The sequence below is a fragment of the Anabrus simplex genome, chromosome 1, assembly GCF_040414725.1.
Source record: "Anabrus simplex isolate iqAnaSimp1 chromosome 1, ASM4041472v1, whole genome shotgun sequence".
In the NCBI taxonomy this organism is placed as follows: Eukaryota; Metazoa; Arthropoda; class Insecta; order Orthoptera; family Tettigoniidae; genus Anabrus; species Anabrus simplex.
Genome location: NC_090265.1, coordinates 618,078,449 through 618,149,651, shown reverse-complemented (window position 1 = coordinate 618,149,651; position 71,203 = coordinate 618,078,449). Strand labels below are relative to the sequence as shown.

Genomic DNA, 71,203 nt, shown 5'->3' with positions numbered 1-71,203 from the left:
ATCACAACAAACAATTGTCAACGCAATGTTACTGTTGATCAATTTTATGAGCTTTCGATACTGTAGGCCTTCACATTTAGTTTTCTTACTCTGAACTACCAGTCTTATCATAGTCGGTACGGTAAAAGTAAATAAAACATAAATGATCGGAAATTGTACTCTCTATCAATTCAGTTATGTAGTATTTTTCGACAGGACCGACAATATAGGTATTTAAAAATTTAATTTTAGGCTCCTTTCTCTAAATTACCATATTATCCAGGGAGAATAAAATTGTTTATAGCTTAGACTGTAGTTTATTATTCTCCTACTCTATATGCCGATTTTCATTAAATTCTGTTCGCCCATTTTCTCGTGGCTCGGTGTTGATATGGACTTAGCAACAAACATACAAATTTATGAATATCTCTGTTATCATAACCGGTACGGCAAAAGTGTATAGCACATAAGTAATCGGAAATTTAATTATATATAACTTTAGTTATGGAGTATTTATCGATAGGACCCCTAATAACACAATTATTTGAGAATTAAATTTGAGGCCTTCCTCTAAACTACCATTTCGCTCAGGGTGAATAAAATGATTTATAGCGTTGATTGTAGTGGCTCATTCTCCGACTACACATTCCGATTTTCATTAAATTCTCTTCAGCCGTTTTCTCGTGATGCGTGCACATACATAGATACATGCACACGCACATACAGACAGAACGACATCACGGAAAAGTATACATTTCCTTGTTATTGTGGACACAACCGGTACAGAAATATCATTCTTTTTAAATTCTGAGGAATGTATGTTAGAGATAAAATTCTTATTATATATATATAATATGAGTTTTGTCTGTACATTGCTCAGAATTTAAAAAAGATGGCATTTCATTTCTGTATCAGTCGTGCCCACATAACAAGGAAATGCACTTTTCACTTTTACGTAATGTCTGTCTGTCTGTCTGTCTGTCTGTCTGTCTGTCTGTCTGTCTGTCTGTCTGTCTGTCTGTCTGTCTGTCTGTCTGTCTGTCTGTCTGTCTGTCTGTCTGTCTGTCTGTCTGTCTGTCTGTCTGTACACGGATCACGAGAAAACGGCTGAAGATAATTTAATGAAAATCGGTATACAACGTCGGATAATAAGTCACTACAATCTAGGCTATAAATAGTTTTATTCACCGGGCGAGTTGGCCGTGCGCGTAGAGGCGCGCGGCTGTGAGCTTGCATCCGGGAGATAGTAGGTTCGAATCCCACTATCGGCAGCCCTGAAGATGGTTTTCCGTGGTTTCCCATTTTCACACCGGGCAAATGCTGGGACTGTACCTTAATTAAGGCCACGGCCGCTTCCTTCCAACTCCTAGGCCTTTCCTATCCCATCGTCGCCATAAGACCTATCTGTGTCGGTGCGACGTAAAGCCCGTAGCAAAAAAAAAAATAGTTTTATTCACGCTAAGATGGTAGTTTAGGGGAAACATAAAATTTAATTCTCAAGTATTTATGTTATTAGTGTTATTAATGAAAATCAGTATATAAAGTCGGGGAATAAGTCGCAATAATCTAGGCCATAAATAATTTTACTCACGCTGAGTGAAATTGTAGTTTAGGGGAAGGCCTAAAATTTAATTCTCAAATATTTATTATTAATGGTCGTATCGTAACGAAAATCGGTAAGGGAAGTCGAGGAAAAAGTCGCTACAATCTAGGCCTTAAATAATTATATTCACACTGAGAAAATGATAGTTAAGGGGAAGGCCTACAATGAAATTCTCAAATATTTATGTTATTAGTGGTCATATCTTAATGAAAATCGGTACGCAAAGTTGGGGAAAAGTCGCTATAATCTAGGCCATAAATTTTATTCACACTGAATGAAATGGTAGTTTAGGGGTAGGCCTGAAATTTATTTCACAATTAATTATGTTATTAGAGGTCGTATCGATAAATACTGCATAACTAAAGTCATTTCCAACCATTTATGCCTTATACATTGTTACCATACCGGCTAGGTATGTTCAGAGATATTCATGAATTTGGATTTTTGTTACTAAGTCCTTATTAGCGCCGAGTCACGAGAAAATAGGTAAACAGGATTTAATGAAAATCGGTGTGTAAAGTCGGAGAATAAGGAACCACAGTCTACGCTACAAATAATTTTATAAGACGACCTAATACCACAGAGTCTGAAGAAAACTAAATGTGAAGGCCTTCAATATAGAAAGCTCACAAAATTGATCAACAATAACATTACATTGACCATTGTTGTGATGTGCTTTATCTTATGTTGCCACTCATCTCCGATAGATAGGATTACTGCTGCGTACCGAGAATTTTTTCAAATTTGCCTTACGTCGCACCGTCACTGTTAGGTCTTATGGCAACGATGTGATATGAAAGGGCTATGAGTGTGAAGGAAGCGGCCTTGGACTTAATTAACGTACAGCTCCAGCATTTGCCTGGTGTGAAAATGGGAAACTACGGAATACCATCTTCAGGGCTGCCGACAGTGGGGTCGGAATCCACTATCTCCCGGATGCAAGCTCACATCTGCACGCCCCTAACCACACGGCCAACTCGCCTAGTCGTACGAGTGTAACAGTCTGCCTAAATATTGGCGGGAAGTAGTTGGGGAATTAGGTAGGTAATTTTTTTTCTTTAGCATGCCATTCCTCTGTTTCATAAATTTTCCAACACTACTGCTACGTAACACACTGGTTCATCAAAGCATTCGAGCTATTCAATCCCTACTCTGAGACAGTGATTGGAATGAGAAGTGTGCATATTTAACGGAATAATGGCAGAGAAGTGTTCACGGCTGTCTGTGGCCTGGTCATTCCAGCTCTGGAACTTTGAACTGTTAGATCGGCACCGTAGTACGGTTCGTTAAATGTGAGAAAATGTGTAGTTTTTCATTTGATCGAGTAGTATGTGTGATAACATTGCTTTTAATCGCTACATTCCTACTGACGTTTTGTAATGGAGTAAGTTAACTGTAGTTAGGAAAACCACAAAGTCAGTCTTTCTGAGAATCCCGTAACGAAGCACGGGTACAACGGCTAGTATACGTAGTGGTTTGAAAAGTTCTCGGAATGTATTAGAATTAAGTACCTTACCTCAGTGGAACTGCTTTTATTTTTCAACATAGTCTCCCTGTAGACTAATGCATTTGGTCCAGCGATGTTCCAATGCCTTGATCCCATCTCGAAAATGCGATTCCTCCAGGCCTGCAAAATACCTCTCCAATTCGGCTGTCGGTTCTTCCCTTGTAGAAAATCTCCGTCCACTGAGGAAAATGTTCAGCTTGGGGAATAGATGAAAGTCTGATGGTGCCAAATCAGGTGAATAAGGTGGATGTGGCAACAATTCATACCCCAGTTCGTGAAGTTTTGCCATGGCAATAACACTTGCATGCGGTGGAGCGTTGTCCTGATGAAAGATGACATTTTTCCTTGCCAAACCAGGCCTTGTTTCACGTATCTTTTCCTGTTGTTGGTCTAGGAGGTTTGCATAGTATTGCCCCGTAATTGTTTGACCAGTAGCAAGATAATCTATCAGCAGAGTGCCTTTTGCATCCCAGAAAACTGAGGCCGGGACCTTTCCGGCCGAACGCACTGCCTTTGCTTTCTTTGGTGGTGGTGAATCAGCATGTTTCCACTGCTTTGACTGCTGTTTTGTCTCTGGGGTATAGTAGTGAACCCAAGTTTCATCTGTAGTCACAAAACGGCGCAAAAATCTTGTTGGCTGCACTGAAAACGGGCCAGACTTTGTTCGGACATTTCCAATCCGGTGCGTTTATTGTCCAGTGTCAAGAGCGGCGGCACCCATCTTACGGATAATTTTTTCATACCCAATTCTTCGGTTAAAATATAATATACCCGTTCAGAAGACATCCCTACAGCTTCAGCAATCTCCCGCACTTTCAGTCGACGATCCTCTAGGACCATTCTATGCACTTTTGCGATAAATTCTGGGGTCGTAACACTTTTTGGCCGTCCACTACACGGATCATCATCCAAGCTCTCCCGACCAAACTTAAACTCGCTGGTCCACTTGGCAACAGTTGAAAATGAAGGAGCAGAGTCCCCCAGTGTGTTCTGAAAGTCGGCATGAATTTCCTTTGCTTTCATACCTTTCTTTACAAAGTATTTAATCACTGCTCGAATCTCAGTTTTTTCCATTGTCACAAATCACTACGCGGGAACAACAGCAAAGAGACGTCACTACCACACTCCTGCAGCTAGAGCACTGACGCGCCACGTGTTCACTCACAAAGGATGTGTGATTATTGCGCGGGAACCTCGTTGCTCTAGCACTGACATCTAGCGGTGATTCCGAGAACTTTTCAAACCGTCCGTATATATTTCAAGTGCTGTACCTTTCTCTTGTATTTAATAAAGGTGTTGATTTAAACCATGCCATCTCCTATTTTGGTTTACGGGCCATTAATATGGAGACATTTTTCCAAGGAAATATAATAAGAATATGTTAGGAATGCTACATATCTTAATATATATCTCATCATCACAATGTAATGTAATATAAAGCAAGACAATCGCAGAGTGATAGAAGCTCAGACCTAGGCAGTCTCACTCAGCTGCTTGTTTACTATGCAGAAGTTCAACATCCACTATTCCGTCATATTTGGCCTCATTCTTTGTTCACATGATTCAAGTACATGGTCGGGAATAGATGTACAGCTCTACAGATTCCTCAACATTGAACAGGAAAGTGCTGTGAGTAATTTGCTGGAACTGTCTCTATTGATCTTAAGCAAATGAAATGAAACTAAATAGTGTCTAGGATCAGAATATATGTCGAAAATACCGTTAATTTACAACATACCAAGCCAGAAAATTGAATTTGGCTTAACTAGTTTAATTTATCGAGAGGTCTCGGGTTAGTTCAAGGATCGGAAGTTCGGAGCAGGATTTACTAAGCCTCAAGAGAGCAACTTTTGAACTAGGTACTGTTAGAGGCATTGGACACGTTCATGAAAGCCAAGAAATGTTGGTGATACAGGATAACAGAGTAGAAAACCCTGCGTTTCCTTTTTTGTTTCTTGTTTTTGTTTTTGCAGAGATAGGAATTAAACTCGGCCAAATTTGATACATTATTTTGACAAATACGTATTTAAATACTCAGTTTAAGGGATGTCACAAGACAATAGGGGAAGAGCTCCAGTAAATCACTATTGAAGATACACTTAATCATTAAATTGTCTAATAATACGAAGTTGTCCGTAGTTTATGTCTGGAGAGTGAGGACATGAAATACATAGTTGAGCATTCTGAAATAAGAGCGAATTTTCAAGGGAGATGTAGATTTGTACAACCCCCAGTTATTTTTCTGAATTCCTGATTATCGTTCTAGACTATTGATTTATTTTCATTCATGACTGGTTATGTAAGTCTATAGCAGTCTGGGTGCCATAAGGAGTCTCCACGTTTGTAAGCATGTTGCAAAACTACGAAAGGTAGTTCATAGAGGATTTAGGCTTGTGCGAGGTTATAAGGGTTAGAGGCGTGGCTTTTTTTCTATTGAGAAAGGTTTTCCAAACACCCTGACATGGATACCAGCATACTTACAGAAAAAAAATTTAAAAATAAGGGAAAGTTACGGTTTCAATCAATACTGGCAATCAATCAATCAATCAATCAATCAATCAATCAATCAATCAATACTGATCTGCATTTAGGGCAGTCGCCCAGGTGGCAGATTACCTATCTGTTGTTTTCCTAGCCTTTTCCTAAATGATTTCAAAGAAATTAGAAATTTATTGAACATCTCCCTTGGTAAGTTATTCCAATCCCTAACTCCCCTTCCCATAAATTAATATTTGCCCCAGTTTGTCCTCTTGAATTCCAACTTTATCTTCATATTGTGATCTTTCCTACTTTTATAAACGCCACTCAAACTTATTCGTCTACTAATGTCATTCCACGCCATCTCTCCACTGACAGCTCGGAACATACCACTTAGTCGAGCAGCTCTCCTTCTTTCTTCGCAACACTTTTGTAACGCTACTCTTTTGTCGGAAATCACCCAGAACAAATCAAGTTGCTTTTCTTTGGATTTTTCCAATTCTTGAATCAGGTAATCTGGTAAGGGTCACATACACTGGAACCATACTCTAGTTTTACCAGAGCTTATATGCCCTCTCCTTTACATCCTTACTACAACCCCTAAACACCCTCATAACCTTGTGCAGAGATATGTACCCTTTATTTACAATCCCATTTATGTGATTACCCCAATGAAGATTTTTCCTTATTTTAACCCCAAAAGGAACTTTCACCCCATCAACGCAATATTTAAAACTGAGAGGACTTTTCCTATTTGTGAAACTCACAACCTGACTTTTAACCCTGTTTATCAACATACCATTGCCTGCTGTCCATCTCACAATATTTTCGAGGTCAGGCTGCAGTTGCTCACAATCTTGTAACTTATTTATTACTCTGTAGAGAATAACATCATCCGAAAAAAGCCTTACCTCTGATTCCACTCCTTTACTCATATCATTTATATATATATATATATATATATATATATATATATATATATATATATATATATATATATATATAAGAAAACATAAAGGTCCGATAATACTGCCTTCTCTGAGATCAATTTTCTATAAATATAGCAACCCATTCAGACACTCTTTTGTCTAGTCCAATTAAACTCATTTTTGCCAGTAGTCTCCCATGATCCACCCTATCAAATGCTTTAGACAGGTCAATCGCGATACAGTCCATTTGACCTCCAGAATCCAAGATATCTGCTATATCTTGCTGGAATCCTACAGGTTGGGCTTCAGTGGAATAACCTTTCCTAAAACCGAACTGCCTTCTATCGAACCAGTTATTAATTTCACAAACAAGTCTAATAAAATCAGAAAAAATGCCTTCCCAAAGCTTACATACAATGCATGTCAAACTTACTGGCCTGTAATTTTCAGCTTTATGTCTATCACCTTTTCCTTTATACAGAGGGGCTACTATAGCAACTCTCCATTCATCTGGTATAGCACCTCCGACCAAACAATAATCAAATAAGTACTTCAGATATGGTACTATATCCCAACCCATTGTCTTTAGTATATTCCCAGAAATCTTATCAATTCCAGCCGCTTTTCTAGTTTTCAACGTTTGTATCTTATTGTAGATGTCATTGTTATCATATGTAAATTTTAATACTTCTTTAGCCTTGGTCTCCTCCTCTGTCTGGACATTATCCTTGTAACCAACAATCTTTACATACTGCTGGCTGAATACTTCTGCCTTTTGAAGATCCTTACATACACACTCCCCTTGTTCATTAATTATTCCTGGAATGTCCTTCTTGGAATCTGTTTCTGCCTTAAAATACCTATACATACCCTTCCTTTTTTCACTAAAATTTGTATGACTGCCGATTATGTTTGCCATCATATTATCCTTAGCTGCCTTCTTTGCTAGATTCAATTTTCTAGTAAGTTCCTTCAATTTCTCCTTTCTTCAAGCAAGCTTTTCTTTAAAAATAGGTATAAATATTTTATTTACTCGGCTGGAGCAATGTACCATCACATAATCTTCATGCAAACAACATGCATCCACAAGGCACAGTAATTAAGATATTGGCTTAGACATCAAAGCAGTAAAGCGTTGTGGTTCTCAAAGTCCTCATTTTCGTCGACTCTCAAGAGATAACAACATACGGCATACTACTCTCTTGCCTCTTGAGAAATTTGAGCAGTTGGGCGAAAACGATTACAAACTTTTTTCTGTTGTAGAGTGAATGTGCTTAACGTTTTCTCATCTGAAAGACGGGTGAACTTTTCATATAAATGTATATGCTTGTAGTTAGCCATTTTACCTACTATATCGTATTTAAGTTAGTTCTGTTTATGTCCTCAGGTACAAAGTTTTCAACCCCCGACTTTTATATCCTTTACACTCCAATTTCTTTTCAATATTTATAATAGTCCACTTTAATTTATTTATGCATTTTCATCAGAGAATTACCTCATTTTTAATAAACATTTTCCCCAAACAATTTACAAAATGTTATACAAACGTGTTTGAACATCTCCAAGTCATTTAGGACCTGTACTTCACTGTGGTATGGTCCGTATCCTTGGATGAATGGTCAACGTCGAGGCCTTCAGTTCAGAGGGTCCCAGGTTCGATTTCCGGCCGGGCCGGGGATTTTAATCGCGTGTGGTTAGAATTTCTGTATTCATGTCCTCTGTGCCACTTTTGGAGCCCTTATCTTCACTGTCACTCTTATCTACTGGTGGAAGGTTAAAGTTGTCAATGGTCACCGAACTTCTGTTCACGGAACGTTTACACGGATCCGCAACGACTACTAACACTGTCAGTATTATTGTCATGTAATGTAGATTGACCCGGTATACAATTTCATTTCCTTATTTTCTGGATCGCATCCAAATTGTTGCTCGTTCTCCAACATTTCGTCTTCAGTGTTTTCACATAAATGGATAGTTATCAAATGAATTCCGTTCATCCAAACACCCGCTCATTTCTTCTCCATACATATGGAGTTTAAAGTATAACTACAGAACTCTAGAATGTAATACACGCACTGCGCTTCAGTAATACCGATTACAAAGTAACATGACGGTCGGCGCGAATGGCGAGTTCCATTGATGAATGACACAGCGTGATTGGGAATAAAAGCATGCTTTGTATGGAAAGCAGCCCGCTGCTGTCCAAGGAGAATAGTGTAGTAAACATCCTACCAACACACTGTTCATAAATAATCGAACAGATAGCACAGAACGCCAGTAGAACACAACGTCGACAATGTGTCGACATAGGAGTTTTAAAGGCTAAAAATACAGGTGTTGTTTTCTAGTCTAATAGAATCTGGTCCTATTTTGGCGAATGCCGAGGTTGCACTTACTCTACACGAAGCCTGCTTAAGGCAAAGTCTGATGGAGGCGCTAACATTCACTGTGCAGTCTGAAATTTAGGATAAATGGTGCCTTTGTGTGTGTAGAGGGTGGGAGGTGCATATTGGTACCTGTTTCTAAATAACCAGAGCTAGATTCTGTTTAAGTCAAGTTTGCAAGTCCAGCCCTGGAATAGAACAGTACTAGTCACGTTGTGACCAGGAACAATGAAACTTGTCTATTCGATGCTGGTATTAATGCCTTCACCAACACCAAAGGCTTTAATATTACTTATCAAAATAGTCTTCAACCATGTTTGTAGTAACTCATAAGATGGCAAGTGTATAGTCTAGATTTATTTCGGGAGAATCATTTAATCAAATCAAGAAAAGGTTCTAATATGATTCTCTGCAGTTAATAACGCTTGCTGACTTTATACTGGTAAATCTGCTTGTAGGACTGTTTTGTAACCTAAATATGGGCGACTACCCAAAAAGCAGATCAGTGGTGATTATTTATTTATTTATTTATTTATTTATTTATTTATTTATTTATTTATAACTTCTGTAAATCAACTTTCTATAGTGATTCTATACTTCTCGCGAGAAACCTTTAACTTAATTTTCCTTTCCTCTCAGATTTTGATATGTAATTTTAATTGCACTCAAGCTTGGATATCTGGAAATACTTCTAATTATCAAACATTATTTTATACTTTTACTTTTGTACAACCGAAATTTTAATAGACTGTTATTGAAATTTAAATGCCATTTTAATATTTTTAATAAAATGTTAGAGTATTTCTCCTTCATCCCACCTTGTTCCACTTCTTGAGATCAACTTCTTCTGCATGGCGATGACGTTGATGCTCTGAGATGGACTTAAATAATACAGCAGGTCAGGAACTCCCTACTTACATACCACCCCAGACTGTAAAGAGCTCGCTGCGGCTAACAAAGTAGCCTAAAGTAGGAATTTTAAGCTGCTGTGATATTTTGCGGCTAATGAAGCATGTGATGTGCGGTACACTTAACATGCACCTGGTCAAACAATACACCTTGATTAAAATGTATGAAATGCTTATTCTTATGCGAGGAGACGACTTAAATACAGGAACTAGTCTTATGTGGGAGAGTACGCAGAAGCGTAATGTTTGAGTTACAGAAAAATATTTTATATCCGGGCTTGAAATATTTTTCGAGATATCGAAAAATGCAAGAAATAGACCTTATACTTATGCGAAATATATAAGATACTGACACGGAAATTCCTTTATACTCCACGATGCCGAAATGTAAATATTATATGCCAGAAAACTGATTCTTAATGAGGCTCATTATAGTTCAAGTTTCATTATGATACAGGTTCTCCACCAATCGGAATTCAGATTTTCATTATGATACCACTGTTTAACCAATTAGGTAACGATAGCATCGGACCTGCGCTCAACGCATCAGCTTCGATCTTGTTTCCAAAATCAAATATGTTGGACACACATACTTATTTATTTACACTGACTGACAGAGCAAATGCAACACCAAGGAGGAGTGGTTCGAAAGGGATGAAAGTTGGGGAAAAAACAGAGACGGCACGGACGAATAATTGATGTTTATTTCAAACCGATATGCAGGTTACACAATGCGCACGGCATCGACTCAGTAGGATGTAGGACCACCGCGAGCGGCGATGCACGCAGAAACACGTCGAGGTACAGAGTCAATAAGAGTGCGGATGGTGTCCTGAGGGATGGTTCTCCATTCTCTGTCAACCATTTGCCACAGTTGGTCGTCCGTACGAGGCTGGGGCAGAGTTTGCAAACGGCGTCCAATGAGATCCCACACGTGTTCGATTGGTGAGAGATCCGGAGTGTACGCTGGTCACGGAAGCATCTGTACACCTCGTAGAGCCTGTTGGGAGATGCGAGCAGTGTGTGGGCGGGCATTATCCTGCTGAAACAGAGCATTGGGCAGCCCCTGAAGGTACGGGAGTGCCACCGGCCGCAGCACATGCTGCACGTAGCGGTGGGCATTTAACGTGCCTTGAATACGCACTAGAGGTGACGTGGAATCATACGCAATAGCGCCCCAAACCATGATGCCGCGTTGTCTAGCGGTAGGGCGCTCCACAGTTACTGCCGGATTTGACCTTTCTCCACGCCGACGCCACACTCGTCTGCGGTGACTATCACTGACAGAACAGAAGCGTGACTCATCAGAGAACACGACGTTCCGCCATTCCCTCATCCAAGTCGCTCTAGCCCGGCACCATGCCAGGCGTGCACGTCTATGCTGTGGAGTCAATGGTAGTCTTCTGAGTGGACGCCGGGAGTGCAGGCCTCCTTCAACCAATCGACGGGAAATTGTTCTGGTCGATATTGGAACAGTCGGGGTGTCTTGCATATGCTGAGGAATGGCGGTTGACGTGGCGTGCGGGGCTGCCACCGCTTGGCGGCGGATGCGCCGATCCTCGCGTGCTGACGTCACTCGGGCTGCGCCTGGACCCCTCGCACGTGCCAGATGGCCCTGCGCCAAGCATCTTCGCCACAGGCGCTGCACCGTGGACACATCCCTATGGGTATCGGCTGCGATTTGACGAAGCGACCAACCTGCCCTTCTCAGCCCGATCACCATACCCCTCGTAAAGTCGTCTGTCTGCTGGAAATGCCTCCGTTGACGGCGGCCTGGCATTCTTAGCTATACACGTGTCCTGTGGCACACGACAACACGTTCTACAATGACTGTCGGCTGAGAAATCACGGTACGAAGTGGGCCATTCGCCAACGCCGTGTCCCATTTATCGTTCGCTACGTGCGCAGCACAGCGGCGCATTTCCCATCATGAGCATACCTCAGTGACGTCAGTCTACCCTGCAATTGGCATAAAGTTCTGACCACTCCTTCTTGGTGTTGCATTTGCTCTGTCAGGCAGTGTATTTATTTATTTATTTATTTATTTATTTATTTATTTATTTATTTATTTATTTATTTATTTATTTATTTATTTATTTATTTATTTATTTATTTATACCTTATGTAAATCAATTGTCTATACTTCCAATATTCCACAACCACACGGCATATTCCCATAAAGTCACTTCACCACCTGTACAGTAAACAATTTGTATTTGAAATAAAGCTAGGTTATGATAACATTCTACCCACCGCCGTTTCAATAGAGATTGAGACGGCGGTGCTTCTACCAAAGCTTTGAAAACATGACATTGTCAAGGTCTCTGATGCACTCACGGAAAATCAATAACCCAGCGCATGCGCCCTGCGCTCTGTTCAGTCAACTCAACTGTCAAGCGACATCTCGACGGAAATGTATGAATATTTAAAAAATAGAACTATAATCATCGTCGAGCATAAACAGTCGTATGGAACTCGCATATAATGGTAATTAAGACACTCGTATGGAAATTATAAAACAAGCGACGCTCGTTTCATAAACATACTCGTGTCTTTATTATTACCATTATAGGCTTGTTGCATAATGTACTACTGTAGCCTATTAAGATATCAAAACTTCAACTTACAGATGTTCGAGTTATAAAATTTATAAGGGCTACTGTAATTTAGAGGTTACATAAACATACATACACACATTATCATGAAAGACTGTTATGCATTTCAGCGTTCAGTCTACAAGCCTCTGTGAATTTACTAAACGTCGCCACAATCCTCGATTTGCAACTAGTGTTGTGGCCTCATTTAGTTCTATACCTCATGTTTAAATCGTTAGAAACCGAGCCTAACCATCGTCGTCTTGTTCTCCCTCTACTTCTTTTACCCTCCATAACAGAGTCCATCATTCTCCTAGGTAACATATCCTCCTGCATTCTTCTCACATGCCGCCACCACTGAAGCCGATTTATGAGTACAGCTTCATCCATCGAGTTCATACCTAAATTAGCCTTTATCTCCTCATTCCGGGTACCCTCCTGCCATTGTTCCCAGCAATCATTCTCGCTACTTTCATGTCTGTTACTTCTAACTTATGAATAAGGTATCCTGAGTTCACCCGGCTTTCGCTCCTGTAAAGCAAAGTTGATCTGAAAACAGACCGATGTAAAGATAGTTTCGTCTGGGAGCTGACTTCCTTCTTACAAAATACTGTTGATCGCAACTGCGAACTCACTGCATTACCTTTACAACACCTTGATTCAATCTCACTTACTATATTACCATCCTGGGAGAACACACAACCTAAATACTTGAAATTATCGACCTGTTCCAGCTTTGTATCACCAATCTGACATTCAATTATTATGAATTTCTTACCTACTGACATCAATTTAGTCTTAGAAAGCCTAATTTTCATACCATACTCATTGCACCTATTTTCATGTTTCAAGATATTAGACTGCAGGCTTTCAGCACAATTTGCATTAAGACCAAGTCGTCAGCATAGGCCTGGCTGCTTATTACATTTCCACCTAACTGAATCCCTCCCTGCCATTTTATGCCTTTCAGCAGATGATCCATGTAAACTACGAACAGCAAAGGTGAAAGATTACAGCCTTGTCTAACCCTTGTAAGTATTCTGAACCAAGAACTCATTCTACCATAAATTCTCACTGAAGCCCAATTGTCAACATGAATGCCTTTGATTGATTTTAATAATCCACCTTTAATTCCGCAGTCCCCCAGTATAGCGAACATCTTTTCCCTCGGTACCCTGTCATATGCTTTCTCTAGATCTACGAAACATAAACACAACTGCCTATTCCTCTCGTAGCATTTTTCAATTACCTGGCGCATACTGAAAATCTGATCCTGACAGCCGCTCTATGGTCGGTAAACACACTGGTTTTCATCCAACTTCCTCTCAACTACTGATCGCATCGCCCTTCCAAGATGCCAGTGAATACTTTGCTTGGTATACTAATCAATGAGATACCTCGATAGTTGTTGCAGTACTTCCTGTTCTCTTGCTTATAGATAGGTGCAATTACTGCTTTTATCCAATCTGAAGGTACCTTCCAAAACTCCATGCTAATCTTACTACTCTATGAAGCCATTTCATCCCTGCCTTCCCACTATACTTCACCATTTCAGGTATAATTTCATCTATTCCTGCTGCTTTATGACAATGGAGTTTATTTACTATCCTTTCCACTTCCTCAGGCCTAATTTCACCAACATCATTTTCTTCCTCCCCGTGAATGTGGCTGTTCGCAACACCACCAGGAAGAATCACGTTGAGAAGATGTTCAAAATATTCCCTCCACCTCTCCGGTGATTCCCTGGGATCTATTATGAGTTCAACTGAATTGATCAAAACACTGTTCATTTCCTTTTTCCCTCCCTTCCCAAGATTCTTTATCACTGTCCAGAAAGGTTTCCCTGCTGCTTGACCTAGCCTTTCCACGTTATTTCCAAAATCTTCCCACGACTTCTTTTCGGATTCAACAACTATTTGTTTCGCTCTGTTTCTTTCATTTACGTACAAATCCCTCCCTGCCTCGGTCCTTGTTTGGGGCCATTTCTGATAAGCCTTCTTTTTATGTTTACAAGCAGCTCTCACTTCATCATTCCACCAAGATGTTCGCCTTTTCCCATCTTTACACACAGTTGTTCCTAGGCATTCCCTTGCTGTTTCTACTACAGCATCCCTGTATGCTACCCATTCTCTTTCTATATCTTGAGCCTGCTTACTGTCTGCTGTTCGAAACTTCTCACTAATCACATCCATGTACATCTGTCTTATTTCCTCGTCCTGGAGATTTTCAACTCTTATTCCTTTGCAGACAGATTTCATTTTCTCTATCCTAGGCCTAGAGATACTTAGTTCACTACAGATCAGATAGTGGTCTGTATCATCGAAAAATCCCCGGAAAACTCGTACATACCTAACGGATTTCCTGAATTCGAAGTCGGTTAAGATATAGTCTATTATGGATCTGGTACCCCTAGCCTCCCATGTGTAGCGATGAATAGCCTTATGCTTGAAGAATGTATTCATAACAGCTAAACCCATACTAGCACAGAAGTCCAACAAACGCTTCCCACTCCCATTAGCTTCCATATTTTCCCCACATTTATCAATCACCCTTTCGTATTCTTCAGTTATATTTCCAAATCTCGCATTGAAATCGCCCATTAGCACTATTCTATTCTTGCTGTTGACCCTAACCACGATGTCACTCAATGCTTCATAAAACTTGTCAACTTCATCCTTATCTGCACCCTCACATGGTGAATACACTGAGACAATTCTCGTCCTGTCAAATCTACCCACCTCATTCGCTCATTTACGTGCCACCGAGCTCGATAGCTGCAGTCGCTTAAGTGCGGCCAGTATCCAATATTCGGGAGATAGTAGGTTCGAATCCCACTGTCGGCAGCCCTGAAAATGTTTTTCCGTGGTTTCCCATTTTCACACCAGGCAAATGCTGGGGCTGTACCTTAGTTAAGGCCACGGCCGCTTCCTTTCCACTCCTAGCCCTTTCCTGCCCCATCGTCGCCGTAAGACCTATCTGTGTCGGTGCGACGTAAAAACAACTAACAAAAAAAAATAGCATTTACGTGCCTAAAAGAAACTATGTTGCGTGCAATGGTATTTCTGATAAACAGCCCTACCCCATACTCTGCCCTTCCCTTTCTAACTCCCGTCAAGTACACTTTATAATCTCCTATCTCTTCCTCGTTATCTCCCCTTACCCGAATATCACTTACTCCTAGCACATCCAGATGCATCCTCTTTGCTGACTCAGCCGGTTCTACTTTCTTTCTTCCATAAGCCCCATTAATATTGATAGCTTCCCATTGAATTCCATTTCGTTCGCCAAGTTGTTTCCAAGGAGTCCCTCGCCTGTCAAATGGGATTGGGACTCCGTTACTCCCACAGGTCCGAGGCTTGCTTAAAATGTTCTGAGCTGGGTAAATTCATGAAGCAGGATGCTACCCTACTTACACATAGTCCAAGTGAGTATCACTCCTCTAACGGGTTATGGACCACCGGTGGATTGTATAGGCCTAGCCGCCTAAGCACAAGGAGGGCCATGACTCAGATTATGTCCGAGATGCCCACTCCCATTCCATAGCAACTGGTATCCCGACTCTCAGAACCATTTACTATGCCACTCACCCGTCGCCCATGGTTCACGAACTAGGACGTGACTACAGTAACCCACACCATCAGTTTAATTTTATACAGTTTAACTCTTAGGGTTCTGGGAATACGCTTCCATCCTAGTTTCAATTTTCAAATGTTTTTTGACTGAACGCTATGATAATATGCTAATATTATCAGATATAATGTGAGGATTGCTGAAAAATGAATTACCCTCCAAGCAGTATTGTTCCATTTACATTTAAACTTTATTTAAATTTCATAATTTGGCAGCAAATATTTTGAAATACAATTGTATTTCTTTTATACATAATTAAGAACATTTTAATTAGTATATATCTATTTCAAGTTTGATCTCTCTGATGCAGAGAAAATAAATTAACAACTTGAATAAAACTATCTTTCTTAACTACAGTACATAGCAAGTTTCATCATACAGTACGTGTTACATAGCATCCACCTTTCTAATCTACATAGTTGACAGAAGTAAATCATATGTATTCGTTCTCACGTCCAATTATCTTGACATAAGTTCCGTATCTCCTACTCTACGTATTTCATTTCAGTCTTGAAATGGGTAAAGAAGGAAAAGGATATGGAAGTTACAGTTTACATCACGGATGTGCACACTTCAGATACATGAACAGATTAATTTTTGACCTACAAAATCTGAAATCAGGTTATCTGTTGTTTGTAACGTACCCATCCCATGACATTCTATAATGACCTCTGATATCCTTCAGTGCATCGTCCGCAAATTTCAGAAAATCGATGACTTCCTTACCACTCCAGTTTGTGGGGTAGTTTCTTAGATCTAAAGATTTAAGTTTGGGAGAATGTTCTAGAATATCAGAGTACAGATAGGATATGTTATTTGCGGATAGATCAAGGTGTTCTAACTTCGGCAGACCCTGAAATGCTCGATGCTCAATCAACATTATTTTATTGTTAGAAATGTCAATAAACTTAAGTCGATTTATTTTAGAATTACTGAATGAATTGTTACCGAGTATCAAAATTTGATTACTTGATAGATTACAGAAAAGCAGGTTTCTTAAATAAAGTATAAATTCTGTCTGAGAGATGTGATTATTACTCAAGTCTATAGCGGAAAGGAGAGAATTGTTCTCAAACACGTTAACTGGCAGTGAGGATATAGAATTTCTAGACAGGTCTAAAAACCTCAGCATATTTAAGCCTTGAAATGCCATTTCTTCTACTTTGAATATTCTATTGTGTGAGAGATTTAAGTGAATTACTTGTGATATTTGAGAACTGGCGAATGTGTTATTCTGTAGTATATGGATATTATTATTAGCAAGATGTAAGTGCCGCAATAGAGGCATATTTTGAATAAAGTCAGGGTGATAAATTTTATTATTGCTGATGTCTAATCTAAGTAAGTTTCTGAAGAAACTGAATGTTTGTGGGTGTATTATTGATATGTTGTTACCAGAAATATCTAAATCCTTCAGTTGATACAGACCACTGAAAGCATGGTATTCTATGGTTGTTATTCTATTATTCGCAAGACTAAGTTTACAAAGTTTAGATGTGTTCGTGTGCGAGAACATCTGATTATGAAGGACAGAAATAATATTATCTGCCAAATTGCATGATCTCAATGATGGAATGTGGTCAAATATATATATTTCTGAAATATTATTGTGGCTAAGATCAAGGGAACTTAAATAAATTGAATCTTGAAATGATTTGGGATACAAATAGGTTATATTATTACCGGATAAATTAAGAGTGGTCAAATCTCGAAGACCTTGGAAAGCCATCTTGTCTATTGTAGTGATCTCATTGTTAGAGAGGTCTATTACATATAGTTGAGAATGGCTCGAATTTGTAAACGCGTTTTTTGGGAGTACATAAATACCGTTGTTTGTTAATTGTAGCCGTTTAAGGTATGGTGTGTATGGAACGAAGTCCATCTGTGAAAATATGTTGTAACTAAAATCCAGTAATCGTAAATTTGAAGGATACTTTAAGGTTTGAAGATAAAGAGTTGTTACTCTATTTCTGGATATAATTAGTTTTTTTAAATGATGCATACCTTGGAAAGCTCCTTCTTCAATAATACTTATTTCATTGCTTTCTAAATTAAGTACCTCGATTTTAGAATCTTGTGGATTTTCAACATTTAAGAAAGATGCATTTGGTATGGTTGTAATTTTATTACCTTGTAGATAGAGATATTTTAAATTCACGCATGAAGAAACGAACGCTACATCCACAAGTTCGTTGTAGTCTAACATGAGAGTCGTTAAGCTGTTTGTATTGTGAAAAATATCTTTTGGCAAAGACCTGAGTTTATTTTTGGAAAGATTCAATGTTCTTAAGTCGAAAAGACGATTAAAAATTCCAGGTTTCAATACAGTTATTCCATTATTTGACAAATTCATTTCGGAGATAGTATAAGTTTGTGACTGTGAATATATTTCTTCGGGGAATGTGGACAAGTTGTTACTTGGAAGGTGTAGAAGGCGAAAACTTAAACCATGCAGTACGAAGTTGATATCAGATATCTCATTGCCTTTTAAGTCTATATCTGAAACATGAGTCCTTTCAAATACGTTCGAAGGTACGAACGTTATATTATTACCTTGGAGGTTTAAATGTAGTAGTTTATTAATTCCAAGAAACGTCGAGGGCTGAATAGTGTTTATCATATTGTTCGACAAATCAACAGTATGTACGTGTTTTGGAAAGAACGTGCGAGGTGTCAGAGTCACCACCCGATTTCTCGACAGGTATAGGAATCTAACCTTCTTAATTGATCGTACAAATTCTAAAGTACTTAGGTAATTGTTATTGAGTTTAATCGTTTCTAAATTTGGTGTCTCTGAAAATATTCCTGATGGTATAAAATCAATTTGATTATTTGAAAGATCAAGGTATACTAAATGTTCCATGTTATTAAGTGCCCCGATCTCCATAATGGATATTTTATTGTTGTCTAATTTCAGTTTTCTTAATTGCGATATATTATGTGCTGTGAATACGTCATTGACAAGGACTGATATGTTGTTGTAGGACACGTCCAATAGACCAACCCATGGAACATTTTGAATGAAATCCAAGCGATGGAGCCTATTTTCCTGAAGGTTTAAATTGTATAAGGAAGTGGAATGAAGAAACGTATCAGGATGTAGGTATTGAATATTGTTAAATGATAAATTCAGATCTTGAAGTAAAATTAATCCTTTAAACGCATTTACTTCAACTGCTGAAATGAGATTGTTAGAAAGATCTAGAATAATCATTTCACAAACCTCAAGAGAACAAAAGGATTCGTTTCTCAGAGAAGTTATGAAGTTCTCAGCTAAGTAACAGTACTGTAACGATGAAATGGAGTCCAGGGCCTCAATGTGCACAAGCTTATTATCATTCAAGTCTAAGATTCTAAGTTTATCTAGTCCCTGGAACGTGTGTGGATAAAGTTGATAAATGTTATTACTACTAAGATGGATGAATTTGAGAGTGAATAATCCTTGAAAAGCTCTAGGTTCTATTTCATTTATGCCACAATGTTTGCAGTGAATTCGTTTGAGACTTGAGAAGCCTAGTTCCTTGAACATATGATCTGTCAGCTTGGGGATGTTGTTGTACGAGATCTGTAGCTCACTGACGCGTTCACGTGTCTTCAAGTCGTCCAAGCTGATTAACCGCTTGTCGACACATCTTGAAGCATTGCGGTCGTGACATAGAGAGCATGGAGAGACGGAGGTCGCTTGGCTGGAGTAGAACCAACAGAGAAGAAGCAGCCACCACGTGTGATGAAACATCTGAAACATTAGAAAGAGATGCTATTCTTAACATTTTAACAAGTTATGTTGGTGCATCCGCCTAGTCAATACCGTACCAAATCAATTGTGTAAACATTGATTCATTATACACTCAAGAAAAGATAGTAGCCTACATGCTTCGAGAATATATGGATTCTGTTCTTCAATTATCCAGGTTAAAATCACATATTTATATAAAGACATTATAGAAAACGGAGGGGGCCCCTATGAGTTAAAACTGTAAAGATGTACAATAACACAAATTAAAAGTTGGATCATAATGTCTTGAATCATGTTCCCAATATTGTCGTGTTCATATAAAATCTACATTGTAATTTAATAATTCTGCAAGATTATAAATAATTCTTAGCATTAAAATAATAATAATAATAATAATAATAATAATAATAATAATAATAATAATAATAATAATAATAATAATAGCATGTAGCCTCCGAATATGCCTGGTGCAGGTCTTTCGAGTTGACACCTTAAAGGTGACTAGCATGTCTCTGAGGACGGGGCCCTATCTGTGATGAATTCTATTGCTGAAGGCGGCACACATACCCAGACCCTGAGCCGTCGGAATCTACCCATGAAGGTTAAAATCCCCGACACGGCAAGAAATTGACCCGGGGACCCCTTGAACCAAAGGCCAGCATGTGATAGCTATGAACCCGTGTCCTCAACCCGAGGTCTTTTAAGGCACACCTCCAACGGAGGTGAGTTATGAGTACCGTTTTAACCACATTCTTAAATCTGTGGCAGTACCGGTAATCGAACCCGGTCTTCCGAAGACGGCAGCTAATAATGCTAACTGTTACACTACAGAGGCGGAAATTATATTATACAGTAGATCTTCTCCAGATGACCACCATTTTCCCCCACTGACGACCTTTAATTTTGGTCATAAATTAACAAATATATCCCCCTCCAGACGGAGAGGTAAATGTGAAAAGAAACCACATTTATTGTGCGGTATAGCGAGTGTGCGTAAGACAAAAATGAACGTTCTTTCAGTAGAAGAACGAATTTCTGTAACGAGGAAGAACGATAAAGGGAGGTCCCAATGTGATATAGCTAAAGAGAGCAAATGCTGATATAGTTACATTCTAAACTGTAATTCAGGTCGTAACCTGTAAGACAGAAAGAAAATGCGAAGAAGATTAATAATGGCTTTACTTGTAAGTGGAACAATGTTACAGAAAATATCCCCGAAATTTGCTTATATTCCAGGTTTAGCAGTTCTCTCCGCAATTAATGGATTGTTGGACAGGTTTCGTTTCGAACATATTATCGTCTTGTGAGCATTATGTAGAATATAATGATGTATAATGTAATAACGGTAGTAATGCTAATAGTTTTGCTTTCCTGCATCTCCGAATAACGCAGAAATATTTAGTGGGTCATACAACCAAGTTATTATTATTATTATTATTATTATTATTATTATTATTATTATTATTATTATTATTATCCTTCCTGGCCTTTTCCCAGTCATTTAAGTTGGACATCAATATGAATTAAACTCCGTTTTACGACCGGATGGCCATGTGTAACGCCAACTATATGTGGAGGGGTGTATTCACTATTTCGTGTTTCTACAATGGTTCATAATTTAATGTGCTGTGTATTAAGACGATAAGAATCACCCAGTCCCCGAGCCAGGCATTTTTTCTGATTTGTGCTATTCACAATATTGAAAATTAAAATGAAAATCCACAGTTTGTTTCCAGTCATTCGACCGGGTCAGGAATGGAATGAATGAAGTCCCCATCTAGTGGCGAGGATATGAATTGTGCCAGCTGTCGAAGCTTGTCGCACTCCTCTGGAGCAATGATTAATGAATGACAAATGAAATGAAATTATATTGGAGAGTGTTGCTAGAATGAAATATGACAAGGAAAACCGGAGTACCCTGTCCCGCCTCCCCTTTGTCCAGCACAAATATCACATGGAGTGACCGGGATTTGAACTACGGAACCCCGCGGTGAGAGGCCGGCGTGCTTCCGCTGAGCCACGGAGGCTCCCTTTCACAATATTGTTGTGAGAAATTTTATTCTATAGAATAATATGTACATTTCTAATAATTTGGTTTTCATTTAGATTTCAGTATCCTTGTGATCACTCACAATTTGTGAACTGACGCCACTTGGTAGTTAAAATCCTCGATCCGTCCAGGAATCGAACCCGGGGTCCTCTGAACCGAAGGCTAGTATGCTGACAATTCATCCAACGTACCTGAGTAACAGTGCTAGGAGTTACTACTTTGATATCCCCTTTAAAACAACGATTTTTGTATTTATCATCTGGCCGGTTTAAATTGATTTCATTATACTACAATTTACTTTACGTCGAACTTACACAGGCAGGCCTTATAGCGACGATGGGATAGGAAAGTGCTGGGAGTGGAAAGGAATCGAACTTGGTATTTATTTTCAGGAACAGCCGAGATATGCATTAGGTTATCTATTGTTTTAATTGATGCTTTCACGGCTCATATTAACAGACATGTCATTCTTTTGAGAATTTTCGTGTGAAAGAAATAAACAGTAGAAATTATTTACGTTTTGCGAAGACTTTGTTCCTGGTCTTCAGGAGAGAAACACATCCGCCTCAACTTCTCGAACACCGACGGTTGGAATTTGAAAACCACTTGAACGTTGGTATATTGTAAATGATACTCTCTTTCGTCACCAAATGGTTGACTATATGCCTGTAGAATTTCGAGCAGGAAGCGGTGACGCCATCTGAGCTCTAAGTAAGATCATCGCAGACTTTTCATGTGCCACTCTGTTGCAAAGGCAATTTCACAATTAACATCTGATGGTATCTTGCTAGAAAGAAGTGAGTTCACAGGTTAAATTATGCTTGTTTCGCTTTCTCAGATCTATGGGAGTGAAAGGTGAACTCGGAATATCTTTAGCATGAGATAGAGCTAATTCACCAAACGTCCGACTCACTGGCTGAGTGGTCATCGTTGAGGCCTTCGATTCAGAGGTTCCCGGGTTCGATTTCCGGCCGAGTCGTGAATTTTAATCGCATCTGATTAATTCTTCTGGCTCGGGTACTGGGTGTTTGTCCCAAGACTTTCCTCTTCATATTCATACACTACACTACCAACCACCACAGAAACACGCAATAGTGATTCCATCCCTCCATATAGGGTTGGCGTCAGGAAGGGCACCCGGCCGTAAAACAGAGCCAAGTCCACATGTGCGACACAGTTCGCACACGCGACCCTACAAATGTGGGAAAAACGGTAGAAAAATAAAAAGGAGAACTAACTCACAAGAAAATGTTTGCCAGTTAAAACAGGGAAGTTCCATTACAAAAGGCTATTTGTGATGAGAAGACAAATGCTGCGTTAGGAAAGAAGGCGTTGGATGATGCTATGTGCATAAACCAGAGTCGATGGCAGGGTTATGTGTGGTGAATCGAAAAAAGAAGGTTGTCAAGCGGAAAAAAGGAACCATGCGAGTTGGCTCTACAGAACGTGCATGTCCTCGTAGTTGCAAGCTTCCATTCGGGTCATCGTGAATTAAAACCCTAGCATGGACAACTCCGAATATGGTTCCCATTTTTAATACCAGACAGATGATGGAGTTGTGCCACAATTAACGCCAAAGTCTTTACCTTGTCAGGCCCATCCCTCAGTCATCTTTGTGTTGGCGAAATCTTTCTAGTGTAAATGCGACGCTTTAAAAAAGGAACAAACGGAAGAGTAATGAGCTGATTATGGAGGGTAATTGGGGTATAAGCACTTAAATTATCCTTACATCGCTTTGTTCTCAGATCTATGGGACTGAAAGTTAGGTGAACTCGGAATATCTTTAGCATGAGATAGAGATAACTCACAAGAAAATGTTTGCTTTCGAATGATTTAAATCAGCAAGGTGTAAAAACAAAAGGGAAGTTAGCTGCGAATGGAGGATTGCAAAGCAGCTTTACTGTGAGGCTTGTGGATAGAACGCTGAAAAACATCGCAGTCAATAAGAGAACAAACCATATATACAAAAAAATTAGGAATAAAACCCGTGGTAAAGAACTGGAATTCTGCTCCAAAGATGAAACTCAGAGAAAAGCAGACATCATCGCGTACGAGTAGCACTGGCACATTCAATGCATTCCAGAAAGTGACAAGTTTTTGAAGAGGTTCAGTGCATGTCATTATGTAGTTCCAACGCAAGAGCAGACGCCGTGACTATAAATCAAAAGTTGCATGCGGCCTATGCGTTAGAACCAAATGTCCGGATCAGGGACTCCATCCAACAGACGACGGAAGTTGATACAAAGGAAAGAGACGTACATTACCCATATCTTCCATACATAACTGATCGTTACAGCATCCCATCATCACAATGAAAAGTACATGGATTACGCTTGGGAGCAACAGGTGGATTGACAAAATAAGTGTGTGGCATCTTGTCAAAACTGGATTCCCTCCAGACTTCCTGCGTGATATCGTCGTGTCTGTGATAAGGGACTCTGAATGTTTTACATCACCATTTCACATACACTGACTGACAGAGCAAATGCAACACCAAGAAGGAGTGGTTCGAAAGGGATGAAAGTTGGGGAAAAAACAGAGACGGCACGGACGAATAATTGATGTTTATTTCAAACCGATATGCAGGTTACACAATGCTCACGGCATCGACTCAGTAGGATGTAGGACCACCGCGAGCGGCGATGCACGCAGAAACACGTCGAGGTACAGAGTCAATAAGAGTGCGGATGGTGTCCTGAGGGATGGTTCTCCATTCTCTGTCAACCATTTGCCACAGTTGGTCGTCCGTACGAGGCTGGGGCAGAGTTTGCAAACGGCGTCCAATGAGATCCCACACGTGTTCGATTGGTGAGAGATCCGGAGAGTACGCTGGCCACGGAAGCATCTGTACACCTCGTAGAGCCTGTTGGGAGATGCGAGCAGTGTGTGGGCGGGCATTATCCTGCTGAAACAGAGCATTGGGCAGCCCCTGAAGGTACGGGAGTGCCACCGGCCGCAGTACATGCTGCACGTAGCGGTGGGCATTTAACGTGACTTGAATACGCACTAGAGGTGACGTGGAATCATACGCAATAGCGCCCCAAACCATGATGCCGCGTTGTCTAGCGGTAGGGCGCTCCACAGTTACTGCCGGATTTGACCTTTCTCCACGCCGACGCCACACTCGTCTGCGGTGACTATCAATAACAGAACAGAAGCGTGACTCATCGGAGAACACGACGTTCCGCCATTCCCTCATCCAAGTCGCTCTAGCCCGGCACCATGCCAGGCGTGCACGTCCATGCTGTGGAGTCAATGGTAGTCTTCTGAGCGGACGCCGGGAGTGCAGGCCTCCTTCAACCAATCGACGGGAAATTGTTCTGGTCGATATTGGAACAGCCAGGGTGTCTTGCACATGCTGAAGAATGGCGGTTGACGTGGCGTGCGGGGCTGCCACCGCTTGGCGGCGGATGCGCCGATCCTCGCGTGCTGACGTCACTCGGGCTGCGCCTGGACCCCTCGCACGTGCCACATGTCCCTGCGCCAACCATCTTCGCCACAGGCGCTGCACCGTGGACACATCCCTATGGGTATCGGCTGCGATTTGACGAAGCGACCAACCTGCCCTTCTCAGCCCGATCACCATACCCCTCGTAAAGTCGTCTGTCTGCTGGAAATGCCTCCGTTGACGGCGGCCTGGCATTCTTAGCTATACACGTGTCCTGTGGCACACGACAACACGTTCTACAATGACTGTCGGCTGAGAAATCACGGTACGAAGTGGGCCATTCGCCAACGCCGTGTCCCATTTATCGTTCGCTACGTGGGCAGCAAAGCGGCGCATTTCACATCATGAGCATACCTCAGTGACGTCAGTCTACCCTGCAATTGGCATAAAGTTCTGACCACTCCTTCTTAGTGTTGCATTTGCTCTGTCAGTCAGTGTATTTATAATTGATTTGCCGGTATTGTATCTGATTTAGGTATATCTGGAGAGAGAGGCAGAGAGATAGATCATATAAGTGAATATCAATTGATTCATGTGATAAAGATGTAAGACCTGAAATCTTCCGAAGAATTAAATTAGGTTGGCATGCATTTGGGAGATATTTCACAATCTTCAGATCCAACATACCAGTAAATTTGAAGAAACAGGTTCATGACCAGTGTATTCTCCCTGTAATGACCTATGGCTGTGAGATCTGGACAGTAAATGAATTTATCAAATCGTATTGGGAGATCTCCCCCGATGAAACCAACAAATCAATAATATTTCTGGAGAGAGGAAAATTATTATTAGGGTTTATTTCTTGGTATACACTACTTGTACCAATTGCATATGTAAGTGTGCAAATGAGTTCATCTATTAAAAACTGTATTTTATTTTTATAACTTAAGATTTTAAAAATAAAGTATGAACTGGAAGTGATGCAATGAAAAATAATCTGCAAGTAAGTCTTATGTTTGTATATAACAGAAGAGAAATATTGTACATGCTCTTGGAAGAAAAATGATAGCAATTAATATTAGTGTAATAATAAAAATAACAACAATGACAATAGAAATGTCAAGGAAATATTTCTAAATATAGATGTAATTTCGTCTATGCCTTTTTATATGGTGATATACTAACGCAAGCACTGCCCATCATTTTGACTGATAAGTAATATTAAAGTCTTTGGATGTTACATCCTTACACCACGGAGGGCAAGGTTTTGCTAGCTGTTAACTAGCTTGAATTTCAAACGTAAGATGACACCACAGCATAGAGACGTGATGATACACCCTATTTCCGCTCAAATCTCACTTTTAAGAAAACTGTTGGTTACCTCCTTGTTCCGGGGAGGTCTTCAATTAAGAACAGCCCAAAGCGGCTTGCAAAGGTCTGTACAAGTCATTGCCTACGCTATAATACAAGGCCTTGAAATGCACTCATGGAAATGGGTGGCATCCCAGTTCACCATTCAGCCGCTAGGATCGCGTTCTTGCCCCCTTGTATTCGCATGGCCGTATTTATGTCAATAAGTAAGTTATATCCTAAATAAAAATAAGTGAATGTTTTTGCGAGTACTGACAGTACTTTATTTATAGAGCGGTGCTGCATTGGCTTGGATAAGTCATTGAAGTTTTAAAACTTTCCTTTTGAGGGGCTTCTTACCAAGTTTCAAAACTTTCTCTCTTCTACTTGAGTGGCTCGAAGCAATGTTGTCTAATGTTGTTCAATATTCATTGTCTAATAAAGGTCTCAGAAATGTTCATAGTAGAAAAAGAGGTGGTTTGTCTTCTTTACACTTTCTACACTTAATTGCACTGTTGAAGTCTTTCGAAAAAATGTACATCTTTTAGTAACTGCGTAGCGGAGGTGACAAATTCTGTCGCTCACTGCAGAAGTACCACAGACGATGATTTTCGGTATCTGAGGGCTCCACGATCTTGAAAACGAATAAGACACAATGTTGGACTTTGAGTAGCTGGAGAAGAGATTTCTAAACGGCCCTTACAGTCTGTGTTCTTTTGTCACACGAACCTTAATGTCATTTTATTCCGCTTGACGTCTTAGGTAGCTGAAGAAGAGCTCGATGTCATCGCTGTTTACGTTCCTCGTCAATGCATAATGCAAATGTATACTTATGAGTTATTTTACGCAGGCCACAGTGGATTGGGTAGTCAAGATCTATGCCTGATACATTTCCCTCATGAATCTTTTTTACTTTCTCTGAATGTACTTGAATTTTCTTAATAAATGACCGGAAATCATTAACTCACTGAGACGTTCATCTTCAGTACTTAAAGATGCTCGTTTGTTCTCATTCCTGGAATATGTCCCATGTGAGGTGTTGCAGACGTCAAGCGCGTCGAACAATTTCATAAAATGCCCCATGAAACAAATGGTTTATTTTACATTGTATTTAATGCTCTCGGGACAAACCACCTCCATACTTTTCAAAGCAGAGATTGTTTCAGGGGAAAATACAATATTTTTATCTCTTGCTACATTCATTTTCTCCAAATTTGTTGGGCAAATTACTTTTCTGGTTGGCTTCCTAATTTAAGATTTCTGAGTTTGAACAGGCCTCTCAAACGATCGCCGACCACGGTAGCATTGTTTACAAAAAAGTTCAGTGACAAATTTTGGGATCGCCCGATTCTTATGACGTAACTCGGATCAAAACTTAGGATCAGAGGCCTAATTTCATCAGCTTGAAGTCGTATCTCATGCGTAATACTTCCTCTGTATAATGTTTCGAACATTGAACATTCACTGGAAACTTGTGAAACGAAATTCCACTACCTTTAATTTCTCGTGTATAACCATGACTAGAACTGCGAATGCTTAACATCAGACGAATATATAATACATTCACAACCATCTCAGTTAATAAACACGTTTAAAGGCGCGAACCTGGTAGAAGGGGGCAAGAAAGCGACCCTAGCGGCCCGGCATTGAACTTTAGTGTGACCACTTCGACAGAGTTTTTGGGCTCTATTTCCAGGCCTTGTATTATAACGTAGGCAACGGTTGTTGTTGTTGTTTGAGTCATCAGTCCATAGACTGGTTTGATGCAGCTCTCCATGCCACTCTATCCTGCGCTAACCTTTTCATTTCTACGTAACTATTGCATCCTACATCTGCTCTAATCTGCTTGTCATATTCATACCTTGGTCTACCCCTACCGTTCTTACCACCTACACTTCCTTCAAAAACCAACTGAACCAGTCCTGGGTGTCTTAAGATGTGTCCTACCATTCTACCTCTTCTTCTCGTCAAATTTAGCCAAATCGATCTCTTCTCACCAATTCGATTCAGTATCCCTTCATTCGTGATTCGATCTATCCATCTCACCTTCAGCATTCCTCTGTAACACCACATTTCGAAAGCTTCTATTCTCTTTCCTTCTGAGCTAGTTATCGTCCATGTTTCACTTCCATACAATGCCACGCTCCACACAAAAGTCTTCAAAAACATCTTTCTAATTCCGATATCAATGTTTGAAGTGAGCAAATTTCTTTTCTTAAGAAAGCTCTTCCTTGCTTGTGCTAGTCTGCATTTTATGTCCTCCTTACTTCTGCCATCGTTAGTTATTTTACTACCCAAGTAACAATATTCATCTACTTCCTTTAAGGCTTAATTTCCTAATCTAATATTTCCTAGATCACCTGCCTTCGTTCGACTGCACTCCATTACTTTTGTTTTGGACTTATTTATTTTCATCTTGTACTCCTTACCTAAGACTTCATCCATACCATTCAGCAACTTCTCGAGATCTTCTGCAGTCTCAGATAAAATAACAATATCATCGGCAAATCTCAAGGTTTTGATTTCCTCTCCTTGGACTGTGATTCCATTTCCAAATTTCTCTTTGATTTCCTTTACTGCCTGTTCTATGTAAACATTGAAAAGGAGAGGGGACAAACTGCAGCCTTGCCTCACTCCTTTCTGGATTGCTGCTTCTTTTTCAAAGCCCTCGATTCTTATCACTGCAGACTGATTTTTAGACAGATTGTAGATAATTCTTCGTTCTCGGTATCTGATCCCTATCATCTTCAGAATCATAAATAGCTTGGTCCAATCAACATTATCGAATGCCTTTTCTAGATCTACGAATGCCATGTACGTGGGCTTGTCCTTCTTGATTCGATCCTCTAAGATCAGACGTAAAGTCAGTATTGCTTCACGTGTGCCTACATTTCTTCTGAAGCAAAATTGATCTTCTCCCAACTCAGCTTCTACTCGTTTTTCCATTCTTCTGTAAATAATACGTGTTAAAATTTTGCAGGCATTAGATACTAAACTAATGGTGCGGTAGTTTTCACACCTGTCAGCACCAGCTTTCTTGGGAATAGGTATAACAACATTCTTCCGAAAATCGGATGGGACTTCTCCTCTCTCATACATCTTGCACACTAAATGAAATAACCTTGCCATGCTGGTTTCTCCTAAGGCAGTCAGTAATTCAGAGGGAATGTCATCAATTCCAGGTGCCTTGTTCCTATTGAGGTCACTCACAGCTCTGTCAAACTCTGACCTCAAAATTGGGTCTCCCATTTCATCAGCATCAACAGCCTCTTCATGTTCCAGAACCAAATTATTTACATCTTTACCTTGATACAACTGTTGGATATGCTCCTGCCATCTTTCTGCTTTGTCTTCTTTCCCTAGAAGTGGCTTTCCATCTGAGCTCTTAATATTCATACACCTAGATTTCCTTTCTCCAAAGGTTTCCTTGATTTTCCTGTATGCAGCATCTACCTTACCCAGGACCATACAGCCTTCGACATCCTTGCACTTCTCCTTCAGCCATTCTTCCTTAGCTACCTTGCACTTTCTATCCACTTGATTCTTTAATCGCCTGTATTCTTTTCTGCCCTGTTCATTTCTATCATTCTTATAGTTTCGTCGTTCATCAATCAGGTCTAGTATCTCCTGAGTTATCCACTGATTCTTAGTTGATCTTTTCTTCCTTCCTAACATTTCTTCAGCAGCCCTACTGACTTCATTCTTTATGACTCTCCACTCTTCCTCTGTAGTGTTTCCTTCAGCCTTTTCATTTAGTCCTTGCGCAACATGTTCCTTGAAACAATCCCTCACACTCTTTTCTTTCAACTTGGTCTAGATCCCATCCTTTTGCATTCTTTCCTTTCTTCAATTTCTTCAACTTCAGATGGCATTTCATGACCAACAAGTTATGGTCAGAGTCCACGTCTGCTCCTGGGAAAGTTTTGCAATCCAACACCTGGTTTCTGAATCTCTGCCCAATCATAATGAAGTCTATTTGATACCTTCCGGTGTCTCCAGGTCTCGTCCATGTATACGGCCGTCGTTTGTGGTGTTTGAACCAAGTATTGGCAAGGACTAAATTATGATCAGTGCAGAATTCAACCAGCCGACTTCCTCTTTCGTTCCTTTGTCCCAATCCAAATTCTCCTACTGTATTACCTTCTCTTCCTTGGCCTACCACTGCATTCCAGTCTCCCATCACAATTGGATTCTCGTCACCTTTTACATATTGTATTAAATCTTCTATCTCCTCATATATTTCGATTTCTTCATCATCCGCTGAACTAGTAGGCATATAGACCTGCACTATTGTGGTGGGCATTGGTTTGGTGTCTATCTTGACGATAATAATTCTTTCACTATGCTGGCCGTAGTAGCTTACCTGCTGCCCTATTTTCTTATTCATTATTAAACCAACTCCTGCATTTCCCCTGTTTGATTTTGTGTTAATAATTCGGTAGTCGCCTGACCAAAAATCTTGTTCTTCCTGCCAACGTACTTCACTTATACCAACTACATCTAACTTTAGCCTATCCATCTCCCTTTTCAGGTTCTCTAACCTACCACAACGATTCAAACTTCTAACATTCCACGCTCCGACTCGCAGAATGTCAGTATCCATCTTCCTGATGTTCGCCCCCTCTCGTGTACTCCCCACCCGGAGATCCGAATGGGGGACTAGTTTACCTCCGGAATATTTTACCCGGGAGGAAGCCATCATCAGTTCATCATTCATACAGAGAGAGCTGCATGTCCTAGGGAGTTAGTACGGCTATAGTTTCCCGTTGCTTTCAGCCGTGTAGCAGTATCAACACAGCTAAGCCATGTTGAGTATTATTACAAGGCCGTATCAGTCAATCATCTAGACTGCCGCCTTTGCAACTATCGAAAGGCTGCTACCCCCCTTTCGATGAACCATTCGTTAGTCTGGTCTCTCAACAGATACCCATCCGATATGGTTACACCTGCGGCTCGGCTATCTGCATCATTGGGACACGCAAGCCTCCCCACCGCGTCAAGGTCACATGGTTCGCAGAGGAGGAGGCAACGGTACAAGTACTTTAATACACCAATACCAGATAGCTCTATCTCAACAGCATTGAGTGGAGTGCGAACAGCAATGGTGGTGACATCTAGCAGGTTGGTGTTAACTGCATACTTGTCTATCACGGCCGACTGGATCCCTCGCCGCGCTTAGAGCGACGCATCAAGTCGGCCGTGCTGTCTATGCTACAGTTGAGAGGAATATCTACACTCATTGGAAATATTGTTGAAATAATTGAACAATCATAATAATTAAGGATGCAATTTTAAGATATAAAATGCCTCCTTCATAAACCTCCAAACAAGCTTTATTATGTTAACCGTGCCTTTCGCTATGTCTTAAAAATTAAAACCAGAATGTGTTTAAGGATCCACCCACCCTCTGGGACGAATATTTAGGAACTACTCTCTCCTCTACTTTCTAGCCTTTTCCCAATTACCTGGCGCAGTACTTTGTATGGACTTAGAATAGTTTTGCGGCCGGATGCCTTTCCTAACACCAGTCATATGTTAAGGGATATATATTCACCATTAAGTATTTCTGTGCATTTTTCTCGTGTGATGTGTTGTATATATTGAAGATGCGTATGATTACGAACACAAACCCGTAGCCCCAGATCTACAGGAATTAACAGACGCGATTAAAATCTCCGACTCAGTCGAGAATCGTACCATGGCCCTTTGAACCGACGGCTGTACACTAACCGTTCCGTGTTGGTGATTACTGTTTTAAGAGGAAGTATAGCTTACCAACCATCCTCTATTAAGGGGAGTACGTACCTCAATTTTTGCAAAAATTTGCGAATTTCATTTTAATGTATTTTAGTACTCTTTGGGATGTGCACAATAGAGCACCATTTTTTATTTCAGTGAAATCGCGTTTGGATATTCCATGGCCCCTCTCATTTACAAATGCCACGCTCTCCTCTGACTGTAGGCTGGGTTTTACTTTTTGATAACTTTCTAGTTCTAGGAAATAAACGTCCATTAGTGAAACGCATAGACTATGTTGGAGCTTCTCATCAGTCGAAATCTTATGACGAAAAGTTGCCCACAGCAACAGAAATGTAAAATAGCACCAACGGCATCAGTACCGAAACTTGCCCAAGATTAGACAGAAGAAACAAACTAACATGAAGTTTTCCAAGACATAATTATACGGTATGATGTACAGATAATATCTAGGATCTGAATACGTTCAATTCACCTTCATAATTTTTTACAGATAATCTCTTTAATCCAACTTCAAGTTATTGCAATATTAGGCTAGAATTTTCTTCAAGGTTTTTATGTTAGCTTATTATTTCGGGGTACTGAGTTGTTTGTCGTGGTTCTTGGTGCACGTATTATAAAGACAAGGAAACCTACAATCACCGTGGACTTCCAGGAGGAGTGATGCTTCTGATTAAGCCCATTTATAAGGATCTTGCCCATCCCGATTTATTAAAGAAATGTATGCATGGGAAAACCCAAAATGTAAACGAGTCTTTTAACAGTGTTATTTGGAGCCGTGTACCGGTACCTAAAAATATTTTTGTTGGATATGAAACCTTTAAATTAGGAGCACATGATGCTGTTTTTTCATTTAATATGGGAAATTCGGGGAGAATTAAAGTTCTAGAACAGCTGGGGATCCAACCAGGGTGGAATTCGCTCAGTGCGTTTCAAACTTTTGATGTTCGTCGGACCAAAATGGAGGATATAAAGCTGTTTATAGTGGAAGTCAAGATAAGTAAGTCAATGAGAGCAATAAAAAGGAGTCTGGAAGAAAATTAGGATGAGGAATATGCAGCAGGAGGGTTCTAGACTACATCTCAACTAAGATTTATATAAGCTAAACTTTAAAGTTAATTTTCTCTGCTTTTGTTTTGTTTTTTTTTTCCTTATATAGGTACGCTCAGTCAAAAAACTATAAAAGGTAGAAATCTGAAATAATTATCAGTGATACTTCCATACCTCCTCTCGGTAAAGCTACCAGGTTATTTTAGATATGTTAATATATGAGACCAGAAAAAATTATTATTACTCAAATTTTTCATGAACATTTTTAAATTTGGGAAAATATTCCCCAAAAATAACCATGCATCTAATCCTAAAAATAAAGACCACAATGTAAAGAACAAAGTTCCTATAATAACACTATAAAGTTTAAAATCTGTAAGGCAAAGGACCTTTTACCTGAGCGTACATAAAAGGGAGAAATTACCATTGTCAGCATAGGCAGTACGTACTCCCCTTACACTAATCAGACGGTGAATGGAAGGAGTCCAACACTCCGAAGAGCTAACCATTCAGCCAAAGCGCCAGAGGGTGCAGATTGCAACATCCATGATTTATTAAGATCTCGGGAAAGAGAAGCTGTAAGTAAGGAACGGGTGTTAGTCCATTATTTTTGATTTATTCTCCTTCTTCTCCTTCGGTACGGCCGATCTTCCCGAACTCTACAGCGGAACTCACCTCACGCTGCTATCTCGCTTTTGTTGCACTTTGTATTTTCAGTTTTACCTCTGAAGACAGAAATACATAAACTGTATACAATAAAAGAGAGAACTACGATGTTCTTGACAAAGAAAAAGTGTTCAGAATTTACTGAAGTCTCTTTCAGAAATGTATGCATGAAGAATTACCATACATACTTAATAAATTAGTTGGACTGGTGCTCAAGCCTATGCCAATAATACATACATACATACATACATACATTTTCTTTATAGACTGTTATGCCTTTCAGCGTTCAGTCTGCAAGCCTCTGAGAATGTACTAAACGTCGCCACAATCCTCGATTAGCAACTAGTGTTGTGGCCTCATTTAGTTCTATACCTCTTATCTTTAAATCATTAGAAAGTGAATCTAACCATCGTCGTCTTGATCTCCCTCTACTTCTCTTACCCTCCATAACAGAGTCCATTATTCTCCTAGGTAACCTATCCTCCTCCATTCGCCTCACATGACCCCACCACCGAAGCCGGTTTATGCGTACAGCTTCATCTATCGAGTTCATTCCTAAATTAGCCTTTATCTCCTCATTCCGAGTTCCCTCCTGCCATTGTTCCCACCTGTTTGTACCAGCAATCATTCTTGCTACTTTCATGTCTGTTACTTCTAACTTATGAATAAGATATCCTGAGTCCACCCAGCTTTCGCTCCCATAAAGCAAAGTTGGTCTGAAAACAGACCGATGTAAAGATAGTTTCGTCAGGGAGCTGACTTCCTTCTTACAGAATACTGCTGATCGCAACTGCGAGCTCACTGCATTAGCTTTACTACACCTTGATTCAATCTCACTTACTATATTACCATCCTGGGAAAACACACAACCTAAATACTTGAAATTATCGACCTGTTCTGGCTTTGTATCACAAATCTGACATTCAATTCTGTTGGATTTCTTACCTACTGACATCAATTTAGTCTTCGAGAGGCTAATTTTCATACCATACTCACTGCACCTATTTTCAAGTTCCAAGATGTTAGACTGCAGGCTTTCGGCACAATCTGCATTAAGACCAAGTCGTCAGCATAGGCCAGGCTGCTTACTACATTTCCACCTAACTGAATCCCTCCCTGCAATTTTATACCTTTCAGCATATGATCCATGTAAACTACAAGCAGCAAAGGTGAAAGATTACAGCCTTGTCTTACTCCAGTAAGTACCCAGAACCAAGAACTCATTCTACCATCAATTCTCACTGAAGCCCAATTGTCAACATAAATGCCTTTGATTGATTTTAATAATCTACCTTTAATTCCATAGTCCCCCAGTATAGCGAACATCTTTTCCCTCGGTACCCTGTCATATGCTTTCTCTAGATCTACGAAACATAAACACAACTGCTTATTCCTCTCGTAGCATTTTTCAATTACCTGGCGCATACTGAAAATCTGATCCTGACAGTCTCTCTGTGGTCCGAAACCACACTGGTTTTCATCCAACTTCCTCTCAACGACTGATCGCACCCTCCCTTCCAAGATGCCTGTGAATACTTTGCCTGGTATACTAATCAATGAGATACCTCGATAGTTGTTGCAATCCTTCCTGTTCCCTTGCTTATAGATAGGTGCAATTACTGCTTTTGTCCAATCTGAAGGTACCTTACCAACACTCCACGCTAATTTTACTACTCTATGAAGCCATTTCATCCCTGCCTTCCCACTATACTTCACCATTTCAGGTCTAATTTCATATATTCCTGCTGCCTTATGACAATGGAGTTTATTTACTATCCTTTCCACTTCCTCAAGCATAATTTCACCAACATCATTTTCCTCCTCCCCATGAGCTTGACTGTTTGCAACACCACCATGACGATTTCCTTTTACATTGAGAAGATGTTCAAAATATTCCCTCCACCTCTCCAGTGATTCCCTGGAATCTGTTATGAGTTCACCTGAATTACTCAAAACACTGTTCATTTCCTTTTTCCCTCCCTTCCTAAGATTCTTTATTACTGTCCAGAAAGGTTTTCCTGCTGCTTGACCTAGCCTTTCTAGGTTATTACCAAAATCTTCCCATGACTTCTTTTTGGGTTCAACAACTATTTGTTTCGCTCTGTTTCTTTCATTTACGTACAAATCCCTGTCTGCCTCGGCCCTTGTTTGGAGCCATTTCTGATAAGCCTTCTTTTTACGTTTACAGGCTGCTCTCACTTCATCATTCCACCAAGATGTTCGCCTTTTCCCATCTTTACACACAGTTGCTCCTAGGCATTCCCTTGCTGTTTCTACTACAGCATCCCTGTATGCCACCCATTCACTTTCTATATCCTGAACCTGCTTACTGTTTACTGTTTGAAACTTCTCACTAATCATATCCATGTACTTCTGTCTAATTTCCTCGTCCTGGAGATTTTCTACCCTTATTCGTTTGCAGACAGATTTCACTTTTTCTACCCTAGGCCTAGAGATACTTAGTTCACTACAGATCAGATAATGATCTGTATCATCGAAAAATCCCCGAAAACTCGTACATTCCTAAAAGATTTCCTGAATTCAAATTCTGTTAAGGTATAGTCTATTGTGGATCTGGTACCCCTAGCCTCGCATGTGTAGCGGTGAATAGCCTTATGCTTGAAGAATGTATTCGTAACAGCTAAACCCATACTAGCACAAAAGTCCAGCAAACGCTTCCCATTCCCATTAGCTTCCTATCTTCCCCACATTTACCAATCACCCTTTCGTATCCTTCAGTTCTATTCCCAACTCGCGCATTGAAATCGCCCATTAGCACTATTCTATCCTTGCTGTGCACCCTGACCACGATGTCACTCAATGCTTCATAAAACTTGCCAACTTCATCCTCATCTGCACCCTCACATGGTGAATACACGGATACAATTCTTGTCCTAATTCCTCCCACTGACAAATCTACCCACATCATTCGCTCACTTACGTGCCTAACAGAAACTATGTTGCGTGCAATGGTATTCCTGATAAAGAGCCCTACCCCAGACTCTGCCCTTCCCTTTGTAACACCCGTCAAGTACACTTTATAATCTCCTATCTCTTCCTCCTTATCTCCCCTTACCCGAATATCACTTACTCCCAGCACATCCAGATGCATCCTCTTTGCTGACTCAGCAAGTTCTACCTTCTTTCTTCCATAAGCCCCATTAATATTGATAGCTCCCTATCGAATTCCATTTCGTTCGCCAAGTTGTTTCCAAGGAGTCCCTCGCCTGTCAAATGGGAGTGGGACTCCATTACTCCCATAGGTCCGAGGCTTGCTTAAAGTGTTCTGAGCTCGGTAAATTCATGAAGCAGGATGCTGCCCTACTTGCACATAGTCCAAGTGAGGATCTCTCCTCTAACGGGTTATGGACCACCAGTGAATTGTGTAGTCCTAGCCGCCTGAGCACAAGGAGGGCCACGACTCAGAATATGTCCGAGATGCCCACTCCCATTCCATAGCAACTGGTATCCCGACTCTCAGGACCACTTACTAGGCCACTCAGCCGTTGCCCATGGTTCACGAACTAGGACGTGACTACAGTAACCCACACCATGAACTATCCACACCATGAACCAATAATACATGGGAATAATTTTCTTCCGTCCGGCTGAGTGGCTCGGACGGTTGAGGTGCCGGCCTTCTGATCCGAATTTGGCAGGTTCGATCCTGGCTCAGTCCGGTGGTATTTGAAGGAGCTCAGATACGACAGCCTAGTGTACAGTAGGTAGATTTACTGGCATGTAAAATAATTCCTGCGAGACTAAATTCCGGCACCTCGGCGTCAACGAAAGTCGTAAATGTAGTTAGTGGGACGTAAAGAAATTAATAATAATAATAATAATAATAATAATAATAATAATAATAATAATAATAATAATAATAATACCTTACAGTAAAAAAAGCTGACTGGATTCGAAACTCATGGTTTTCAATTTTCAATTTCAACACTACCGCGATAACCATTGAGCTACAGGCCTACAAGATTTCAATTGTGAAATTTATGGTACTATTTAACAATATGGACCCTCAAGTTCGAATTTGGGCCGATGACCTTCGAAGTTAGGCCCCTTAAAACAACAAGCAAGTTTGAGTAAACTAGAGTTCCATATTAGTTAATGTTATTGGTTTTACGTCCCACTAACATTTCACTAGAACATATGATTGATTTCTTAATATAAGGGGCATGAAATGTAACCTCAACACAGATGCGAGGTCATTCATATTTTTAATACTTGCGGTCCTTATCAGTTTCCATGCCATTATGTTGCTGGGTAATTTGTTCAGCGCATAACACTTATAACTGCAATGTAAGATGATTTAGCGAAACACTAAACAACACGCCATTGCGCCAAGAATCATACAGATGGCGATATGTTATTGAAGAGTTGGTCACACCAAGCCGTGTACCAGTACTATCGACTTTCTCGCTGAAAACACCAAGCTGTCCGGTATTAGTGTATTAAAGTATTTGGTCTATACTCGTATTTACGAGAAAGGATTGCAAGACGGCTGATGATGTAAGAGCAGTCACAGAGCTTAGTGATATCATCAACAGAGTGTCCACCTTGAAATGGCTGTGGACAGGGCATGTAGTCCGAAGGGAGGGTGATAGATGAACCAAGTTACAACTTAACAAGACGTAACCAACGGACCCTGAGCAATACTCCAAGAATACATCAGCTCCTCCGGGATTCAATGCGACTGTGAGTTGGTACAAGCACACTCATGTTCTCAAAAAACAGAACACCTTGAAAGACTAGAGATAGGAGGTTCATACTTACAGGACATGTTCATTAGTATATTCTGCAAAAACGATTAGCATTCCAGTCACCTAGGTTCAGGATGTGTCCTGTTGGCTTGTAGGCACTCGGTCCTCCATGGGCACTGATAACTTGTTCCATGCGTGATGGCATCGACGCGTATAAGCCGCGAATGGCGTCCTGGGGTATAGCCATCCATACTGCATTCACCTGGTTCCAAATTTATATTTGGTGGTTGGCACTGAGTCACAGCGCCGCACTCGTCGTTTCACCATATCTGGCACATTTTCGATTGGCGATAAGTCCTGTGATCGTGCGGGCCAGGGCAACAATCTGACATCTTATGACAACAAGAAGTCACGTGTTCGTGCATCAATATGTGGTCGCGCATTGTCCTGCTGAAATATGACGTCCGGGGTGTCATGCAGAAAGGGTATGACTACGGGTCGTAGGATGTCATTCACGTAGGTGAAACTGGTCAGAATGCACTGAACACGCGCCCCTGGTTATCTGTATCACACACACATAACGTACACAAATTTAACACACACATACAGGAAAACAAAAACAATACACACAAGTGCTAAAAGCAACAATGGGCGTGGTCACCCACTGAACACGCGCCAACTGTGAAATGTGGTTATATCCAATAGCACCCCACACCATAAGGCCTTGAGTGGCGCTGTATGTCTTGTGTGAATGCAGTCAATGTGATGCCTCCCGCCCTGTCTGAGGCGAACCAAAATGCGGCTATCATTTTCAAATAAACAGAACCTGGATTCGTCCGAAAAGAGTATCTGCTGCCATTCTGTCCCTAGTGACGTCGTTCCATACACCATTGCAGTCTATCATGTTTACGTATGCACATTAGTCCAAGAAGTGAACGACGCGCCGGTAACCCAGACCGTAATAAACGGCGACGGACTGTCACTGCTGATAGTGTACCATGTGTTATACTGTTCCACTGTTGCGCCAGAGCCGAGCAGGACGCAGATCCGTCCTGCAATGCTATTCGGATGAGGTGCTGATCTTATTGGGTGGTGCGACCAGACCCATCTCGTCGTATTTTACGACCTTCTGTGAATCATCTGTACACATCTGCTGCTGCAATGCCGACACGCTTCGTCCCACACAAGCAGCAATTTCACGGATGGATGCATCCCGTTCTCTCATGCTAATAATGCACCCTATTTCAAACTCACTCATTTGACGGTACGGTTCTTGCATACATCTGCGAGGCATCCTGCAAATCTGTTCAAGTCACACTGATCAATTACCTTTCTTTTATAGAGACAACGAGAGCCGCGGGCACATTTTACCAATCGGTGGTGGTGCGCCGGGATGTGGACCTTGACGTTGAGGTCTGACATGGTTGAAATGCTAATCATTTCTTCAGAACATATTATTGCACATGTCCTGTGAATATGAACTTCCTATCTCTAGCCTTTCAAGGAGTTATGTTTTTTATGAACATGAGGGTGTCTTTTTCTTGCTATTTGCTTTACGTCGCACCGACACAGATAGGTCTTATGGCGACGATGGGACAGGAAAGGACTAGGAATGGATAGGAAGTGGCCGTGGCCTTAATTAAGGTGCAGCTCCCAGCATTTTCCTGGTGTGAAAATGGGAAACCACGGAAAACCATCTTCAGGGCTGCCAACAGTGGGGTTCCAACCCACTATCTCCCGGATGCGAGCTCACAGCTGCGCGCCCCTAACCGCATGGCCAACTCGCCCGGTCATGAGGGTATCAATGCCAACAGAGAGTATTTTGAACATTTCATGTAAGAAAGAGTTTCAAGTGATATGCTGGTACGTTCTGTTCGTGTGTGTTTTCCCATCAGTAATGTGCTACGTAAAGTTGAAGAAAATTGGTTCTAACATGCAATAAAGTTTTCTACATCTATTTTCTACTGCGTGTGAGGAATGTATCCTGAATGTTTGGGCGTACCTTATTGTTACACCATATATATTTGAAGGGTGCAAGGAAAGAAAGAGCTAAGTCACATTTTAAAATTTTTTGAGTAAATTGCATTTAAGCAGTTTAACTCTGTATACCAACTATACATATATATATATATAATTTTTGCTAGAGGATTTACGTCGCACCAATATTTTCTAAAGTGAATATCAGTTATAGTTATTTCCTACTAGCTAAATAATGTTTAAACAATTTTAACTTATAGCTGGTGTAAAAGCAACATTCTGTATTCAGAGAAATAACCTTTGCTCTCCTAACTACACTACAGAAGCGAAAAAATGAAATGGAGTATGGCTTTTAGTGCCGCGAGTGTCCGAGGACAAGTTCGGCCCACCAAATGCAGGTCTTTTTGATTTGACACCCATTGGCGACCTGAGCGTCGTGATAAGGATGAAATGATAATGAAGACGACACATACACCCAGCCTCCGTGCCAGCGAAATTAACCAATTATGGTTAAAATCGGGAATCGAACCCGAGACACCTGCGACCAAAGGCCAGCACACTAACTATTTAGCCATGAAGCCGGACACTAGAGAAGGGGAAAGACGGGGCTCATACAGAGGGTATGTGGTAAAAATGGTGCCCAATCCATTATATGGCAATTGTTCAGTTTTATTTAAAGTAATTTATAGACTGTATCATAATTATAATAATTATGGAAATGATAATTAACGTGAACGGACAATCACATCGGCAAATAAACCAACACATTTCCAGTTTTATTACTAATTTAAGGAGGAACTAAAATAAACTTACGCCTAATTTTACCAATATTTATACAGTATACTATCGCACATTAGTAGAAATTATGAGCAATGATTCGTAGTGAATCGTAGATGTCATTGTTTAACTTCACTCCATTCCTACTGTCTTGGGAGAGCTTGAAAGAATGCTTGGGCCTTTGGTCAACATAATTTTGCCAGGTGTTGCAAGTCGTCGTACTTTGCCTTAGATATTGGGATGGAACCTGAAACAAAAAGTAATTCGACCATGACTCACTTTGCTCCTCATGTGTAATATTATTTTCCATTGATGGAAATTTAACTTACCGGTAGAGTAGCTAGGTCCTGGCAAGAAGAATTGTCCTTTGGGAAGCTGCTTGTGTGTTCTGGAACTAATTTCCTGATCAGTCTATTCCCCCTTGTATGTGCAGCGGAACTTTATTCCTCTGTCATTGTTGTCCAGAACAATCTCGCGATTAGGTCGAGTGGGAAATTTCTTCTTGTAGAACAGAGAGGTGCACTGTCCACTTCACAAAAATGAAATCACTTACGGCGGACGACGTGGCAAACGGTTCTTCCGAAGAATGAAGCAGCCGAACTTGAAGAGGTGAGCGGTTTCCTCTGGCTGTGCTCAAGACGTATGCCCAGTCTTCAGGGGTTTCAATGCGTACTTTTTGCTTAACTAGGTCCATGTTGCGGTCACACTCCACGTAACTGTGACCTCGAATAGGGAATGTTCCTTGGATGGAATCAAATCTCTTCTCAAAATGAACAAGATAGTGAAGAAATAGAAAGAGAGTGTGATTCTTATTTTGTCCTGCGCGAGAGTCACACAGTATTTGAATGTCTCTAATTTCCATGGGCAGATGATTACAAAAATAATCATGTAATAACGAACAAACGTCATCGGTGTCTTTTTCCCTCCAACTTCTGTATAGAGATAAAACTGACAATCACCACAGGATAGTCTATGAATATTGAATACATAAAGAGACAGCTGTCTCTTATAATAAGCATCATTAGTTGGTATGTTAGAGATAGACAGATTTCTACCATAATCAATACAAATTGCTTCTTTTACTCCTAAATGTTTACAACATATCCGAGCATTCCATTTTCTGGCATATAACGTGTGAGCCCTTGTAAGATGGACCTTATTTCCAAATGAAAGTTTTCTTACTTCATCAGAAATTTGTGCAGGTTTAGCGAAGTCCCCACAGTTTGCTTTTTCTTTCTCTAAAGCGGTGACCTTTTCTTTGCATTCATCGCAGGTGGAGCAAGTGTCCGTTCGTGGATATCCAAAACTGATATTGAATTCATTGTTGAATACCGAACGGTAAATTTCATACTAAAGCTGGATCGTAGGGTACTTAGTTTTAAACATACCATACATTCTCTTAATATTGAGATCTTCAGCTAAGTATGCTTTTTAGGTGTCTCGTGTACCATAGTGACTCTTTCTTTAGGGAAATGATTTTATATGTTTACGAACAGCATCCAAACTTTCTTCTGGAATCTTCCACGGCCGATTGGAATGCTCTTCTGTCATGTTCTTTGGATTTACACCGGTGATTTTTAGACCTCTTACCAGTCGCTCGACCCTCTTTTTACCAATTACATGAATTGCAAGGAAAGTTTTACGGCATTCAACGAAATAATTCGTTGCACTGGCACATCCCCTCACTCTGTACATGTACGTGGCTTGTTTGGCAGTATTTGCTTGACCCTCCAAGTTTCTAGGCCGTCTGGTAAAACAGAAGTGAGACCGCATAGGTATGAATCTTGAATGTCCCTGCTTAGCATGAGATTAAAATTACTTAAAACGGTTTTCCTGTTTTCCTCACCAACCACATCAAAACATTTCACCTTACAATTGCAGTTCTTCCCCTTTACATGACTACTTAGGTTAAGTTTGGTCCTGACCTCTGATATTCTTCCATGACGTCCCCTTTTCTTAGTTACCTGGTGCTGATAATCCTTATTAATTGAAGAATCTGATAGTTCACTTAAGTCACACATATTTAAGCATTAATGAACACTTTCTTGCTGAATCATTCACAGAGCACTCCTAAAACAAATGCTTACTAATCAGATAACCCCCAAATGGTAAAATGGAGGGAAATAATAATTAATGTGACAGGGCTGGTAACTTAAAAGTTATTTTTTTCTTTTCTTTTTTTTTTTTGCAAGTTGCTTTACGTCGCACCGACACAGATAGGTCTTATGGCGACGATGGGACAGGAAAGGGCTAGGAGTGGGAGGAAGCGGCCGTGGCCTTAATTAAGGTACATCCCCAGCATTTGCCTGGTATGAAAATGGGAAACCATGGAAAACCATCTTCAGGGCTGCCGACAGTGTGGTTCGAACCCACTATCTCCCGAATACTGGATACTGGCAGCACTTAAGCAACTGCAGCTATCGAGCTCGGTGCTTAAAAGTTCAAAACTACTGTTTAAGAGCCCGTTTATTTCCTGACTTACCGGACATGAACCCTGCCAGTGTACGATTTCTTTTTTTTTTCTGTATTTGTGGATCTAGCTCTTTCTTTTCAAAACCACCTGAGGTATGGCTTGAGAGCCATGCCGAGAAATAAGCATCAAACACTAACACACCGTGGGTTTCTGTGTGTGCCACCGTAGCGTGCTTGCTATGGGCCGAGCCTACTAGCAGAGAGGTCCTTGTTCAAGTCCCTTTTCTGGAGAAGTTTATTTCTTCTATTGGTGCTCTCAAGCCGGTTATATGCCACGTGCAGATTTAGCAGCACCGCCTCGCAAAGCCATTCTGAAGTAGTGTTGGCTACTGAATGCATGATTCGAAGCAGTGTATCGATTCATTCAAGTGTCCGAGTGAATCGATTCACAGGAACGGCGAGCTCACGGCACACGATTCAGCTTACTCCCAGTGGACAGTGCTGAGTGGCGCACTCACTGAACGTTGACGGGGAGCCGAGCTTCCGCTGCACCGAGACAGTGAATCATGGCACATCGAAAGAATCGTGAACGAGCGCGGCTCAGTGAGACACAAGGTACACACGGCTCCTTATCGGCTCACTCGGCACTGGCGGAGAGACGCACTTCCTCTGAAGCAATACATACAGAGCCATGGTACACTGAAAGAATCGTGAACAAACACGGTTCAGTGAGACACAAGATATACACGGCTCCTTATCGGCACACTGGACACTGGCGGAGAGCCGAGCTTCCGCTGTAGCGAGACATACAGTGAACCATGGCACACCGAAAGAATTGTGAACGAGCACGGCTCAGTGAGACACAAGATACACACGGCTCCTTATCGGCACACTGGACACTGGCGGGGAGCCGAACTTCCTCTGAAGCAATACATACAGAGCCATGGTACATTGAAAGAATCGTGAACCAGCACGGCTCAGTGAGACACAAGATACACACGGCTCCTTATCGGCACACTGGACACTGGCGGAGAGCCAAGCTTCCTCTGCAGCGAGACATATAGTGAACCATGGCACACCGAAAGAATCGTATGCTATAATGGACTCTCGAGCTCAGCTCATTTGAAAATAATACCCATTTGCATTCGCTGTCCTCTTCTTACAGGGAGGTTTAAATAATAGATGGATTTATTTGCAGTGTTAGAAAGGTAGTCAAAACATAATTCTGAAGTAGCTAGTAAGTAGATAGGCTATTAGGTTATACTATTTATTAGTTTAATGAATCTTAGTATTATAACTTAGTTGACATTTGACAATTAAACTCGACTCTAGCCTGCCCTATGACTATGAGTCATGCTCATGACCACTCAAAAGTACCTGTTTTATATCGGGAAGAACGGCTCAGGATTCTCTCAGTTCATATGTCACATCGTTGCACAAGACTTCAATCATATGTGGACAGACGCAATAACTTAACCAACAGTATGTTGAATCAGAAAACCAGCGGGCTACTGTACATCTCGGGTAGCCTATACAAAATATGACGATTTAAAAAATCCTCAGCTGATAGAAAAATTTATATTTTCAAAAATGACTGAGCGAGTTGTCGTGCGGTTAGTATCGCGTACCTACGCGCTTGCATTCGGGGAATGGTGGGTTCGAATCCCACCGTCGGCAGCCGTTAAGATGGTTTTCCGTAGTTTCCACATTTTCACACCAGCAAATGCTGTACCACAATTCAGGCCATGGCTGCTACCTTCCTAATCATAACCTTTCCCAACCTGCGTCGCCGGAAACCTTTCTAAGAAAGGAGTTCATAGTATGAAGACCAGATGGCAGCTGCGAGCACTGAATGCTGTTACTGCTGTCTTACCAGCACATACTACACAGATGCAGTAGGAGCGGTGACTAATGTGCCGTGAATCGGATCACTGTATCGATTCAGTAACGTAAACGGAATCATATGAATCGATTCAGTAAAATGAATTGAATGTCCCATCACTAATCTGAAGTCGCCCGCGAAGCGATCTGATTGGCTAATTTGAGCAACTGATAAAATGACGACGGTGCGGGATATCCAATTATTTCTTTCAAATTACTTATGAGTATGACCAACTCCATAACGCTCATACAGTATACCCGGTTCACGTTGTTTCCGATCACCCTGTATACGTACATCCATCACACTACCAATAACTAGAGAAAAATATTGAATACATCCCCCCATACAAGTTTAGTGTCAGGAATGGCATCCGGTCGTAAAACTGAGCTTAATACACATCTTACCGGGCGAGTTGACCGTGCGGTTAGGGGTACGCGACTGTGAGCTTGCATCCTGGTGATAGTGGGCTCGAATCCCACTGTCGGCAGCCCTGAAGATGGTTTTCTGTGGTTTACCATGGTTTCCCATTTCCACACCAGAAAAATGCTGGGGCTGTACCTTAATTAAGGCCACGGCCACTTTCTTCCAACTTCTAGGCCTTTCCTATCCCATCGTTTCCATAAGGATGATCTGTGTCGTTGCGACGTAAAGCAACTAGCAAAAAAAAAAAAAGAAAAAAATCCACATCTTGTGATAAATTTATAGTTGTACTTCCTTTTATCATGCATTTCCTTTATCATTCAGTGTCTGATAAAATTTTGAGGAATATGAGAAATAAGCCGACTTTAGCCACACTCGATAAAGTATTATTTTAATGTATGTATCTGAAAAAAATATTATTTTTATTTTTCTTTACTTTTTTTATACACAATGTTTTCATTATATTAGTATAATTATTGCTTTATTCTCTTCTGTAATCTGAAAATCAAGGATCACTAAATATACTAAAGTATTTTTAAATCAGTAATTTAAATAAATATTTCATCTTTTGGAATTCCTTATTATTATTATTATTATTATTATTATTATTATTATTATTATTATTATTATTATTATTATTATTTTGCTCTTTGCTTTACGTCGCGCCGACACAGATAGGTCTTAAGGCGACGATGGGATAGGAAAGGCCTAGGAATGGGAAGGAAGCGGCCGTGGACGTAATTAGGTACAGACCCAGCATTTGCCTGATGTGAAAATGGGAAACCACGGACAACAATATTCAGGGCTGCCGACAGTAGGGTTCGAACCCGCTATCTGCCGATTACTGGAAACTGGCTGCACTTAAGCGACTGGAGCTATCGAGCTCCGTGAATTCGCAATTATTAACTAAGATCGTAAACGATGCTGAATTGATATTTAAGAGCTCAAATTAACCATTTCTGTGCCTACAAATATATGCACTTCGCAATATTTAGTTGAAAACAACGTGAGTAACAATAAGAATGCTTACTTCTTGCGAAAATTTACCTTCTTTGGCATTTAGGGAAAAATAGTTGATCACTTTTGTTGGTTTTAATCCACTCTTTCAATGTGCTAAGGGTAAAAGCCTACAAACAAACCTATATTTTATTTCTTCTGGCAGACATTCGCATCATTTGAGAGTATTTGAAGTGGAAGTAGAATATATACTCGATCGTTCTTGTGGGATGTTAAAATGGCGCATTAGTTAAAACTAGCAGTGAATCATAAATCAAAATAGAAGGAAGACATTCATTAGGTGATATGTATATATAGCACTGATAATGATGTCAAAACAACTACATGTTCATTGAATGAAACTGTGTCCTAACATTGGATCACTGATAAAATGTGACCCAGCCGTATCATTATATTCATTCATAGGAAATCTTATCTCTACGTTCTACTTGACATTAGGAGAAATATACTTCTAGTTCTTGGTAATAATTACACATTTTGGGCAAAATTCAGCTACTGTTCTACGTGAGATTGCGTGATTTTCTAATAAATTATATTGATCCATTAATGCATTTGCCATGACTGTTTTTTTTTTTTTTCAATTCCCGTTGTGGTAAATGATTATTTACTTCAATCTACATAATAAAACTAAGGAAGTCCACTATTCATAGCTCTGTTTTCAGAACTATTGCACCGGGTGAGTTGGCCGTGCGGTTAGAAGCGCGCGACTGTAAGCTTGCATCCGGGAGATAGTGGGTTCGAATCCCACTATCGGCAGCCCTGAAGATGATTTTCCGTGGTTTTCCATTTCCACACCAGGCAAATGCTGGGGCTGTACTTTAATTAAGGCTACGGCCGCCTCCTTCCAACTCCTAGATCTTCCCTATCACATCGTCGCCATAAGACCTATCTGTGTTGATGCGACGTAAAGCCACTAGCAATATATATATATATATATATTGCAGTAATAGTGTGATTTCTCTCATCAATCTTCTCACGATGAAATTGTTTTTGATTTCAATTTTAAGTGCTGCCTCAGCAGTTTGTGACCGGAATAATTACAAATAAAGCACAGTCTTAGATTCCTATATAGCTGTACTACAGAATGCATCGTTCATAAAACCTCACGCTTGATATACTAATTTCATGTGGCTGTTTCTAGCCGAGTGCAGCCCTTGTAAGGCAGACCCTCGATGAGAGTGGGCGGCATCTGCCATGTGTAGGTAACTGCGTGTTATTGTGGTGGAGGATAGTGTTATGTGTGGTGTGTGAGTCGCAGGGATGTTGGGGACAGCACAAACACCCAGCCCCCGGGCCATGGGAATTAACCAATGAAGGTTAAAATCCCCGACCCAGCCGGGAATCAAACCCGGGACCCTCTGAACCGAAGGCCAGTACGCTGACCATTCAGCCAACGAGTCGGACCTCACGCTTGATGATACCGAAGGGTAATAATAATAATAATAATAATAATAATAATAATAATAATAATAATAATAATAATAATAATAATAATAATAATAATAATAATTATAATAACACATATCTGATCGACATTGCAATCCAAGCTCCTGATAAACATCCAGGAGAAATTCAGGTGAAGAAGTCCAAGAATACATCCACTTCTGGTAAATGAAATAAGAAATTTTTGGAGTCAGGATAGGCAGTAGGAGACATTTTCTATCAGCTGTATGATGCACTTCACGAACTAAATATCAAGAGTAACATCTGCCTTGAGCTGTAGAAGAAACCTGAAGTATTATGAAGAAAAAGAATAAGTGTATGAAGCATCGATAAATGAAGAAAATTCGAAGATCAATAGTATTTAATTAGGCTTGGTTAGTAATCGGAGAGAGTATCAAGAAAAGCTGGATAATAATAATAATAATAATAATAATAATAATAATAATAATAATAATAATAATAATAATAATAATAAATTGAATCTTTTGTATATGCATTATAATATGTCATTCGCGCTGCCTGCTTTTCATTTCTACGTTCTGTTTCACTCTACCAGCTGATAGAGATACAGGAACAATTTTCAGTGACCTATTACACAGTACAGGGGCTGCCTGGCCGAGACGGTAAGGCGTGCTTGGTTTGCCCGGAAGGACATGGGTTCGAATCCCCGCCAGGAAGTCGTAAAATTTAAGAAACGAGATTTCCACTTCCGGAGGTGCATATGGCCCTGAGGTTCACTCAGCCTACACTAGAAATGAGTACCAGGTTAATTCCTGGGGGCAAAGGCGGCCGGGCGTAGAGCTAACCACTCTACCCCATCAACTGGCGAGGTTAACAATGGTGGAAGCCTATACCTTCCACTCCTCCAAGGGCCTTCATGGCCTGTACGGAGGTGACTTTGCTTTGCTTTGCATTACACAGTACGTATCTGCAGAGAACATTTACATGCCGATATCATGTGGTAAAATGTATCAGACGTACTTTTCTCTACCCTTCGGAAGTCAGACGACCTCTACCGGGTCGATACCCTGATCCACGATATTGAAATCTGGAAGCGTCACTCTACCACAAAGAGGAGCTATGCAAAATCGGATGATAACAAAATCCTTGAAGAGCAAACGATATCAGTAACGAAATCAAGAAAAAATTGTCCTCTGTAGAGGCTGTCAATACATTCCATTCTGAGCGAATTTTGACAAATAATGCACTGTTACGCCTGCGTTTTCCAAATTTGTATTGTAGAGAGAATCTGTGCAGAGAGGGAATCTGAGTCTCACGGCCTAGGATACGTGTGTGCGCATTTTGCTTTACGTCGCACCGAGACAGATCAGCCTTATGGAAACGATGGGATAGGAAAGGGCTAGGAATGGGAAGGTAGCGGCCCTGGTCATAGTTAAGGTACAGCCCCAGCATTTGCCTGGTGTGGAAATGGGAAACCATGGTAAACCATTTTCAGGGCTGCCGACAGTGGGGTTCGAACCCACTATCTTCCGAATGCAAGTACACAGTTGAGGGCCTCTAACCGCAAGGCGTGCTCGCTCGATGAGTGTCAGTTTGGCGTTCTACTGTATTTTACCCTACCATCTGGCAGTAATACAGGAACTGCATTGAGCGACCTATTACTAAGTTTATGTTACTTTATCGAATAAACACGGAACGTAGGGCCAAAGATCGTTTACATACCGACATCATGCGGTAACGTGTACCAGATGGACTTTTCTTTGCCCTTTTAGCATTTTTTTGATAAATTCCTACTCATTTCAAATAAATTAATTTCCAGTTCTTTGTGTATTTGTATATTTTTTATGAAGAAAAGTGAAAGTAAGTTAATGAGAGTTTCCCTCTCTGCAAATATATTCCGTGGGGAAATGTATGGTGACGTATGCACAAGACGAAATTTCTGACCACTTTGAACAAATTTCATCTCATTTCAAATCATTTACGTCTGATTCCGTATGAATTCAAAGTGGGATAATGGGAAGTCGTACTCTGCGTACATATTACAGGATTTTTTATTTATTTTTTGCTATTGGCTTTACGTCGCACCGACACAGATAGGTCTTATGGCGACGATGGGACAGGAAATAGACTAGGACTGGGAAGGAAGCGGCCGTGGCCTTAATTAAGGTACAGCCCCAGCATTTGCCTGGTGTGAAAATGGGAAACCACGGAAAACCATCTTCAGGGCTGCCGACAGTGGGGTTCGAACCCACTATCTCCCGAATACTGGATACTGGCCGCACTTAAGCGACTGCAGCTATCGAGCTCGGTACAGGATTCTTCCTGAAGATATCTGTGAGATAGCGTATGTACCAGACTACATTTCAGGCCATTTTCATAAAATTTAATCTCATTTCAAATCAATAAATTTTTGCTTTTTTGACCGAAGACTCGCTGGGCAGCTAAGTGAACGCCTATTTATTAACGAGTATGAGTCGAACCAATTTATTTAAGTAATAAAGAACTAGGTCCGCCTCTGTGGTGTAGTGGTTAGCGTGATTAGCTGCCACCCCCAGAGGTCCGGCTTCGATTCCCGGCTCTGCCACGAAATTTGAAAAGTGGTACGAGGACTGGAACGGGGTCCACTCAGCCTCGGGAGGTCAACTGAGTAGAGGTGGGTTCGATTCCCACCTCAGCCATCCTGGAAGTGGTTTTCCGTGGTTTCCCACTTCTCCTCCAGACAAATGCCGGGATGGTACCTACCTGAAGGCCACGGCCGCTTCCTTCCCTCTTCCTTGCCTGTCCCATCCAATCTTCCCATCCCTCCACTAGGCCCCTGTTCAGCATAGCAGGTGAGGCCACCTGGGCGAGTTACTGGTCATTCTCCCCAGTTGTATCCCCGACCGAAAGTCTGAATCTCCAGGACACTGCCCTTGAGGCGGTAGAGGTGGGATCCCTCGCTGAGTCCGAGGGAAAAACCGACCCTGGAGGGTAAACAGATTACGAAGGAATAAAGAACTATCCGCAATGTATTTGTGCATGCCTATGAATGAATTATCGGCCATGATAAAAACTGGTGCTTTATCTCAGGTGTTGTGATGCAATTATTAAGTTTAGTCCAAGAAGTACCAGTCATCTTTCAAGCAAAATTCACGTTAGATTGATGACTATGACGCCCCTGTTCCCGTAATGAACATTAGATCATTTATTACACCCACACAATTGTAAGAAGAAAACTGTGTGGATAGTTGGTTTGGTGATCACTTCACCTGCCCAGGGTTGAATTAGCCGATCACAGTACAAGAACAATGTATGTGTAAAAAAGTTCTTTTATCTCTTGATACCTTTTGAGTTAAAGGGATAGTTTATACGTGAGGTATCATCCTCCCTATAATTTGACATGGACTGGCTTTACGTAAATTTCCTGGTAGCCGTCCATGTATGCACGTCACTTTGTGGGACCAGGATGTCAGCATTTTATTACCAGTGATTTCTTAGATCCCTTAAGGACGCCACATCGCTGTGTAAGAGGTGAAAGAGGTTGCATTGTTGGCATGCAATAGTGTACTGAATTGACCCGACAAATCGCATGTTCGGTGAGGAGCAGGCATTCATATGTTTAAAGCGTATGCAGAGGATTGTTTAATGCAAGATTTACCAATCGGAGAGAAACTCATAGACGGCCGAAAATGAGAAATACGGCAGAGAATTATTATAGGATGACGATATCAGTGAGTGATAATTCTGGCACATATTTTATGTTACTGCATTATTACCAAACATGAGTGCGTTATACAATGTTTTTTTTTCCAACAATTTCTCACATTATTATACAGCATGGGTTACGCGCTCCTACTACATTCTTCAAAGGCTACCATTCAAAAATTCTTACAAGACTGCCGTGCTGCAATGGTGCATCGAACGCCGTGACTGGAAAGAACAATCGAAGGCTATTGTGTTTTCCAATGCATTACGTTTCTGTGTAAGCGAACATGGTGGGTGTATTCCTGCTGCACAACGCACCACTGGAATCGCAGTTGCACAATGCATGTCGAGCTAACGCAGGCAGTGTGATGACATTCAGTTGAGTGTGACATTCGATTGAAAATGAAATTCCACAGACTGTTTCCAGTCATTCGACCACCGAGCTCGATAGCTGCAGTCGCTTAAGTGCGGCCAGTGTCCAGTATTCGGGAGATAGTAGGTTCGAACCCCACTGTCGGCAGCCCTGAAAATAGTTTTCCGTGGTTTCCCATTTTCACACCAGGCAAATGCTGGGGCTGTACCTTGATTAAGGCCACGGCCGCTTCCTTCCCACTCCTAGCCCTTTCCTGCCCCATCGTCGCCATAAAACCGATCTGTGTCGGTGCGACATAAAACAACTAGCAAAAAAAAAAAATAAAAAAAAGTCATTCGACCAGGTCAGGAATGGAATGAATGAAGCCCCATCTAGCGGTGGGGATAAGAATTGTGCCGGCTGCCGAAGCCTGTCGCACTCCTCTGGGGCAATGATCACTGACTGACAGATGAAAGTGTTGCTGGGATGAAAGATGACAGGGAAAACCGGAGTACCCGGAGAAAATCTGTCCCGGCTCCACTTTGTCCAGCACAAATCTCACATGGAGTAACCCGGAATATGAACCGCGGAACAAAGCGGTGAGAGGCCGGCGCGCTACCGCCTGAGCCACGGAGGCTACTGACAGCCGATTATCAGTAGTAATTACTAGCTGTAGTACCCGTCGTTTACGGGACAGTCATATAGATGTGCCAAGTTATGTGCCTCCACAGCTACTTTCCGCCAATATACAGGTATGCTGTTTCACGTGAGGCGCAGCAGTAATGAGACGAGTGGCAGCACAAGAGACACATCACATCACAACAATGGTCAATGTAATGCTTCTGTCGATCAGTTTTATGAGTTGTCGATATTGTAGGCCTTCACGCTGAGTTTTCTTCCAACTATGGGTTATTAGAGCATCTGACGTAAAGGCAGTCCTTCTTTCATGACTTCCTCTTGTTTTATTCTTGTGTGTGGATGTCTTGACGGTACTTTCGTTAATATTGATGAGCGTCATCATTTGAGAGGTTATTTTTGAAGTTGCCATAAAGGATGTCCCGTTTCTGTTGACAACTTCCAGCACAGCCAACTTCTTGTAATGACCTTTCTTTCCATGACAAAAACTTTAAAACTAACGGTACCCCAATTATACCGTCAAGTTCGCCGCGAAAAATATAGCATTAAACTTGATGGGATCACTCATTCGCAAAGACTTTTCAGTTTGCGAAGAAATTGAAAAGTACAATCTAGATCATGATGGAACAGAAAGACTTTGCCCTTTGCAAGAATTGAAAAGTGGAAAGTGCAAAGTTGAAAAGTTGCAAAGTTCGTTCGTGGAACAGGTCCCAAAACATAAGTGTTCATTTCAAACAGCACCTAGTTGGTCCCATGAGGTTGAGTGAACCCTGATCCAGCACTCAGTCTAGAATTTAAACAACAGTGTTTTAACAATGTCCTTCATCAGTGCGGTGAGGAATCTTTTCTACGCCCAACACATGATAGATATATCTTTCATAACATATCTCTGAACGAATTAATTTTAAAATGACACGAAGTTTCTTTTCGCGAGTACTTCATTACGAGAATATTTCGTTGATAGTTGGAGAAGGCTATGTAGCCTAAACTCCTATCTTTTATTTTTTCAATATTGAATACCACTGCGCATCTTTTAAGTTTTTTGGTTACTTGTTTTAACGTCCCACTGACGCAACGCTTTTCGGCGACGGAGGGATGGGAAAGGACTAGGATTGTGAAGGTAGCGAGCGTGTCCTTAATTAAGGTATAGCCTCAACATTTGCCTACTGTGAAAATGGGAAACCATCTTCAGAACCCCACTGTCCCTAGAATGCAAGCCCACAGCTGCGCAAACCTAACCGCATGACCAACTCGCTGGGTCATTTTAAAATTCATTCGTTCAGAGATATCATGTGTTGGGCGTAGAAAAGATTCCTCATTGGACAGATGGACACATAGTTCCGAAATTTCTTTTCACGAGTACTTCATTACGAGAGAGCATAACAACAATTAAAGGGGAATAATGTAATTGTTTCCAGGTTCAGTAATTGTTTTCGATGCAAATTTTAGGAATGGTTTATACAGATATATAGATTGGATATCGCTTATTAGTATGTATTTTGAAACTTGAAAATTATTTTAACCAACGAAGGCTTAAAGGATGCTGCTAGCTTTTCTACTACGTCCTCTTTCGACACATCACTAGAATATTTTGGAAGAGTATTGTTTATTAAAATGTTATTTCTGAATTTTTGGACTGGTTTGATGACATACTAGCACAGAGTCGGTGGCATCAAAAGTTTCATTTATTTAAAATAATACCATGATGAAAATTTTTCTTAAACTGTTTACAATGATTTGAGTTATTTTATGAACTCTGCTAAAAATATAAATACAGCAAACTCTCGATTATCCGACATAATCACCGGATAAATTCACACGGGTAAATGAAAACACGGAGAATACGATTTTGTACATTTTAAAGCACAACGAAACTTTTAATGCCCTTGTTAATGTATCTTACTGTCTGAACACCAATCTATAATCATCCGCTAATTTCTTTACTTATTTCTTTCTTTCCCCGAACTTGTCAATTAATTCAAGTTTTTCTTTTGAAGTTAAAAGTATATTCCTTCACTTCGTAGTCATGACTGCTATCAAAGAACACCAAGAAAGAACTGCTATACAGCACATTGCTTAGTGCTTAGTTTTCGAACAAAGCATGCCGCCAGCACACTTGAACTCTAGGAGATTTTCAAGCGCACAGTTCACACGTATTCAAAATGCCGTGCCAAAAAAACAAAACAAAACAAGACAAAACAAAACAAAACAAAACAAAACAAAACAAAACAAAACAAAAAAGAAAACTCGGGGTTTCACGGATAATCCGCACCAGAATAATCGAGAGTTTGCTGTTTTATGAAAACTAAATCACCTCCGCACAGGCCATGAAGGCCCTTGGAGGAGTGAAAGGTGAAGGCTTCCACCATTGTTAACCTCGGCACGTGATGGAGTAGAGTGGTTAGCTCTACGCACGGCCGCCTTTGCCCCCAGGAATTAACCTGGTACTCATTTTTGGTGTAGGCTGAGTAAACCTCAGGGCCATATGCACCTCCGCAAGTGGAAATCTCGTTTCTTAAATGTTACGACTTTCTCACGGGGATTCGAACCCACGTCCTTCCGGGCGAACCGAGCACGCCTTTACCGCTTCGGCCAGGCAGCCCCTATGTTATAAATATTTATCTAAAAACATATTTTTTTAAATAAGGATATCGTATGCCTCCTTTGTAAGTTATTTTGTGCCATCTTGAACTATATTAAACTATGAATGGTTTCCTGCGGTGCTAACTTTCTAAACTCAAGATTACTGGAATGAATTCCGGTGCAATCGGTGCTATTTCAGAGTAATTAATTGTGAGAAACACGTTTTAGTAGATTTGCAGATTTCAGGGTGTATCCTTTAGCATATGTAGCAATCGAAATAACGTAAACACGCATATCTTAATTACTCTGTATTAACGTAAATTTTATCTCAATGACGGACTGAGATGGGAGGCCTTTCCTTTTTTCCTTCTGTCTTTCATTATTTATTTATTTATTTATTTATTTATTTCTCAATCTGTTTATCCTCCAGGGTTGTTTTTTCCCTCGGACTCAGCGAGGGATCCACCTCTCCCTCCGAAAGGGCAGTGTCCTGGAGCGTGAGATTTTGCGGGGATACAACTGGGGAAAGGACCAGTACCTCGTCCTGGCGGTCTCACCTACTATGATGAACAGGGGTCTTGTGCGGGATGGGAAGATCTGAAGGAAAATACAAGGAAGAGAAGAAGCGGCCGTGGCCTTAAATTAGGTACCATCTCGGCATTTGCCTGGAGAAGAAACCACTTCGAGGATAGCTGAGGTGGGAATCGAACCCACTTCTACTCAGTTGACCTCCTGAGGATGAGTAGACCCGTTCCAGACCTCGTACTACTTTTCAAATTTCGTGGCAGAGACGGGAATCGAACCCGGGCCTCCGGAGGTGGCAGCTAATCACGCTAACCACTACCCCACAGAGACGAACGAGGAGGGAGGTCACGAATCAAAAAAGTCCAAGAAGTTCACATCCGATTTACTGGACCACATAGTAGGACACTCCGCCTTGGTTCACGAACTAGGAAGTGAGTGCAGTTACCCACACGAATAATATGTAGAACATACTACAGGAGATAGACGGTGGAAGTTATTTTGGATCAGAACGTACGTCAGTAGAAATCAGTTGGTGTCGCCTGGGTAACTTAAAAAAGTTAAAGATTTTGGTAGAGGTAGTAAACACATATTAGTGGACCGTGCTATGGTATAATATTATTAAACAGATGAACAACAATTGTGGTCTTCAAATTAAAGTGCTAAAATACATTCAATAACATGGGTATGTACATCATACATTTCCTGTACATGTATTTAATATTTGTATTGCTTTAAGTGTCAGTAACCGTGTTTCGATTCTAACCACATGGTGTCAATGCACGTTACATCTTTGAATTAAAAGTTTCCCACAACTTGAAAATATGCTTCCTCTTCTTCTTCGTAATCTGTTTATCGCCCAGGGCTGGCTTTTCCCTCGGACTTGGCGAGGGATCCCACCTCTACCGCCTCAAGGGCAGTGTCCTGGAGCTTCAGACATCGGGTCGGAGGATACAACTGGGGAGAATGACCAGTACCCCCCCCCCAGGCGGCCTCACCTGCTATGCTGAACAGGGGCCTTGTGGAGGGATGGGAATATTGAAAGGGATGGACAAGGAAGAGGGAAGGAAGCGGCCGTGGCCTTAAGTTAGGTACCATCCCGTCACTTGCCCGGAGGAAAAGTGGGAAACCACGGAAAATCACTTCCAGGATGGTTGAGGTGGGAATCGCACCCACCTCTACTCAGATGACCTCCCGAGGCTGAGTGGACCCCGTTCCAGCCCTCGTACCACTTTTCAAAAATTTTGTGGCAGAGTCGGGAATTGAACCCGGGCCTCCGGGAGTAGGCAGCTAATCACACTAACCACTACACCACAGCGGCGGACAAATATGCTTATAATGCTGTAATTATGTTACTTTCTTTCCAAGCCACAATTTCGAATCCTTAACTTTCGACCCTCCAGAAATTTGAGGACTTTATTTTTATCTTCCAGTGAACACAAGAGTATCGGTTTCCCAGGCAGTTAGTTTTAAGTTTCAAGAGCGTTTCAAAGTTCTTCATTATTTTACGTCTATTTTCATTCTTATATATAAATTTATATATACCTACATGTCTAATTCCATTTATTACTATAGATTAACCTCGTCGGTTGCTTACATTTTAAGAATTAAATAATAATAATAATAATAATAATAATAATAATAATAATAATAATAATAATAATAATAATAATAATGTCCGCCTCTGTGGTGTAGTGGTTAGCGTGATTAGCTGCCACCCCCGGAAGCCCGGGTTCGATTCCCGGCTCTGCCACGAAATTTGAAAAGTGGTACGAGGGCTGGAACTGGGCCCACTCAGCCTCGGGAGGTCAACTGAGTAGAGGTGGGTTCGATTCCCACCTCAGCCATCCCGGAAGTGGTTTTCCGTGGTTTCCCACTTCTCCTCCAGGCGAATGCCGGGATGGTACCTCACTTAAGGCCACGGCCGCTTCCTTCCCTCTTCCTTGCCTATCCCTTCCAATATTCCCATCCCTCCACAAGGCCCCTGTTCAGCATAGCAGGTGAAGCCGCCTGGGCGAGGTACTGGTCATACTCCCCAGTTGTATCCCCCGACCAAGAGTCTGAAGCTCCAGGACACTGCCCTTGAGGTGGTAGAGGTGGGATCCCTCGCTAAGTCCGAGGGAAAAACCGAACCTGGAGGGTAAACAGGTGATGATGATGATGATAATAATAATAATAATAATAATAATAATAATAATAATAATAATAATAATAATAATAATAATCTCTCCTCTGATACCTAAGCGCAGTTAAACACCTGCACAACATTCACAGCGTTTTACTCACTATACACCACATCATAGTAATAACGTGTATGTATATATGTTGTAGGTTACAAGTTGCTTTACGTCGCACCAAGACAGAGAGGTATTACGGCAATGATGGGACAGGAAAGGACTATTGGTGGGAAGGAAGCGGCCATGGCTTTAATTATGGCACAGCCCCACTATTTGCCTGATGTGGAAATGGGGAAAGCACGGAAAATCATCTTCAAGGCTTCCGACAGTGGGGTTCGAACCCACCATCTACCGAATAAATGTGTATATTATATACCGTGGTAGTTCGTCAGCAAAGTGAGTGAATGTGTGCGTGCAGCTAGTATTAAGCCAGAATTGTGTGCAGTATGACGGTCATAAGATAAAATCTTAACTCTATTCCAATAGCCAACTACATTCTACGGTTTCTCTGGACGTACTTTTGCAGTTTATTCAATGAACTCCTGAGGAATAAGATAACGTCAGCCCCGACCATCAAAATCTCCAAGGTCTACGAGGAAGTTCACTACGTTGCAACCAAGTAAACTAATCACCGATTTGATATCCTGGCGATGGTCCGTTGGACAGGAAAATGTGATCAGGCTTCATCATTGAACGTACAGTTCGATTTGAAACTGATAAAGATCAGTCATAGCCAGTGGACCAACAAATGAAACATGATTTACGAGCTCAGCTCTACTTATTTCAAACGCGAATGCAACCTTAAAGATGTTATTGTTATAGGGCCTTTGGTGGGCTGCATGTAAAAACCACAAAATAATTTTGTGATTTTATTACCGCTTTCTAATAAGCAAAAACGTTGTTCAGCACATGTGTCTATTGACGTTAAAGGGATCCCATCAGATTTTAAGAAATCATTTGTACAGTTCGCATTATGAGACCACCTAAACAGCACCAAAAATAATTCTTCTGTAATCATGAACTGTAATGAAGACCTTTTGGTATGGTACGTTTTGTCGACATGACAACCCATTAATTATAAAGTAACTAATTAGTAGTTTTTTTTAAAGATTTATAATCCAAATTTATCTGTGTAAACCTTTTTATCTACAATTTACTCTTAGTACGATCAATACTGAACGCTATTAGAGAATTCCACTTGTCTTTTTATATCTGTATAGAATATGTAGATGACCAAATTGTACTAAATTTATACCGTTATAGGACATCAAAAACTAAGCATTAGTCTGCTCCAATAACGATAGGCATACATGAAGAGAAAACGTCTATCCTCTTCAGTCCCGAGCTTGTTTTTGCACTCAATGGATTATAGTTTTCTCAAACAAATTTTGAAATGTTTCCAAAGAATATAGTATGTTTCACTAAGTTGTTCTATGACGTGTAGCATATAGGCTACATCAGGACTCAGAGCTGACTTTCCTACCGTTATTATTTTTGCTTTAAATTGTTTTGTATTATTATAAGTAAAGAAAACCACATGTAGCATATGCTACATACGGACTGAGGAGGCTATATTTTAGTAAATCTTCTTTAAAGAGAGCTGAACGTGTGGTATCTATCCGTGAGTCAGCTTATTAGTGGATTTCCCTTATGAAATATATCTCGTCAAAACAATTTCTTACATCTATATTACAATACTCTCAATGTTCTTGACGAAAAATATCGTCAGTTCTAAATTACGCAATTTACTATACAAATTTCCCAGCTTTGAATCAAGACTTTGATAAACAAAAATATCTCGTTCATCTGATATTACTTGAATTATACAAATTTTCTCCCTTACTTTTTAATCTGTGAGTTCATATATTAATGTTATTTTCATCCAAATGCTTTTATATTATATGCATGAAAGGGGAATAAGCTTATAAATACAAAATATGAATCTTTTGTTGAAGTTTAAAATGACTTTTATACATATATTCGTTTAGTAAAAAGTACAATTGTAAAGAAAACCTTTATTGATGATGATGGTTGTTTCATAAAGGGGTCTAACATCTAGGTCATCGACCCCAATCATTATTAAATGGTAAAATATATATGGTTAGATCTGTTATTCTGCAGGTGAAGATTTGCACATTAGTATCTGAAGCGGCTGGTAAAAAAATGTGTGCGTGTTCATTTGAATTTTGTAAATAGTTACATATTATTTATGAATCAATTAATGAAAAGTAGGGTTCAACGGTGATAAAACACTATTTAATTCCGGGGTATAAATTTAATATTATTATCTATATATTAAAAGATTTTACTAAAAACAATTTTGGCAAATCAGTCCGTCCGTTCTAATGAACCGATTTGCTTCATTTTTGTTTAATTTTCTTCGGAATTACCCGCCAGTGAATCATGATACACTGATAGGTCTCTAAGTTCAGCCAACTTCGAGTAATCATAAAATCAAATCATTAAATGATCACTCCATTAATTGAAGACGAAGGCTTACTCTAATCTGGAATACATTCTGTACTCAGCAGGTTGCTAAGTGACTAATACTTTCAATAATATTCTGATATATGTGATTTTCATCCTTAGTAATGCCATTGCATGCAGCCATGTTTGGTGACTAGCTGTCAAGCCAGAGAGTATACTGTACACTTCCTCTGATCACGGAAGAATACTATTCCCTGCTAGATACTCTTTGATTCTGTAACCTGTCCCGGCTTCCAAAATATGTTCAACAGATAGCAGAGCATTCCTAATTAAATATGCTGCTAAGAGAAAAAAGTCTACGTACAAACAGACCCCATCATGACATACGCCTTAGGCATTACCTGGAAACCCCTATCGAAGGATGATCTAGTTACACTGTAAAGAGTGAAGGCCATGTGTATTAAAACACCTCCCTGCCTGGCAAAAATCTCTCCTTCGAGACTAACCTATGAGCTCACAAGACAAGCGTTCTATATAGAAGAACTGCCTTCTACGACACAATACCAAGCTTTACATAAAGAACTGAAGGATGAAAAAGCTAACATATGGATAGATTTTTACCAAACAGACGGCATGATGACGTCAGAATAGATGAATTATGACTACGAACTGCGGCATATTTTAACGCGCTTCTTAGTAAATGTTCATAAAATCATTGCAGAGGGCAGGCAAAACAACATGACTACGACAGGCATATAAAGACGAGTTTTTTGACCTATTTACAAGGAATGCTGCGGAGAAGCACGAGTTCTCTAGTTAGTATTTTGAATTTATTTTGCACTAACTATTTTTGAGACTTTTAGGGGATGAAAATTCAGGTTGTATGTTTCACCAAGAGGAAAAATTACTTAAATTACTTAAACAAAGATTAAAGATTCCGTTACATGGTTATGGGAGTATTTTGGTGTTGTAGTAAGGACGTAGAAGAGAGGGCGTATAATCTCTGGTAAGTGTATGGTTCCAGTGAATGGCATTATTTGATACGAGAACTGGAAAAGATCTAAAGGAAAGGAGCACGATTTTTTCTGGGTGATTTCCGACAATGGTGTTGCAAACTTCGGGATGGGAATGCTTGGGAGTAAGGAGACGAGCTGCTCGACTAAGCGGAATGTTCCTAAGTGTCAGCGGGGAAATGGCGTGGAATTACATTAGTAGAAGAATAAGCTTGAGTGGAGTTCTTAAATGTAGGAAGGTTAATAATATGAAGATAAAATTGGAATTCAGGAGGACAAATTAGGGCAAATATTCAGTTATAAGAAGAGAAATTAGGGAAAATAATTTATCACGGAAAATGTTAAATAATTTACAAGTTCTTTGAAGTCCTAGTCCTTGCCTGTCCCATCGTCGCCATAAGACCTATCTGTGTCCGTGCGACGTAAGGCAACTAGCAAAATAATAATAATAATAATAATAATAATAATAATAATAATAATAATAATAATAAAATGTTCTCGTGTTCTTTGAGGAGTGCGTATCATTTCAGGCACATACCCACAGGAGATGAGCTTCGTGTACATGTTTAACCACATTCCAGCCTACCCAGTCTATCTTACATCTCTGGCAATACCGTAATTCAAAGCCAGGCCCGGCGAGGATGGCAGCTAATAGCGCTAGCCGTTATGCTACGAAAGTTGACTATAACAAAAGTAGTGTTTGCATAGTAAATAAGAAGGAAATGCATAAAATTCACACAAAACTGATTAATACAAAAACATAATAACCAGATGGCAGAGATAAATGTAGGTATTAAATGTATGCTATAATTTCACATTAACGGAGATTGGAGTTACATAGCGAAATTCTGTTTTCAAGTAAACTTGACATCCGGGGAAATTATATTTACTCAAATTTCAGTCCTGACACGTAAGTAATAATTTCTCCACTTACTTACTTATAATGGAATTAACTAACTCTGTCTGCTTATCATTACGCTACTCGTTGGCTGAACGGTCAGCGTACTGGCCTTCGGTTCAGAGGGTCCCAGATTCTATTCCCGGCCGGGTCGGGGATTTTAACCTGAATTGGTTAATTCCCATGGCACGGGGGCTGGGTGTATGTGTTGTCTTCATCATGATTTCATCCTCATCATGACGCACAGGTCGCCTATGGGTGTCAATGTGAAAGACCTGCACCTGGTAAGCCGAACCCGTCCTGGGATATCCCGGCATTAAAAGCCATACGATATTTCATTTCATCATTACGCTAACTGTAATGTAGGCCTACTCGTATATACAGTATATAGTATATCTTCGAATAAGTACCTTCCTCTCACAGAAGCTTCTTTTTAATGCAAAAGATAAGGGCAAAAGATCCACATGGGTTGACGTCCCGAACAAATAGCATTTTTTAAAAATGCAAAAGGTTATGACTTTGATATATCTCACATGAAGAATCTAATCATTATCATTACGTTAGTTATCTAATTCCTGGCACCCGTTTGATTCTTTCACTTCAAAAACTTGTTACTTAAATGCAAAGTCTTCTATTATTATTATTATTATTATTATTATTATTATTATTATTATTATTGATATTAATATATTATCTTAGAAGTGAAGCTTCCACGGTGTGAAGAATTATTTAATTTATTTTCCGGGTTGAACCGTGTTGTACTTGTACGCATATCACGTACGTCGGCAAACTGTACGTGATATGCGTACAAGTACAACACGGTTCAACCCGGAAAATAAATTAAATAAATTATTATTATTATTATTATTATTATTATTATTATTATTATTATTATTATTATTACAAATTCCTTCAACTTATCCGTTGGCTTAATGGTCAGCATACTCACTTCGGTTGAGGAAATTCCACGATCAAAACCCGGTCTGGTCAGTGTCATTAGTTGTGTATAATTCCTCTCGCTGGATCCCTGAATCTTCTTCATCTTTGCACCCTTCTTCATGTCTTACACAACACACAGCTCTGCATACAACCACAAGAACAGGTAATAACCGAATACAGCCCTCTACACACGGTGAGCGTCAGGAAGGATATCCGGCCATAAAATAGGGCAAAGTCTACGTATGAGACATGGATTGCACCCACAATATATCTGGTATGGCAAAAGTGGCGAAGAGTAAAAATTAATATACCATATTCATTTGTTTCTATGAAATGAAATGGCGTATGGCTTTTAGTGCCGGGAGTGTCCGAGGACAAGTTCGGCTCGCCAGATGCAGGTCTTTTGATTTGACACCCGTAGGCGACCTGCGGGTCATGATGAGGATGAAATGATGATGAAGACGATACATACACCCAGCCCCCCTGCCAGCGAAATTAACCAATTAAGGTTAAAATTCCCCACCCCGCCGTGAATCGAACTTGGGACCCCTATGGCCAAAGGCCAACACGCTAACCATTTAGCCACGGAGCCGGACATTTGTTTCTATCTAAATAGGGATTTATTTATTGTTTATATTGATCACCTGGCTGAAGAAATTTAAATGTAAACACTTGTTGACTTCCTGTTAAACCAAAGCTATTACTTAATTTCTAAAGACATTCAAAACTATGACTTTTAAACAAATCTTTATGAATGAAACTATGATTCTGAATATTTTTACCTTAGAAGCAGCATGTACTTGGTGCGTGGATTCAGCCTCCAGACATGGGAAGTGGTGTTTTTGCGACCACTGCTATGCACGGTTATGCTCGAGTAAGATGTCGCATGTGGGCAAGGCGAGGAGATAACCTCAAGATGACATCAGATGCGAGTTGGCAACGGCCTGCTGTCAAGTCGAGGCGCCTACAATGTGCTGGTCCATTAATGGAGCTGCTTATGAAATAGGAGCAGTGAGACAACATAAAGAGGCTAACCAGCATACAGTTAAATTGATATGAAACTCGAGTGGACTGATTATCACGTCTGTAAATATAACTGTCAAAGTATGCTTCCTTACACTGAACGGGAAATTTTAGTGCATCGAATAATTAGCATCAACTTTTGTGTATAACGTCCCGTGCTATGGTCTTTATTGTTATAAGCCGCGTTTGCACCGAACGTTAACAACAAATTGCTGTGAATTTTTGTTACCAACACGTTTTAGCAAGAGGCTAGCTGATGTACCCGTGCTTCGCTACGGAATTAGACTGTCTTTGTGGTTTTCCCAACTGAAGTCAACATAGATCATTACAATGACGTCAGTATAAAAGTAGGGATTAACGGCAATGTTATCATGGTAAAATACTCGATAAAATGAAAAAACGCACATTTTCTCAATTTTAATGAACAGTAGGCTACTACGCCGATCCAACAGTTTAAAGTTCCAGAGCTGGAAAGACCAGGAAGCAGACAGCCGCGAACACTCCTCTGTCATTATTCCGTTAAATGTGCGCACTGCTCATTCTAATCAATGTCTCAGAGTAGGGATTAAATAACTGGAATGCTATGATAAACCAGTGTGTTACTTACCAGCAGTATCAGAAAATTTATGAACCAGAGGAAAGAGAGATCTAACTTCCCAACTACTTCCGACAATATTTAGGCACACTGTTATACTTGGTGCGTAGCAGTAATCCCATCTATCGGAGATGAGTGGCAGCAGAAGACACAAAGCACATCGCAACAAACAATGGTCAATGTAATGTTATTGTTGATCAATTTTGTGAGCTCCTTATATCGTAGGCCTTCACATTTAGTTTTCATCCGACAAAATTACTTATAGTGTAGACTGTAGTTCCTTATTCCCTGACTCTGCATACTAATTTTCATCAAAACCTCTTTACCCATTTTCTCGTGACTCGGCGCTGATGTGGAGTTAGTGACAATAATACAAATGAATGAATATCTCCGTTATCATAACCGGTACGGTAAAAATGTTAAGACATATTCAGCGTCAATATAATTATTTATGACTTAGACTGTGGATACTTATTTCCCGACTTTACATACCGATTTTCATTAAATTCTCTTCAGCAGTTTTCTCTTCATGGCGTGCATACATGCATACATACATGCATACATACATACATACATACATACATACAGACAGACAGACAGACAGACAGACAGACAGACAGACAGACAGACAGACAGACAGACAGACAGACAGACAGACAGACAGACAGACAGACAGAAATTACGGAAAATTAAAAAGTGAATTTCCTTGTTAATTACATGACCGATACAGAAATACAATTATTTTTAAATTCTGAGCAATGTACAGACAAAACTCTTATTTTATATAATATACAGATGTTGGCAAAAAAAGTTGGTAACAGAGCACAAACGCGACTATTACTAAACATTACAAAAATGTGTTCGTAACATTCAGTGTAAACTCTGATTAACATGTGTTGGTAACAAATGTTGCTATTATTCTTACCTATCTTATAGATACACGGGACATCTGTAGGTAACGTGACATGTTGATGACAACTTCACAGTGCTTTCCGAAACATTACCGATATTTGTTTGTATTATAAGTTGGTAATATTAGTGTAAATTCGCGTTACTCCTTTAACATATATTTGTTGAATACGCACCTTAACTATAAACCTCCGTAATTATGCTGTGTTAGAAAAGCGGCAAACAATGTTTAGGGCAATTTGTAGAAATATCTTCTAAACCACTTACAGTGTAAGTGGGAGAAAGTGCAGTATTTTATTTGTAAAGTGTTGGTAAACCAATGTGAATTAACTAGACAAGTACATTCTCCGGGATAATGCGCTCCGTCCCTTCAATCGTTCTCCTGTTCAGGAATTCTTCTGCCGACCATTATCTTTGTGAGAGGAAGTACACACAAGATCACGTAAGGACACTTTGCGTAACAGTTAATATCAAAACGACAATTACAAGGGATAAAACACGATTTTGCCTGTCATAAGAGGTGACTAAATGGGGCCCAGGGCGACCACGGCTTCCCTAACTGAGCCTGGCATCCCTTCCATTTGTGTCAGGCTACGTGCCTACATCTTTCCTATCCAACCTCCCTTGGTTAGTTCTTGTTCTTTTTTTTGGTCCCGAGGGTACTAGGTTTTCGAGACCTACAGAGTCTTTCATTTTCACACCCTTTGTGGCTCTTCCCTTTATTTTGTCGATACCTTCATTCTTCGAAGTATCGGCCCTCTTCCACTCTTCCCTTCTAATAATATTATTGTTTAACGTCATACTAACTGCCCTTGACGGTTTTCGTAGACGCCGAGGTGCCAAAATGGCACCGCAGGATTTCTTTACCGCGCCAGTGAATCTCGAGGCTGACGTATCTGAGTACATTCAAATACCAGTAGACTGAGCCAGAATCGAACCTGCCAGGGTGATTCAGAAGACCAGCGCCTCAACCGTCTGAGCCACTCAGCCCGGCATTTTTCTTTTTCCTTCTGATTAGTATTAGTAGAAGATGCTTGCCCGGTTGCACTTCCCCTTAAAACAATAATCACCACCATTATCTTTCTGTAGTGTTCATATGGAATGAGGTCATATGCCGTTGTTAATGTGGTCCGCTCGCTGGATTTGAACGTTAAGCCTTGAGCAGACCGCTTGATGTTATTAGACAGGAGTAGGCTATGTACCGACGCCGGGTTTAATCCTCTCTCTTTCTATTAACGTATATCATGTCATTCATTTAATCTTATTAACTCTTCTGATGGGGTTGACGTCTGGAATGTCATCCGGTCGTAAAAACTCGCTGCGAAGATTCACTTCACACCAAACCCCGTAGAGAAAAGGGACAAGGGTTGGACACACACACACACACACACACACACACACACACACACACCCCAAATATTACCGGCATGTACATGACATACAGTGATTACAGTACAGTAATAAACGTACTTTGCATTAATTAAGTCCTTATATAAAAAACAAACTCCATGGCGCAACAGCCCCGAAGGGCCATGGCCTACCAAGCGACCGCTGCTCAGCCCGAAGGCCTGCAGATTATGAAGTGTCTTGTGGTTAGCCCGACGAATCCTCTCGGCCGTTATTCTTGGCTTTCTAGAGCGTGGTTGCCATCTCACCGTCAGATAGCTCCTCAATTGTAATCAAGTAGGCTGTGTGGACCTCGAACCAGCCCTCAGATCCAGGTACAAATCCCTGACCTGGCCAGGAATCGAACCCGGGACCTCCGGGTAAGAGGCTGGCACGCTACCAGTACACCGCTTTGAAATATATACCAAATGTTTATTTTCTATAAACTCAGAAATTATCGCTTGAGTCCTGTATCCCTCTGGTCCTGAGAGTGATGCCTTACTGAGATAGTCCTGTATGCATATATCAACCAGGCTTGCTTAATATCTTCAAAATGCTACCAGAGACTTCGGTTCTTGAAACATATCTCAAGGAATAGTTGAAATAAAATTAAAGGTAATCGTGAAATATATATAACTACTGAGTTACGAAGTAACCACATCCCTCAACTGTGTGCCTGTCAATTGACATTTATTTTCCAAATTCATAAGCAATGTTATCAAGGTTAGTTCTCAAAAATGAATATTAATTTCACGTAGACAAACAATCGCAGGAGTGAATTGTAAATAAATTACAGGGAAACACTTAACGCCTTCTAGATGTTCCCTTATTTCCTTATGTGCGAAGCAACAAGTGTGTTTGCCAGACCTGTCCCAATTACCAAGCAATAACTGCTGTCTACTTGGAGGGAAGTTCTCGACTACTGAAGACCAATTAAACCCGGAGGTCACACTCATTTAATGCTGTCTGACATCATTCTCGTGTTTTCTGTCTACTCCGAACTGCAGACCATGCAACTGCACTCTGCTCCCTCCTTATGTTTCACCCAACATAGGGACTGCAGATAATTTGTCCGCCCATTAATGCAATTCCATTCTTATCCTTTTTTTTTTTTTTTTTTTTTTGCTAGTTGCTTTACGTCGCACCGGCACAGATAGGTCTTATGGCGACGATGGGACGGGAAAGGGCTAGGAGTGGGAAGGAAGTGGCCGTGGCCTTAATTAAGGTACAGCCCCAGCATTTGCCTGGTGTGAAAATGGGAAACCACGGAAAATCATTTTCAGGGCTGCCGACAGTGGGGTTCGAACCTACTATCTCCCGAATACGGAATACTGGCCGCACTTAAGCGACTTCAGCTATCGAGCTCGGTTCCATTCTTATCAATGGGGTTTGTGATATAAAATTGCTAGTATTACATTTATTGCGCGTATACGGAAATTCATCCGCCTGTGGCCTTTTCTTGATGGATGCACTATTTTTGCATCTGTCTTTTGGAACATGTCAGTGCAAAATGTAGTTTCAAACGAATTAGTCTCGTTTATGGCGAGTGCGTCTTGGTTGTTATATGAAAGGAGCAACTCATAAGGACAATCTTGAGGTATTTGTACTTTCTGGCCCAGAGAAAAAATCCCCTTCAGGCAAGCAACTCAATGTTGGAAACATCCTAGGGACATGAGCTACGAATTTTAGGTAAATAAAATATATTAAAATATGACAATAATTATTTATTCTTAAAAATTTCAATAAAATTCTTAAACATAATTATCCGGTCGATTAGATTAGCAGTTTGCTGTTTTCTACTGCGAGCACTAATGTGAGTCGCATAGGCGACTATGGAATAGGAATGAGCAGGAGTGGGAAGGAAGCAGCCGTGACCTTAAGGTACTGCCCCAGCATTTGCCTGGTGTCAAATTGGGAAACCACGAAAAGCCATTTTCAGGGCTGCCGACAGTGGTTATCAAACCCACTACCTCCCAGATGCAAGCTCACAGCTGCGCGCCACTACCGCACGGCCAACTCGCCTGGTACTGTGAAGTGTTTCTAAATATTAAACAGAGATAAACATAAATATTTTTTTCTAAATATTTGAGTGTTACTTGACAGAATCTGGTGGTGTTTTTTTATGAACGAAACATGCTATTCTTTGCTTAATAGTGTGTCTTTTTATCCCTTGTTTAATAATAATTCTTAAACAGGTATGTTGCAGTATAATATTTATATTTTTAATCTGTGTGGTCGAAAGACAGAAGAGTTTTCAAGTTATATGTAACTGAGTCAGCACTGGAAAGTATGATTTCCTAAAAAGAAACTAGTTCATTCTAAACCGCGGCGAAAAAGAGAAGAAAAAGGTAATTAGAAGGACCCTTACGACCATTCAAATACGAATAGTAAGACAACACTGCTGGACTGAGCGAAATGTAGAATTAAAAGTCGATACAATCATCTGTGATTAAGAAAACTGCAGATGAACAGGCGCATCGATGCGAGAGTAAATCTAGCAAGTTGGCTACACAATACGTTCCATGTAGATGTAAGCTCTTTTCCGAAAGATAGTGAGTTCGAGCCTTACCATTAGCAGCCCTGATGACGGTCCTCTGCATGTAACTTCTGCGACAGTATCTTGATGAAGTTCACGGCCACTACTTTGTCAGGTCCTGCAATAACCTACTTCAGCGTCACGGAAAATAAATATGTGTTAACGTGACTGTAAACCTATAGCAAGAAGAAAACATAGGAAAAGAAAGCCTTAATTTGCACCAAAATTCTAATTAGATGTAAGAGGTAAGGAGAAACGGAATTGGCGTATGGCTTTTAGTGCCGGGAGATCCCAGGACGGTTTCGGCTCGGCAGGTGCAGGTCTTTTGATTTGACTCCCGTAGGCGATCTGCGCGTGGTGATGAGGATGAAATGTTGATGAAGACAACACATACACCCAGCCCCAGTGCCAGGGAAATTAATCAATGATGGTTAAAATTCCCGACCCTGTCGGGAATCAAACCTGGGACCCCTGTGACCAAAGGCGAGCACGTAACCATTTAGCCATTGATTTATGAGGTAGACAAGCCAAAATTTGGAATATCAGATGAAGGAACATGCTATAAAGATACACTAGAATAGCGTAAGAATAATCTCACAAAACATGACAATTACCTGAACTTTATTAGAAAATTGTCCGGCTCCGTGGCTAAATGGTTAGCGTGCTAGACTTTGGGCCAAGGGGGCCCGGGTTCGATCCCGTCTAGTTCGGAGATTTTAAACTTAATTTGTTGATTCCGATGGCTTGATGGCTGAGTGTGTTTGTGCCGTTTCCATAACCAGAATTCATCATAGGTAGTGCCCCATCATCATAGATGTGCAGGTCGTCTATATGATGTCAGTTCTAAAGACCTGCACCAGGCCTCTTCGGAGGCCACACGCCATTATTATTATTATTATTATTATTATTATTATTA

At 40.6% G+C, this 71,203-nt stretch overlaps 1 protein-coding gene across 1 annotated transcript; it reads right to left on the bottom strand.

Annotated features, from left to right (window-relative positions):
- Positions 1–16,189: 16,189 nt before the first annotated feature.
- On the bottom strand, positions 16,190–64,809 carry LOC136871077 (chaoptin). Its single transcript, XM_067144958.2, has 2 exons — positions 64,621–64,809; positions 16,190–19,748 (listed from the first exon to the last, which is right to left on the bottom strand). The coding sequence occupies exon 2, from the start codon at positions 19,746–19,748 to the stop codon at positions 16,635–16,637; it is 3,114 nt and encodes a 1,037-aa protein (XP_067001059.2). The 5' UTR covers positions 64,621–64,809; the 3' UTR covers positions 16,190–16,634.
- Positions 64,810–71,203: the final 6,394 nt, after the last annotated feature.

Bases quoted from the DNA above. Each gene is read 5' to 3' on its own strand.
- LOC136871077 (XM_067144958.2), bottom strand. From the start codon at position 19,748: ATGTTTCATCACACGTGGTGGCTGCTTCTTCTCTGTTGGTTCTACTCC.